Consider the following 64321-nt stretch of genomic DNA (forward strand, 5'->3'; position numbering starts at 1 on the left):
GGTCTCTATTGACCTTGTTCTTTTAGGGGAATGGTGTGTGCCTCCCCCCAACCTAGGTAAATTAACTCAACATCCCCCAACTCAGAAAAAAAACAAATTGAACATGTACATCTAATATGTACAATGTATTTATTTATGTCATATGCATGTACTAATAATTATTCAGCACATCGTCTGCATTTACCAGCTTTAACTAGCTATAGCTAATAAAATGTGTAAAACTGTGTTTCACAGCCCTATGCTGGGTCAAACAGGTCACTCAGATGACTGGTCAGCTACTTCTGGGCTAGACTAAGTAGAATGTTCTATCACTGGGAGCTGCTGGACTAAGCCCAGAAAGGTAACAGGAAACTGTTGCTTCCTGGGCCGGGGTGGGCAGTTCTCGCTCAATGGCTTCTTCAAAGTACATAATGTTTCTGCAGGAAATGTCATCTCCTGAGTTTACTCTTCAATGGGCAATATCAGTTTTCACCCCTTTCAACCTCTAAATATTATAACATTCTTTTTCAACTGGATTATTATAGGGATTTTTAATATTATTTTAAATAAGGAAGATGACACAGCCTAGGATTGGGAAAATGCTTTTTATATCTGCAGAGCTTGTAATTTGACGTTTGTCACCTCTAGCAGGGAAATGTGAGGCGTCTAGACTACCTCTCTAGTTCAGTAATTCTTGCTCTTAAATTGGTAGCTTCTCTCAGTGAGGAACTACTTACTTATAATAATCATCCAGTTTCACTTCCCATATTCCTTCTGGGATCTAATTCAAATGAGCAAGGACAAAAGAAGACTGGATCTTGGACCAAATTCATTTTCCACTTGTTCTCTTCATATAGAGCTGAGATATTTTAGCTTTACATAAAATCACACCAGAATACTCAGATAAATATGAAATAATATTTCACTTGAATTCCAATAGAGAACCACTGGAATTTATGGAATAAAGTCATACCTATGCCTTAAGAAAATCACTTTAGCTTTTGCATATTAAAGAAATTGAAGAGTTGAGAAACTTGAGGCAGGCAAACCAAATATAGGCTTTTATGATATAGTCTGATTGACAGATAAAGAGAGCCTGAAATAGGATAGTGTCTCTGTGAGTAGAGAAAAGGGGACAAATGTGAGATACATTGTGGACATATAAAGATCTGGCAGCTGATTGGATGTGTTGGGTAAGTGAAAATAAGAAGTTGAAGATGACATCAAGTTTTTTAACCTGGATGGCCAAAAGGATGATGGCATATTTGACAGTAATAGGGAAGCTTGAAAAAGAGATATTTTGAGAGGGAAAGGTAATGTAATGACATCTCTATCTCACATCACAACTAATCCATGACTACTCATTCTATGTGACTCATTCTGTCCAGATAAAAATTAAGTGAGAGGACAGGGCTCTTACTCAGCCATCACACCAAAATTTAGAGCCTATAGCATGCTGAAGGACACCTGTCAAAGCCATGAAGTGATCTGTGGATTAGATGGTGGAAATGGTGACTGAAGAAAGGGATGGGGGGGAGGGGAGTGCCTCAGAGAATTTTACAGCTTCTGGGATTTGGGTCTGGAGTTCTTTTAAAATGCTATAAAAGGCCAAAGCCCAGTGTTTCCAGGGCTTGTGAGAAGAAGTGATGTAGTTGGGGTCTCTCTGAAGAACTTTGGAATTGATTATGAGACATGGAAGACACTGGCCCAGAACCACTCAGCACGATGTATCCCCATCAAAAAAAGCCTGTGCTCTATATGCCAAGCAGAATTTCTCAAAAGAAACGTGAGATGCACAGATTTAGAGAATCTACCCCAAATATTCAATTGACCTATTTATTCCTAACCTATGGGAGAGCCTGATTGTTCTAATCAGCCATAATTGGCTACACCATACCTTGACCAGAACATAGTAATGTCATTTTGGTCCTCTTCAAGTCTGAAGGGAAACTAACTGCCAAGCAGTGAAAATGGAGAAATATTGAGTCAGTAATAAATGAAATAGCTTAGATCCTTGCATTAGAGATTAGCCAGGATTTCCTATCATAAGGAGAGTAGAATGTGACCTGTTTTATAACACTCTCTTATTGATTAATCATTTATACTTTTGCATAATGACATACCCCCCCACTTGGTGACCACTACTCTAATCCCTTGCAGAAGAGCCCAATAGCAAAGACAATAGGGAAGTAGGTATATTTAGCACCTCTCAGCAATGCAATAGTGAGAAAAGGAGACAATAGGAATGCTTTTCACACCACTTTTCCCACTGACCTCTTTTTTTCCCATGGTAATGTCAAAATGTCTCTGAAAGAATTGCAATCAAAGGATTACACAGAATAAAAATTTTATTGTTAGAAGACAGCTCAGAGGCCATATGGTCCAACCCAAAGCTGAAAAAAGAATTCATCCTACAACACATGTGACAATTGTCACTGAGCCTTTTTTTGAAGACCTCCACTGATTTGGAGGCCCTACTCCTCTCTAGCCAGGCCTTTGTACTCTGGGATAGATATAATTGTTCGTGAGTTTTTCCTGATATCAAGGCAAAATTTTCTTCTTTGCAACTTTTAGTCACTTCTTCTTGTTCTATATTGTGTGACCAGATCCAAGTCTAATCCTTTTTCTTCATATTGTTTTTCCTGTCTCCCCTGAGACCTCTCTTCTTCAGGCTGCACTTGCCCAGTTTTTTTGAATCAATCCTTATTTGGTTAGAATTCAAATTTCTTCACGATCTGATTGCCCTCTAGACCCACTCCAGGTTATCAAGGTGCTTCCTAGACTGTGGTTACCAAAACAGAACATAATGCTTCTGAATGGTCTAACCACAGTAGAGTCCAGTGATAGTATCACAGTCATGTTACTAGAAACAACCGCATTACTTTTTCTTTTTTCTTTTTTTGACTGCCCTGTAACACCATTTACTCAAATTGAATTTGCAGTCCACTAAAACCCCCAGATCAGAAGAATGAAACTTTGGATGAATATTGGTAGAGAAAAATAATGCTTTTCATCATCTAGCATTAAAATATTTTATAATTTACAAAGTAATTCACTCACAATTCTGTAATACAGTGGAAAGAATATGGATTTGGAATCAGAAGGCCTGAGTTCAAATTTTACCTGTCCCACTTAACTAACTCCCTATGTGACTGGGCAAATCAATTAGTATGTGTAGGTCTCAAAATCCTCATTTATAAAATTAGGGCACTGAAACAGATGACTTCTAATGCCCCATCCACTTTAAAATGTGTGGTCCTGTGAATGATTCTATTAGTAGAGTCAGTAAGCATTATTATCACCATTTTCCCAATGGAGAACCTAGGCTCAGAGAGATGACTTGTCCATGAACAGAGAGTTGGTAAATGTATGACCCCTCTTTTGAGACTATTGTTTTCTCCACTATACCCCATAATGACTTTGGATACATCAGAAAATGTAAAACTTTGCCAAGCCAGAATTGACTTGAAAAATTGAAAGGAAATTTAAAGCTCGAGAATAGGAATAAAGACATTTATTATTATGATTAAAGCATATTCCTAAACCCTTTTTGTAACATGCACTCCTGGCAGTAACAATTACTAGTCTGTCCATGCCCAACAGAGTACCTTTGACCACTGACCTTTGCAGTGTCAACTCTACCCGGCTCGCCTCCTCTTGAGGCCTTAAAGATCTCTGGCCACGATCTCTTGAATCTATAGTTTAACAGCCAGTAGCACGCTCAAGAACAGCCATGTGTAATCTTAAAAGCCTTTATTATACCTACTCACATAATGCCCTGACTTAATGCTCTGACTTGTCAGCTCCCTAGTGAACACCTGGACCCACGTGTTCACTACCAAACTTCTTACCTCTCTCGCCTATCCATCAGCTTGGCTCAGCTACCCCAGGTTAGGGAGCCAGGTTAAAGAGAGCGACTGCTGTTTGCAGTGGGCTTATAAAGGGCCTGTGAGGTCTCACACACACAGCCAACCAGCGAGAGAGCCGTCACCCATTACAAAGCTATCTCAAAATGGCCAGGATCCCACCCACAGGGCAGTCCTATATCCACAGAGATTACTTCTGGGCCACTCAATCTCCTGTTGGGCTGTGGCCGCCCATTTAAAGGACCCTTACAATTCCCTTCTCTTGTTTTGTGGGAACCGCACCCTTACACCTTTAGCATTTGCTTTTCTTTCTACCACCAACTATTTGGGCCTGGAAATAGTACTAGGTCTTCAAACCTGAGGGGTTTTTTTTCCCCTCTCTTTGGAGGAAAAAGAGATAGCAGCTTTTGGGGCTGATGGAAAATGGCAGCTTCCCTAAAGAATCAGCTTTGGGCCCAGGGGAACTTCTTTATTATTTGTTTATAATTTCCTTGCCTGTAGCTTTTACTTGGGGGTATTTTTATTAAACATATTTAATTTTATATATTTTATTTTTATAAAAATGTAGTTTAGATTATAAATATGGCAAATATAAATATTATATTTAATGCATTATATTTTATTTATACCCAATATGTTAAATATATTCTTATGAAAGGGATTGTTTACTTGGACCCTCAGGCTCTGGTCTATTACTCTAGATGTATCCATGAAGGACAATGAGGACAAATACTTTACAATTCTCCAAGTGCTTTCCTCACCACTATATGATACATGGAAGAGCTTTCTCTATTTGAAGATTGTTCCATCCCTGTGGCTAAAGGGAGCATTAGGACTTCTAGGATTCTGACAAATCTGTCTGAATGCCTAGAAGGGTAAACATCCCCTCCCATCTGCCTTTTGGATCATTAGGACTTTGTATTAGAGCTAAAATTCCCTGTGGGAAGAAGTTATGTGGTAGATGGGTTTGTTTGGCTTGAGCTAAAATGTCCCCAAAGTAATTTATGTATCTCTTAGCCCTATGCATTCAACAAACCACTGTCACTAGAATGAATATATTTTCAAATCAGAAATTGAGATCCATGGGCTAAATAACTAAAGAGTATTTGTGTATGTGTCTGTATAGACACAGTAACATATGCTAATTATAACTGTATTATTATTTACTATACGTATATGTATTACATATTGTATTTATGTATATATATGTGTGTATATCATGTATATATGTATCAAATATGTGTGTGTTTACTAAAATTGGGACTGTCTGGGAAAATATGGACTAGTTGATGAGAGCAGAAGCAAAAGCAATAAATTTTAGTTATAATCAAAGGTCGAGGGGTGGCAGGGCAAGAGCAACAATAGAATAAGAGGGCAAGGAATTCAAGACCAAAAGCTATTAAATAGTTGAGCTAGTTCAACAAAAGATCTAAATGGGAAAGGAAGAGTCTTGTTATGGTGGAAGTGAGATGGAGGAGTAAGTCATGAAAAATGAGCAAGTTGGAGACCTGGGAAGTCGAAGCACTTGAGGGAAAATCAATATGTATGTTTAAGTTCTCTGGTATGGGAGCAAGAGTTAGGAAGGAGAGAAACCTGTGAGCCAGCACAGAATTCATTGAGGAAAGAAGGAGAGTGTCCTGAAGATGGTTAAACAACACCTCTGTTTGATTGATAAACATGGACTGAATGAACCTCAAAGCTGGAGAGGAGACTTGATGTTGATGGAGGGAAATCCTAGAAATGACAGCAAGAAACAAGAGGTATTATGAGGTCCCTGCCATGACCCCTGATTCGCAGCAAGGTATGAGTGAAGGTGGGTTCAAGTGCTGGGAGGTGTGTCCAGGGAAGACACATCATCAGGAAAACGCCAGGCATCCATGAGCACAAGAAGAGGGAAGGAGAAAGAAAGGGAAAGGCAGCGAAGCAAGTCTATTACCTGTGCAGTAAGCATTCCAGATTTTAATATCTAGATAATAAATGAAACATTTGGGGGAACATGGGAGGGAAGAGAAAGTGGGGGTGGGAGATAGGGTTTGTCCCTTGACAGCCCCACAATCAGAATCTCTAGTGTGGGTATGATGGGTGAGAGTCATGGAGGAATGAGCTCAAGTTGGTCTTCATTCTCAGGGGGCCAGGCAGCAGGTGTAATGGTGGGGAAGGCTAGAGAATGAACCCTAGTGGAGAATGATGGTTGAAACCAGATGGAGATTATAGGCAAGAATATTGAGCATCAGATCAGCAGAGTTGTCCCAGGGCTCAGGCAGTGGTATATAGCTGAATATTTGGAGGAAGGGGGATGGAATCTGAGTCAGGGAGGAAGAGTACTATCCAGATATCAACTTGTTTTCCAGAGCTGAGGGCCAGCAAGCAGAACTGTGCCCTGAGCTCCGCATAGCAATAATCCTTTGCATTCTCCCACTAGATGTTCTCAACCACAGCAAAATCCCAGAATTGTATATGATTGTGAAACCTTGCTACAAATCAAACTTGTCACTACCTGTTATTGTCAGGACTGCAGCTCATTCCACAACCATAGGTATAAATACTGAGATCTCCGCACAGTCTGGCTAGGAGTACTTGTAAGCCCTTTCCCTCACTTTGAAATTAAATTTCTGCTTGATTTCTGACTGTCCTGTCTCTAGTCTGTTTTGTTCAGCCACCCAAAGTTTAGAAGCTGGTTCCAGCCCCACTGACATTAGTTGATGACAGAAGTGGGAATATATTGTGAGCATCTCAATAGTTTTGGGATGTCACTCTGTAGAATATTATTAAGAAAAGATAAAAATTAAATTCCAAAAGTTAAAAGTAAATTGCAGGGTTAATAGCTTCATTGTTCTAGAACAATGAAGGAAGACAGCTATTTTAGAAGTATCCCAGCATTAAGAAAAAAAAAAGATTTGCATTTTACATCAACCTCTTATTAATACTTCTTTGACTGATTGTTTAAACCAGAAGTCTTTTTTTGTAACTCCCCCAGTCCAAAGACACTCTTCCTGTTAATTCCTCCTCTCAGATCAGATTCCCAAATATAGATGCTTAAAAAAATGCTGGAAATTTTTAGGAAAACTTGAATTACTTTCTGTCCCTTCAGCTATGCCTTTATGACCCAGGGCCTACCTGTGGATAGGATTGAGGGCAGCAACTTCACTGGGCTAGGGGGATCCCCACTGGCAGTAGATGTAGTGACTCAGTGACTCTGGACATCCTGCACCACCCCTTTAGGCAAACCTGGAGGTATCACTCAGGTGCAGTTATTCCTGCCCACTCTGCCCAGGTAGCTATAGCTCCTGACCCCAAAGCTGTAACATCATGTGGCAGAGCCCATGGCCCACATTCACTTTGCCCTGCTACCAAGAATTACCACCAAGGGAAAAATCCTGGCACCAGCCACTCCAGCCCCTAGGATTCCCATTCTGCAACCATCTCCGTGTCTCCAGTGCAGGCCATGCCCTGCCCACATAGTGATGCTTGGGAAGGTCCTGGTGCCCCTGATAGCACCTCTTGTGGCAGTATGTGATGGAGAGAAGCAGCCAGCTCTGCCCTGGATGAGCCCACCCTTCTCTGCTCTAGTTATAGAAATGTATCAGCTGTGTAAACAAGTTGTCTCTGTTTGCCCTCATTTCCTGATCAGTACGTACTTCCCAGGGTTGTTGTGGGGATCAAAATGATAAAAATGATTGAAAAGTGTTTAACCCAAGGCCTAGCATGTGCTAAGCACTACAATATTATTATTTCTTTAATTGAATGTAATTGTATATACTTGCTAACTCTAAAGTGATTTTAAAATGCCAATAATAATATCAATGATTTTATATGTGATAATTTGGAAATGTAATTGATATCATCTGAAGTTTATTATCTATGTTGTTATTGTATTTGTAAATACTCTTATATTGTGGAATTTGAAAAACCATTGTAACAGAAATACTGTTAGACAAAACAACATTTTAATCTGGATGCTGTTATATATGTATTTGGCATTTAAAAGGATGTAATAAAAAATAGATGTTTGAAACTGCTAAATATTTAATGAAGCATATTTTGTTATAAAGCAGGCAATAATAATGTATGTTAGCAAATTTTCATTTGAAAACTTTTGGCTATTATGAAAGCTTATAGGGTGGTTTAAAGATATAGCTTCGACATATTAAGGATGTCAACTATCAGATATTTGTTGTATATCTGAAACTCCAGAATATGGGCAGTTTTAATTTATAAGCAAAAGATAAATGAAAAGTTAACAGACAGGGAGACATCAGGAAAGATATTCAAGCCCTAAATTGTGGTTAGTGAAATTTTGCTATTTAAGGTAAAAATTCTTGTGAATATAATTTATTATTTATTTGAGCTTTAATTATAATAACAGTTATATTCATTGTCATGAAACCAATAGTAGAAAATGGCATGTGTTGTATCATGATCTGGACACTACTAAAGGTAGATGTCTACATCTGGAAAAAGTTTTGAGGACAACCTGGGTACAGTCTAAGTAAGATTCTCCTAATTCTATTTTCCTTTTCTGTACTACTTCCTTTCTGAAAAGGAAATTTTCCCATCTGATAATTTTAATCCTTGCTTTTGATACATTTTGACTACATGATTGGCTGTCAGATATGACTTAGTTATGCCTGGAATCAAACGGAGATAAGGGAGTCTTCCCCTCTGTTCTGACATATAACATTGTTATAATTATGTTCCTCTTTTCCTTTTAGAGCAAATTTCTATAATCAAAAAGTTTTGTAGTTTTGTAAGTACAGTACTAAATCTAATAATATTATTATTAACAATTAATAATAATATCTAATATTGGAATATCTCTGAGTTTTATAGTGAGAAGCCAATATAAACATCTTATAATTTCAATCTATATTTGTGATAAGTTAATATAGGGATGATTTCTTCATAAGGGGGAAATGATTAAACAAAGTCATAAGACTAAGATGTAATATGAGTTTTCTAAATAAATGGAAGAGAAAATTTTCAGTAAGCAAAAGGTCTATTTTCTCTAAGAAGTACATATCTACATATGACTCAAACATTAAATCAATGATTTTGAGTAACAGGCAAAGAAAAGATCCTACCAAACTCCTTTTATGAAACAAATATAATACTTATACCTTGAACTAGGAAGAGTAAAAACAGAGAAAGAAAATTATAGACTAATTTCATTAATGAATAGGGATGCAAAAATTCCAAATAAAATGCTAGCTAAAAAATTACAATATATTTCAAAGATTATACATTATGACCAAGTGGTATTTATATCAAGAATGCAGAGTTGGCTTAACATAAGGAAAACTATTAAATAATTGGTTATATCAATAATAAAAGAAAAAAATCTTATGATTATAAGCTTTTGATAAAGTATAACACTCATTTCTATTTTTACAAATTTTGAAAATATAGTTATAATAAGTGGGTTACCCTGGGCAAGTCATTTAACCCCAATTGCCCCAGCAAATAAAAAAGGAAAAAGGAAAAAGAAAATATAGATATGAGTAGGTTTTTCTTTAAATTGATTAAAAACAAACAAACAAAAAAAAAAAAAAATGTTTATCCCAAACCATAAGCAAGCATTATTTGTAATGGGGATAATCAAGGTCAAATAAGCATGTCTGCTGTCATCAATATTATTCAATATTGTATTGGAAATCCTAGCAATAGCAAAAAGAGAAGAAAAAGAAGTAGAAGGAATCAAATTAAGGAATGAGGTAATAAAACTTCTCGTTTTACAGACAGTATGATAACACTCTTGAAAAATTCCAGAGACAACTAAAAGTTATTGAAACAATGAATAATTTTAGCTATATCATAAACCCTGAAAGAAGATAGTAAGAAATACATCATTTAAAATAACTCTAGACAGCATAAAATACCTGTAAGCACATCTGCCAAAACAAACCCAGGGAAATATAGAATATTTAGATAATTGAAAAATATAAATTATTCATGGATATGCAGAGCCAATATAATAAAAATGAGGAACAAAAAGTCAAGAATATTGTAAAGTTCAGGCTAGCTTTCTGTCATAGTCTGACCTAATCTCTTCCAGCAGTCTGATAGTCTATCAGTCTCAACCAGTCTCCCCTCTGAGTCTGACTTTGTCCCCAGTTTAAATACCCTATTATAATTACATCATTACAGTATACTGAATATATGTATACTAGGAGAGCCATTATCTCATCACTTCCACTGAGTTAACACCTTGTTTCAAGTACACTTCCCCAGAGTTCTGACTCTCTACAGAATATCAAAGGAATTAATTTTTTAACATGTAAAGAAAGGAGGTTTAGCAGTATCAGATTTTAAACTATATTATAAGGCAATAATTATCAAAACTACCTGGAGCCAAGAAATAGAAAAATACATACATTTTTTAAAAGGAATCTGAAATCAAGTATAAGATTTAGGTAAGAATAGAAACAACAAGTAGTATATAAACTAGAATTCTCCAAAATTTCAGAATTGGACAACTAAGTATTAAATTATATTATCTAGGAACTTTAGATTTGGAAGCAAAACCCCTTTAGAATTGTCCTGAGAATAGAGACATTTGTTCAATAGAAGTTAGTTAGAGATCAGATAGCTACATGACACATCTGGAACTCAAAATGTATTGTTTAAATGTATATTAAGAAAGAGTTACTAGGATACAAGGAAACTTGATGTCAGTTAATATTGGTGATAACAATTGTGTTACTTTAATCTTTTAAGATGTTTATGTTTCAGTTTTCTTGGTTACCTTGGTGATAAGTAAATCTCCCTTCTCAGAACTAATCCATTGTGAGCACTCTTAAGTAGTTTGATATGTACATGACTTAATATAATTTTGTATTTATGGGAATTGGGAAAACTACTGCATTGTTTGAACCTAGCCCTGCATCGTGAGGAAATTGGACCATCTCTACATGTTATTTAGAAAACTTTAATTTAGGACCTACTTTCTGCTGACTAGAAATTCAGATCCAAAGGTGGGTACAAAGAGTTTTCTCACAATTGTCAATCCATGTGTCCTTTAGCAGCCCCTCCAGGTCTTTCTGACTACTCCCACATCTGCCAAACTTATGGGCATGGACTCCTGGATCATCAGAAGAAAGCCCCTGCTCCTGAGTATGGAAGAACACTCCAGAGACCTCAAGATTCATCTAGTATGGACCCAGAAGCAGCTGATACCCATAAGAGACAGCTGGCCAAGATTTTGGATGAGGGCTAAGTATGTTGTCCTGGTTTATTTTTTCTCTTTTCCTCTTCCTTTTGTTATATGTCCAACCATCAAAATCCTGAAGTATATCAGCATCTTCTTTTCCTATATTCTTGCCCTACTTTTTTTGCTTGCAAGCAAACAATGGCTGTCAATGATATTGGGACACACTTCCCCAGTAGATCCCCTCAAAGAAGTAACATGTTGGGCAACATCTCATCCGGGCCTCTCACAACATCTGGGCTTCAATGTGCCTCTTCCTTATTGGCCATAAGGGTAGGATTTTTTCAGACCTCCTCTCTTTGGGCAAAAGAAGGGAATATTAGGATCTCCTGTTTTCCAGAGCTAAGACCCAGCAAGCAAGCTATGCCCTGAGCTTAGTATAACCACAATCCTTTGCACTCAATCTCTGGATGATCTCAGCTACCACAAAATCCTATTATTGTTTCAGATCATGAGACTCTGCTATGAATCAGATTTATCATGTTGTTTCTATTATCCCTCAGTGTCAGGGCTTTGGTTCACTGTGTAGCCTACCTATAAGTACTGAGACTTTTCTATATCAAAGCAGGTCCCTCCCACTAGGAGCAGTACCTCAGCACCTGCCCTTGCTTACAAAAACCTTTCCCTCACTTTGAAATTAGGCTTGTTTTATTCCTGACTTCCTTGTCTCTAGCCTACTTTGTTCTATTCTAGCCACCCACAGGTTAGAGGCTGATTCTGGTCCATAGGTTAGAGGCAGGTCCTGGTCCCACTGACAGTACTTATATCTGGGATTAGGCAAGCAATCCAAGTGGAGTTGTAGCAGCGTAGGAGAGCTGATGAAATGGCTAATCCAGGCAAGATCTTCCTCTAGGAATATAAGAATTTAATCTCTTCACAATTCCCCCTTAGTGCCACCCTTTGAGGGAAACATTGCCAAATGAACTACATCCAGAAAAGAGTATTCAGAAGGGAATGAGTGCCAGTTTTATATATTTAAAAAAAAATCCTCCTTGCCTATTGGTATTTTTATCTTTTCTGACTTGCTCACATTTCAGAATGAAACAATCCCTACTCTCAAAGAGTTTATCAAGTGAGACAAGTACACATATAAGCATATAAAAAAACATAAAGTAGTTAAAACAAAGTAGTTAGAAAGAAAGGATATTAGCAATTTGAAGGGATGGGATCAGAAAAGATAGGAAATAGACTTGAGCTACTTCTTGAAAGAAAGGAGGGATTCTATGAGTTGAAAAGGAAATGCATTCCAAGCATGGGAGCCAGCCAGGACAAAAGGCATAGAGTTTGAAGATGGAATACCATTTTTACCCAAATTAGCCTGTGATCCTTCTAATTAATTTTTAATAATAGTAGCTAGCATTTACATAGAGCTTAAGGATTTGAAAAACACTTTATATTTGATCCTTACAATATGCCTGTATGATAGATCCCATTACCCCCTTTATAGATGAAGAAACTTGTCAATGAGAGGTTAATTGTCCAGGATCTTGCACAGCCATTAAGAGTGAGAAACAGGTTTCTAATTCAGGGTTTTTCTGACTCCAAATACATCACTGTCCAATAATAGGAATTAACATGAATCAGCATTCTCAGCTGTCCTTGGATACCAGCCCCTTTCCCCAGTCACTTATTTTTAGACTTCTCATGTACCTTTTTGAGACCTGAGCTTAGAAATGCCAGATATCAAAGTATACTACAAAATGATATGGTACTACTGTTTTTAAAAAGAGACATTGATCAGTGAAATAGACATAAAGAGAAAGATGAATATAGTATTATGGTTTCTGATACACCTAAAGACTGGTGTAATGATATACTGTTTGACAAAATCTTAAGAGAAATCTGGGAAACAGTTTGGAAGAAATTAGTTATAAATCAAGGATTCTGCACCTTCTTTCTGTCATAGACCCCTGTAGTAGTATAGGAGAATGGTGTCTGTAGTGGATAATATATAGGATAATGTGATAAAATATTACACAAGTTCAAGGACCCCAGATTAGAAATCTCTGATAATGGGAGAAAGGTTTCAGATATAATTGTTTTGGCCTACAATTCCAAACTATTAACAAGCCATATTTAAAGTGCCAAACATAACTAATAATTAAAGAATTGCAAATTAAAATAATTCTAATTCCACCAATTGGGAAAAATGACAAAAGTGACACACTGTAGGGAAAGAGTCACACTAATGCACTGTGTGAAGAGAAATAAATTAGGTGAGCCACTCTGGAAACCAATATGGAACTTTGCATATTCTTTGATCTAACAGTATAACCATTAGACCTAGAGATTAAAGAAAGAGGAAGAGGATCTATATTAAAAAAAAAACTATTTATATGGCCTAGAGATACCAGGTCTAAAATTATATCATAAAGCAGCAGTTACCAAAACCATTTGGTATTGGCTAAGAAATAGACTAGTTGATCAGTGGAATAGGTTAGGTACAAAGGACAAAATAGTCACTAACTTTAATAATCTAGTGCTTGACAAATCCAAAGACACCACCTTTTGGGACAAGAATTCACTGACAAAAATTGCTGGGAAAATTGGAAATTAGTATGGCAGAAACTAGGCATTGACCCACACTTAACACCGTACACCAAGATAAGGTCAAAATGGGTTCATGACTTAGGCATAAAGAATGAGATTATAAATAAATTAGAAGAACATAGGATAGTTTACCTCTCATACCTGTGGAAGAGGAAGGAATTTATAACCAAAGAAGAACTAGAGATTATTATTGATCACAAAATAGAAAAATTTTGATTATATCAAATTGAAAAGTTTTTGTACAAACAAAACTAATGAAGACAAGATTAAAAAGGAAGCAATAAATTGGGAAAACATTTTTACAGTCAAAGGTTCTGATAAAGGCCTCATTTCCAAAAAATAAATATAATGAATTGATTCTAATTTATAAGAAATCAAGCCATTCTCCAATTGATAAATGGTCAAAGGATATGAACAGACAATTCTCAGATGAAGAAATTGAAACTATTTCTAGCCATTTGAAAAGATGCTCCAAGTCATTATTAATCAGAGAAATGCAAACTAAGACAACTCTGAGATACCACTACATACCTGTCAGATTGGCTAGAATGACAGGGAAAGATAATGCGGAATGTTGGAGGGGATGTGCAAAAACTGGGATACTGATACATTGTTGGTGGAATTGTGAATACATCCAGCCATTCTGAAGAGCAATTTGGAACTATGCTCAAAAAGTTATCAAACTGTGCATACTCTTTGATCCAGCAGTGTTGCTACTTGGCTTATATCCCAAAGAGATTTTAAAGAATGGAAAGGGACCTGTATATGCAAGATTGTTTGTGGCGGAAACTGGAAACTGAGTGGATGCCCATCAATTGGAGAATGGCTGAATAAATTGTGGTATGTGACTATTATTGAACATTATTGTTCTGTAAGAAATGACCAGCAGGATGATTTCAGAAAGGCCTGTAGGGACTTACATGATCTGATGCTGAGTGAAATGAGCAGGACCAGGATATCATTATATACTTCAACAACAATACTATATAATGATCAATTCTGATGGATGTGGCCATCTTCAACAATGAGATGAACCAAATCAGTTCCAATAGAGCAGTAATGAATTGAACCAGCTACACCCAGTGAAAAAACTCTGGGAAATGACTATGAATCACTACATAGAATTCCCAATCCCTCTATTTTTGTCCGCCTGCATTTTTTATTTCCTTCACAGGTTAATTGTATACTATTTCAAAGTTCGATTCTTTTTGTACAGCAAAATAACTGTAAGGACATGTATACACATATTGTATTTAACTTATACTTTATCATATTTAATATGTATTGGTCAACCTGCCATTTGGGGGAAGGGGTGGGGGGAAAGAGGGGAAAAGTTGGAACAAAAAGTTTTGCAACTGTCAATGCTGAAAAATTACCCATGCATATGTCTTGTAAATCAAAAGCTATTAAAAAAATTTATAACAACTCTTTCTGAATTAGTAAAGATAGAAACTAAGAGGAGAGAAATGGCTGAATACATTATATTAATATAATGGAATATTATTGTGTGGTAAGAAATGAAGAGTTGTAGTTACAAAGAAATCTGAGACGCATAGCAAAGGGAGAAGAACCATGAGAGCAATTTATTCAATAATAACATCTATTAATTCTTTTGATCTTAATAATAATTTTATGTGGTAGATCTTATCATCCCCGTTTTACAGATATAGAAATCAAGACAGAAGTTAAGTGACTTATAGATACTTGCTGCTACCACCTTACCTGACCTTTATTATTTTATTAATTATATTGACCAAAGTATGGGAAATATCTTTTGTTCCTAGTAGAAACTGTGTTAACTTTGAATTTGCTTTCCTTAGGGACTGAGATAGCATAGAAGAAAAAGATTCTCTAAGATCTTAATGTGGGGGGAAGTTTGTATTTCTGTCCATGCTATGTCTTCTCAGTAAATATATTATTATATTGACGTTAATTGATTGAATGGAATTAAAGCACTAATCATTGGTGATTAATTGGAAGCTTCTTTTGTTAAAAAATAAAACTTATTATATAAAATCCTTATTATATAAAAAAGTTTAATCAGATCTCTGTGCCTTTCTGTAGGTTGTATTCCATTTTGGGGATATATTCCCTCCTTATTTGCACTTCACAAAATACTAGGTGTTCATTTTTCCACATGTTGTGAGATTCTGGGTTCATTCTTTCAAAGTGAGGCTAACTACTCTTCAGGTTTCCAGGGATAAACCTAAAATACACAACGTTTCTTTCTCTAATGCTTTAGTCCCCATTTCAGTGTGTTTATCTTCCTTTCCCCATTGTTACCTTCCATTATACATGAAACTGTGTATTGCTGTTACATAAAGCTTTGTTTTGTTTTTCAATATATAACAAATTCTCTTTTGTTCTCTGAATTAAAAAAAATAACTCAAGAACCCTCTTTTTTTTTGCTTTTCTTCCTTTTCATTTCCTTCATTTCTTTTTTTCTTTCTTAATTGCTTATTTGATTTTTATCTTCTTTTAACTAAGCTGCTTCTTCTATTTCTTCACCCTCCCACTATGCCATTAGGATTAAAAAAAGGGGGGAAGAAAGAAAAAGAGAAAAAGCCCTTATGAAAAATACATTAGTCAAGCAAAACGAATTCCCACATTGCCTATGTCCAAAAGTAAATTAGCCTTCCTTGAATCAATCCCTTTGGCAATCTGGAACATATAGATCCTTTCTCATTTATTTTTTATCTTGAAACCATCACTTCTCTGTCAAGAGGTGAGTAGCATGCTTCTTCATTAGTCCCCTGGAAATGTGACTGGTCAATATATTGATCATAGTTGTCAAATCTTTCAGAATATTTTTTCCTCAAATTCTACTGAGATTCTTACCCATTTGTTCTTCCAAACAAATTTTATGTTTTTCTAGCAATCTGTAGGTAGTTTGATTGGTATGGGATTCAATAAATAAATTTAGATAGTAGTATAATTTTTATTATATTAGTACAGGCCCAGCCCACCCATGAGTAATTAATATTTTTCTAATTATTTAGGTCTGCCTTTATTTTTTTAAATTTCTATAGTTGTATACATATCAGGGAAGATAATTTGCACAATAGAGTGCTAAGCCTGGATTCAGGAATACACATCTTTTTAAATTCAAATCTAGCTTAAGACACTTACCAATTGTATGGCCCTAGAAAAATCAGTTGATCCTATTTGTCTTAATTTCCTCATTTGTAAAATGACCTGGAAAATAAAAAAGACAAACCACTTTAGTATCTTTGCCAAGGAAACCCCAAATAGAATCACAAAGAGTCAGACACAACTGAAATATGACTCACCAACAACATTCCATATACCTACCCCTGCTGCAATCCATCCTCCACTAAAGATTTCAGATTAATCTTCCTAGAGTTCAGCATAGACCAACATTTCACATCATATATCAAGATAAGGTCAAAATGGGTACATGATTTATACATAAAGGACAATTTCATAAACAAATTGGGAGAGCCCAGAAAAATTATTTGACATATATGGATGAGAAGAATTTATAAATAAACAAAAGATAAAGAAGATCACAGGAGGTAAAATGGATAATTTTGATTACATGAAATTAAAAAGGTTTTGCACAAGCAAAACCAATGCAGCCAAAATTAAAAATAAAACAGATAACTAGTAGGGGTGAAGATGTACAGAAAGTTTCTCTGATAAAGGTGTCACATTTCAAATATATAGAGAACTGTGTCAAATATATAAAAATAATTGGCATGTCGCAATTGATAAATGGTCAAAGGATATAGATAGACAATTTTCAGTAGGAATCAAAACTGTCAATAGCCATATGAAAAAAAATGCTCTAAATTACTATTGATTAAAATTCACATTAAAACAACTCTCACCTCACCCTGTCAGATTGGCTAATATTACAGAAAATAAAAATAACAAATTCTAAAGAAGATATGAAAAATAGGAACACTAATGTGGAGTTGGTGGAGTTATGGATTGGTCTAACAATTCTGGAGCACATTAATTATGCCCAAATTGCTATAAAACTATGCTTACTCTTTGACCTGGCAATGCTGTTGTGATATCTGAATCCTTTATTAACTATAATTTTATTGCATTGTGATCAGTTAAATATGTTTGGTTTTCCTGTATTTGATAGGCCCCAAAACATGTTCAATATTATAAAGGTTCCATGTGCAGTTTATAAATATGTAAAATCATTCTGTTCCCACTTGGTAATTACAAAGGATATATTTTCTCTAGTTTTTCTAAAGTTTTATCTATATCCTTAACTTCCTTCTTATTTATCTGTTGGTTAATGTTGTCTTGATATAAAAGCAATACATTGAGGTCCTTCACTCTTATAATTATCTAATTCTCCCTGCATTTTGATTAACTTTTCCTCTAAATATTTGTATGGTATTGCTAGTTGGTTCCTATATTTTAAGTATTATCTATGGTTGTTATCTATGGTATTACTTATGGTTCCATGGATAATGGTAATGTAAATATTATATATGTTTTTATCTCTTTGCTTTTGTCTATTTTTATTATATCTTTGAAACTGTGATTCCTATTCCTGGTTTTGAGGGAGTTTGTTGCTGTTGTTTTGAAATTTGTCTGAAACAGCCACTTATTTTAACTCTATGTGAATTTTTATATTTTAGATGTGTTTCTTGTAAACAAGGTATTGTTGAATTCTACTATCCTCCTCTGTTTTATGAATTCCTATTCATATTGAAGGTTATGACTGCTAGTTATATATTTCCCCCAATCCCAAACACTTATCTTTTTTCTCTTTTCTCCAACTTCCGTTTTTTACAAAGAACATAGAGAAAGAGGAGTTTGCTTCATACTTGTGATCTATAAGTGAAGCTTTCTGTTTCTACTTTGTTGCTCCTCTTCTCTTCCCCTTGCCTGGCCCTGATCACAGTCTTTTATCTTATTTACTTTTAATCTCAAATGCCCCCCCTCAAATATTGACATTTGCTTTGTTTATGATTACTCCCTTACCTATGCTGCTCTCCCTCTGAAATCTCCATGCCTTCTTCCCAATCCTACCTGGTAAAATTAATGTATTTCTATACCACAATTTTATATATGTTTGTATGTATGTATTCAACTTTCCTTTGTCCAAATCAAATGAAAGGATGACCCATCCTACTTTTTTTCAAATATGTTTGCATATTTTTCCATTTCCATTTCATGTATACCTATCATGTGAGATAATAAGTCTCCTTTCTTCTCCACCGTAATTCCCTATCTTCTCCAAAAACCATGAAATAAAAGTAAAGTGATCTCTGGCAGCCTCAGTTTCCTTATCCTTATCCTTATACAAGCACTTTACAAACTCTGTTTCCTTCTACCCTCATAACAACCTTAATGAGGTATTGTTATTATCCCCACTTTATAGATAAGGAAACTGAGACCACCAGTGATTGGGATAGAATTTAAAGGTCTTCAGACTCCAGGTCCAGCAATCTATTCCTTTCAGGGTTTCTACAGGATCCTAGAAGACTTTTATGTAGATCTTGACTGGATGAAGGGATTTATAACTAATTATTCTTATTTTTCCCTTATAACTGTTCTATTATTTTATTTAAATTTTCGAATTGGATTTCTCTAAACTTTAACATGCTGCCATCCTCCCACAATCCTTCTTATATTCCCTGTCCCTGAACTGCATACCTCTCCATTCCTCACATATACCCTCTTAGAATGCACTTGTCCATTTGTACCTTCTCTCTCTCATAATTTTTAACTCTGCTTTCTGTATCACAAAGATAATAAAGGGCCTTGAATAGTCCCTAAATTTTCTTGACAATAGGTTCTCACAACTATGATACCCAGATTGCTGGATTATCTCTTTCCTAGCTTCTGAGGGCCAGTCATCACCCAAAAAACCTCTTACCTCCCAACCAGTCCTTCTTATCTCTAAAGAAACCCTGGACAGATTTTTTTCAGTGCTCCTCTCAAGAACTGAAATATAGTCTCCTGTTAAAGAAGCTTTCCCTTTGATATAGCTCTTAATAAAACCTGTAAGGCTGAGGGAGTTCCAGGAAGCAGAGCTATCCTGTGATATAAGCAACATCATGCTGAGAGTATGGCCAGCATTACTCTGCCATGAGCCATCCTTAAGACTAGTGGGGTTCACAGAACTTACTCTATAGAAATGAATTTAGCATTTGCCATTTCTCAGCATGTTAAAATGTTCCTAGATCTAGAAGGTGTATGTGCTAAGTTCTTGCTTGAGTTCCTTAAATAGCTGCATATCAATTAAACTTTCAGAAATATACTTCCATAAAATCTGCTTCTAGTTACTGCTTTAAAGTTCACTAGGGAGAACTCAGTCTATAAAACACACACACAAACACACACACACACACACACACACACACACACACACACACACACACACAAAGCCTTTCAATTAATTGTTTAAAAGCCAAGAATTGAAGGTTGGGCAGTACTTCAGTGTCCATCTTATCCAATCCATTATTATTTTTTGTCCTTCATTCTCAAAGAGAACCATGACATCAGTAATGGGATGCCATGACAAGTGATTTGGATTCAATGAGGGAGGGCTGGGCAAGGTCACCTGCCTCACTTTCCCCCAGAGCCTTCAAGGTCCAGTGGCAAGATACAGATCAGGCTGACTTGAAATGACCCTGGATGCAGTGGGAGACCTTGGCCTTTTTAAGCTAAGGTCTTCAATAGGTCTCAGTTTGACTGAGGCTACATCCATTCGGTGAATAGGCTTAGTAGCAACTTGGTAAAGCATCTCCTCTTTTGCCTAGTCTAAAAAATAAATCTAAATAAATAAACAAAAAAAATGAATGAATGAATGAATGAATAAATGAATGAATGAATGGATAAACCTAAATAAATAAATCTGTGAGGAGAAAACCTTCAGGGCTTCTAGCCAAAGCAGAAATGACTGCTATTTACATTCAATCTGAGCCAATCAGGACCCAAACAGTACATGAAAGGAATCCCCAGTGTATGACAGCCTCTTCATAAAGACCTCCAAAAAGAGTTTACCCACCATATAGCAAGAAAGCCCATTCAAAGTTCCTTCCACATAGCTCTATTTGTTAATGAGTAGTCAATAAATAAATGTTGAGCTCCTACTAATTACCAGGAAATAAGAAAAAGAAAGGCAATCTCTGCCTTTTAGAAATTTATTATCTAATGGGAGAAAATAATATACAAAAGGAAGTTAAAGCAGGACTGGGATATATATAGGGGCAAGGGATTGAATAGGGGAAGAATCAATGAGTTCAGGAAAAGGGATCTATGGGTGGGGGAGATTAATTAAGAGCAAGACAAGTTAAAAAGCAGAATTAAAACAAAGAGTCAGCAGGGATAGTAAAGAAGTATGTTTATGTAGAAGAGGGTATATATGTATATCTATATATGTATGCATAAATATAAACTTTCTTAATTATAGCCTGCTAGGACGGGCAATGAAAGGGGGAAAAGTAAAGTAAAAAGTCTGCAATCAGAGAACAAAAGAACAATTTATAAAGAAATAAAGAAAAGAGGGACGCTCATGAACATAATTTCTTCTACTAATATATATACTGATTCATATCAGATTTGCAGTCACTAAAACACAGTGATCTTTTCCCAACAAACTACTGCCTAACCATGTCTCTTCCATGTGAAAATGAATTTTTGCACCTACTGTAAAGGTTTACATTTATTCCTATTCAATTTTATTTCATTAGATTCATTCTCATCCTTCTGGATCCTGACTATCAACCATTCAGTGAGTTAGCTGTTTTCAGTTTTGTATCATTTGCAAATTTTATGAGAATGTCATCCAGACATTTGTTTATATCATTAATGAAATTGTTGAACAGCACAAGGCCAAGTACAGATCCCAGGGGTCCCCAGAAGAAACCCTCTGTCAAATTGACATTGAACCATTTAACTAACAACTCTTCTTTGAATCCTGCTAAGCAATCATTTCTGAATCCATCTGTGTATCTAATCCATATATCTCCATCTTCTTTACAATAATAATGAGATACTTTAGCAAATCATTGCCAAAACCCATATCATTCCCTTCATTTACTAGTTAATAATCCTGTCAAAAATGGAAATGAGGTTAGTCTGGTGTGACCTCTTCTTGATGAAGGCTTGCCAACTCTTTGTAATCATCACTTTCCTTTCTAGATGTTCACTAGCCATCTCAAATTCCTCCAGGCATTAAAGTTAAGCTCACTGGCCCATAGTTAAAAGACTCTGTTCTATTTTTCTTAATTGAGATACTTTTCCTTGTCCAATCTTGTGGTGCCTCTCCTGGTATCAGTGATTTTTCAAATATCATTGTCAGATGTTCAGCTATCATATCTTAGTTTTTTTAGTAATAATGGATACAATTATGTTGAAAATTATGTTGACTCAGTTACCCATTAGGGACCATTGTTCCCAGTCCTAATTATCAAACAGTATCAGGATAAGCTGTGATGGGAAAGGGAACATCATCTCCAGTTTTTGGTATCATATGCTTTTTGTCACATACAGGTAGGGACCTTCAGATTGTCATTTTCTCGAAGCCCTAAGGAAGAACTGATCTAGGAGCTCCACCTCTTTTGCTGAGGTGGATTTATCTGAATTATTTCAAAGTTACCTACAAAATCTGTTTCTTTTTTGAAGTCATTGGTGATCTTCAGTGAGCAGCTGATCAAGATGTTGTTACCTTAAGGTACTTATAATATTTAAAAAAAACTTTTAATTCTCTTTATCATGAATTTTGTCTTATTAATCAAGGTGAAAGCCCAAATGAAAATTTTTTCTTTCAATTGTTCATCAGGACAAAGTTATCTGAATTCCTTTAATGATAGCTAATGTACTATTACTATCTCCCTTGAATATCAAATCCTTGTTAGCCAATTTTTGTCCCATCATTTCTATTACTATAATGGCAAAGACAATGCTCTCTGGCAAAGAAAAGAGGAAAGAAAAAAAGTTTTGAGTACCTCTACCCGCTTTTTGTTAGAAGTTATCATTGTCCTATTTGTTCTAAGCCTAGATCCTATTTCATCTTTGATAAATGACCACTTTTATTGCCCTTAGTTTTCATCAACAGATTTACCTCATTCACAAATTTATCATTCTTGATATATGTTCTTACAGCCATCCTGTTACCTGGCCTTGCTTCTATGTTCTGGACATTAATCTTTAAAAAAATTTAGTTGGTTGATGAGATCTCTGTACCTCCACATAGATTCCTTTTGATAAATCCCATTTTTTCCTCCTTTATAAAATTGTTTATAAAAATGTTGACTCAGTTACCCATTGTTCCCAGCCCTGCTTATCAAACAGTATTGGGGGAGGCTGTGATGGGGAAGGAAACATTTCCAGTTTTTTGTATCACATAACCCTACCTGCAAATTGTCATTTTCTTGCTGCCCCCGGGGAGGAACTGATATTTAAGACTCCAGAATTTCATTCTGGAACATCTCCCACTCCTCCTGGCCCAACTTCCTTTGTAGCATCCTACCTTTCCTTCCTATCCTTCCTATCCTTTTGTGCTTAGCTTGTCTGCTTTTTAAATCTGTAATTTTATACATCACAATTTCTCAGAGAAGAGAAATTAGATCTAAGTTCTGTATTTGAACTCTGAACAAGTCTGGATTGGAATCCTTACTCTATCATTTACTAGCCATGCGATTCTAGGCGCAATCTCATCTGTGAAATGGGAATAAGCAGTTTAAATAGCTTCTTTAATCGAGATTTTAAACCAACACTCCCAGTTTCACAGTCCTATAACTGACATCTAGAGTAGGGGAAGGGGGCTCATTCTACATATCAGCAACAGCAGGATAGGACCAGGTTGAATCCAAGATAGACGAGAAAACCAAGTGTCCAGCCATCTGGTCCTTTTCCATCTCTCTTGAGGGTTGGGACAGAACACTATAATTCATTTTCTAAAATACCATAACCTCATTTGTGGTCAAAGTTAGGGGGTTCCATTAGAATAAACTTAGATTGAGATTATTTTTAAAAATGGACCATGTCTGTCTCCTTTGACTGTTCTAACCAGGTTACAGAGTGACCAGGAGCACTGTTCCTGGAAACAGAAAGCATTTACAAGTGATATGACCCTTGGCAAGTCACTTAACCTGTCTATCTCAGTTTCCTCATCTACAAAATAGAGGTGATAGTAGTACCTGCTTTCCAGAGTTGTTAATGAATATAAAATTAGATATGTTAATAATAACAACAGTAATATTTAATAATATTATAATAATATTTAATAATAAATTAAAAGAACTTAATCCTTAAAGTACTATATAAATTCTAGTTATCATCATCATCATTATTATTTCTGGCCATGTTTACCATTCTTTTAATCTCCAAAGACTCAAATCTGAGTTTTTTGAGATTCCCATGAGTGATACAGCCTAGTTAGTCATATATATTTCCCACACCATCCCCATTTCTACTAAACCAAATAGATATTTAGAGAAGAGGATACTGAAGACAACTCAGTGCTATACCTACTTCCTTATATTGAAAGGAAACAATTGTCTGAAATTAGAGTATTCCGTTTCCTCTATACCTACTCCAGCCTAATGCCCTTGGGGCCCATATAACCCTCAGTCACAACAGGCAACCAACCCAGATGTATTCATCTCAAGTCTGACCTACCTTCTATTGAGGAACTTGTGGCTACTACCCCTTTCCTCCTGGGCCCCATGCTGCTGAAAGTGGCTCTGCTGCTCTTGGGTAAGTAAGCTCCAGGGGAGCCTCCTAAGACTCTGGGGATAGGAATTCCACGATGGGAAATCTGGGAGTTTAGACTTTTCTCATCCAACTTTTGGAGCTAGAAATAGGAGAAAGAAAGGAAAGTGAAATAGCTTCATTTCCCCAATTCATCCAAATCTGGCTTCCTGGCAGGGTGATCAGAGAATCATAGAATCCAAGAACTTCAGAGTTGAAAAGGATCTCAGAAAACATCTAATCCAAGCCAAATCAGAATGAAAATTCTCTCTATAGTATTCCCTATTACCTTTGCTTGAAGAATTCCAGGATGCCATACCCTTCTAAAGTAGCTGATTCTACTTTTGGTCAGTTCTGTTAAAGAAAAAAAAACTTTCTCCTTTATCAATTTCCCTAATAAATTGTACAGATCATAACTGAAAATAATACTTTTCATGTGGTCTGACGTTTTTCTTTATATGTAGCCAAATATGCCTCTACAACTTCCACACATTCCCACTGTCTCTGGAACCAAACAAAAGGAGCTAAATCTTTCAGCTATGGGACAGCTGAGTCATATTTGTGTGCTCCTCTCAAGCGTCTATTAGCCCAGAATTTTATGAAATGTAAGGGTTCATAAAATATATTTCAAATTGACCACCTTGCAGGTTAATTGGTTAAACTCTTAACTTATTTTCCTTAGGAGCTAGGGTCACACATCCAAGAAGTGTCAAGTGTGTGAGGTCAGATTTGAACTCAGATCCTCCTAAGTATATACAATGGCATTTGGGAGAGAATAGCAATAGGATAATCTTAGAATTTAATAATATAAAGTTCCTGGTGGAAGTGGGGCAGATGGGAAGTATGTAACCAAGATCAAGTCATAGTAAATCCTAAATCTTGTTTTTTTTTTCTTGCCCCTCTCTCAATATTTTACATCAAGCAAGTCAGATTGTAATATAAATCAGGGAAAATCTTGGAAGGATTTAAAAAAAAGAAGAAGAAATCACAAAATAGAGCAGCTGAAAGGAAGGTGTGAAATGTGGTCATGGGAGGACCAATTTAACTACTTGCCTTGGTAAGGAAGGCTATCATATGTTTAGAGCTAGAAGACATGTTGGAGTCCATCCTTTCTAACCCCTTCACTTTACCAATGAGCGTACTGAGGCACATAAAAGCCCATTAACTTGCCCAGGATCACACAATTAGACAGAGGAAGGAATTGAACTAGTCTTGCTGACCCAGATCTTGCATCTCTATCAGGGACTTGACACCAGCTGAAAGGGAATCCTTTTCACAAGCTACCTCACTGTCATGTCATGGGTTATATAAGTGCAGTTAGACATTCAACAGGTCAGGAGTCTTTGCCCAAAAATTTAATTCTTAAATGGATCTGGGAACTGCTCCCACAACCTTGTAATTTCTATCCATATGAACTGGTTGTGTCCTCCAAAGCTCAGCTTATTAAACTGTGGTTCATGACCCCATATAGAGACTCGTAACTGAAGTTAGGGGTCATAAAATTATGGATTGTTATCAATGTTTAATTTGTATATTTATTTTATATAACATATATCCAGGTTTACATAAAAATTTCTCATGCAAAAAGGAATTGTGAGGGGGAAAAGTTTAAGAAGTCCTGCTTAGAGTAACAGCTGAATCTGTTTTTTATTCCACTTTATATCCCTTCTGAAAGTACCACTATTGTGATATCATGATACTTAAGGGATAGGTGTGTGTCCTCAGTCCTCAGTGGATGCCCCAAGTGATCCTTTGAGAAATTTGTTTTTGAGTCCTATTCTTTTCTCTGAATAACTCAAGATTAGTTACTCTTGGGATCTGAAGAAAGTCATTGGAAGGAAGATTTGATCAAATCATCTTATTGACATTATTTCATTTATTAGCAAAATTGTCCTTTAAATGAGTCATTTTACAATGAACTAACCAGCACAACTCAGGAAAGAAGAAATAGAACACAGGCATAAATAAAATCCAGGCAATTCAAGAGAGAAGTTAATGGAAAAAAGTCAATAGAAGCCTCAAAACAGATAGAAATAATATTAAATATTCTTTATATCTGTGTCTTTAATTGGTCTCCACCAGATGTCCAAGATGACCACCAGTGGGGACAAAAAAAAAAGGAAGGCAAAGGGAAAGGACAAGTGGCTATTAGGAAAATGGAAAATGGGAATCCTCCTCAGCATCCAAAGGAGGATTTCTAGATGAGACAGAGTTAGAGAATGATGACAGCCCAAGCACAGGTGGGTGCTAGAGCTAAGGGAACAACTTTTTCTGGGTGTTAATACCGAAGATAGTCCTGGTGGAGAGGGGGACGTCAGAGAAATAAGAGACAGCTTTCCCTTTTATTTTTTAAGATTCCATCTTAGACACACATTCCCCATGATTTAATTTTCTTCTGAGGACTTTAAGCCATCCATGAATGAAATGGAATGGTAAGAGAGGACTCAAAAGATTTATCCTTATCTTTGCTTAGGCTAAGAGAATCTTTTAGTAAAAGAAAGAACAAAAAAAAATCTACTTCACTTTGGCTAAACTGAACGTGTCAGTTTTGAAAACAGGAAGAGATCTTCTCCACAATTCTGGGATGTTAGTCAAAATAGTAGGTAGCTGAAAATAAGAATGATCACTCTAAGGTGTTGTGCATATGTGTGATCACTCACTGGTTTGACAGTAGTTAAGGGGAATGGCTTCGGAGAGTACAATTTAGCCTTAGTTTGAAGGAATTGCAGCTTTCACCTTCAATGTTACATATGAATTTTAACCTCAATAAATATCTTGTGAATGGTAAGGGAAAACTTAACATCAATTCTAAAATTAAGGAGGAAAAAGATCTCAGTATATCAATATAGCTACATATATGTGTATACATTGTCTAGCAAGCAATTTCAGTTCACTGAGGTTTAAGAAAGAAGTTACAATATTGCACTTGGTGAAGTTACAACAATCCTAAATTGCATTATATGCATTACTAAATGAAGTCTAGAACCAGAGACACGATTTTATGGAAAATTTGGCAACACTTAAAAGTTCTGTTGGTACTTACTGCAGCAGAAATTCATTCATTGGCTATCTTCCTTAAATCCATAGTAAGGTAGCATGTCACTACATTAATTATCCAAAGAGGGAATATAATATCTGAGATGTTCACTAGGTGGCAATATACTCAAGCCCACAAACTGAGAGGTCAAACCTGAGAGGAACTCTCAGCGTTTCCCACACCAGGAAACTGCAGGCACTAATGGTTAGGCAAGTTTAAGATTCTTACTGGACTGGTTCTGAATTTAGATTAGAGAATAATTGAATATTATTCATATGAAAGCGCATGTTTAAAACCAGCCTTCAACACTACATTTGAATTTTCCTGCCCCCCCCAAATCCACAAGGTTCTGGCAATCAGCAATGCGGCAATTGCTATAACTACTTGATTTATTTAATATAGCAAAAATGCTGGGACAAGGTTTCAGACCTTTTACATGGGAGTTCTGATACCAGTCATACCCCAAAACCTCCTCCTGGTGGCCCTCCTAGCTTTTGCAGGGATTATCCCAAACCTTTCCTACACCACCCAAGCTGTAAGGGAAAAAACAAAGTAAAGTAGGGATCAGAATTGTAACTGTAAGCAAAAGAAAACAGAAGTACAGGGAGAGAGATCAGTCTTCCCCTTTTCTCATCAATATGAAAGGAGTCACAGCAGCTGCCGATCTCCCTACCCTGATTTGGTTAGTTGCTCTGGTCTCTGGTTTCCAGATCATATTGGGTCATTTCCATGGGCAGGGTTTGAGCCTGGCAGAGAAAGTATCTGTGGAAGGCCACACCCATAATTTTAGTACAAAAGCTGTGGTTTTACCTCCTTTTGTCTAACTTGGCAAACAGGAAAACTCCTTCAACTGGCAAAGAAAGGAAGGCTCTGATAGAATCAGTACTGTTTGCCAAAGTGTAGATCTAATTTCCTTCCTCCTACTATATGGCTTCCTATTCATTGTGAGCCTCTACTGGTGGGAATGCTGATATTTTCTAGTGAAGATTAAGTGCCTGACCTACAGTCACAATTAGAGGTGGGCTAAATTATAACTTCCTAAAACGTGGACACTAAACATTTCTTAGATCAACCTAAGTTAAAGGAGTTGAAATAGATGATCTTTTTATGAGGGAGCTGATGGTGTAACAGCTAGAGTCCTGAGCCTGTAGTCAGAAAGACCTAAATGCAAATCTAGCTTCAAATATTTGCTAGCTGTATGATCCTGGTCAAGTCATTTAACTTCTGTCTCAATTTCCTTAAAGGAAATAATAATAGTACCTACCTTGGTGTTGGGGGAATTAATTGAGATGATATTTTTAAAATTAAAATGTTTTCCTTATGACAGTCTCTAGCACAAACTAGATTCTCTATAAATTCTTATTCTCTTCCTTTAATGTTTCCTGAAGCTTTAACTTTATAATCTTCTTGATTCTTAACTTGTTAATCCAAAGTATTACTTATCACTCCTAGTTTTGTATCCTGCATAAATAATGATTAGTCATTGATTCAAAAAAACTTAACATTGAAGAAGATATGGTAAGAAATGAGGCAAATTCATACTTTTAGTAGAGCTATTCAATCAGCTATAAATCCATCTCCACATAAGGCCCAGCCCTACATCCCTCCATTAGGTTTTTGAGGACAACATGAGAAACTTGGTTATTGGCCTTTTGGGAATGTCCCCCTGATTCCATGTTGATGGAGTTTTTTCCCCCCATTCCACCATATTGCTTCAATATGAATACATAGTTGCTTCCCCTCCCTTGAACTCTTTAAGAAGAGACTAAATGACTATTAGGAGATTTTAAGGAAACTATTTGGGAATGAATTGAATGATTTCAAGATCAAGCTATCATTTAATAAGTGTTGATTAAGCACTTACTATGTGCCAGTCATCATATTAAACACTAGAGATAGAGACGAATTTGAGAGTTCCCTGCTCTCAAGGATCTTTCATTCTGTCAAAAAAGACAACGTGCATGTATTCATATATAAGGACAAACAAAATAAATACAGGGTCATTCAAGGGGGAGATATCAACAACAGGGGGCATCAGGAAAGGCATCATACATAGAAGGGGGAATCTGAGATGAGCTTAAGGTAATTCCAGCTCTAAATCAATTATTCTATGACTTTTATCTATGGCCACCTCTCTATGAACCAGAAAGTAGAATACTCTCCCCTACTCAGGGACCCTTGATTCTGAGTTCATGAAGAATAAAGTTCTGTCCCAGAGGAATCTGCCTTCTAAAAGTGAGAAATTAGGCTCATCTGACTCTCTGGCTCATTACATTTTTACCCCAGAGTTCTGGGAAAATCTCTTAAAGTTTAGATTTGGTTCATGTCTACAGGCTACCAAAATGGATGAATCGAGTCTCTTCTTAAAAAGTACTGGATATAAGGCAAGGGGATGAGAATAAACATTTATTAAGTGCCTGAGCACTCGATAGATATTATCTCATTTGATCCTTTTCACAACTCTGGTATGTAGGTGCTGTGTTTTTTTTTTTTCCATTTTACAGTTAAGAAAACTGATTCTAAGGTGACTTGTCCAGGATCATAAAGCCATTAACATCTGAGACAGATTTGAATTCAAGCCTTCCCTGATTCCAGGTCTAGCATTCTATCCATTTTACTCCCTAGTACTGCCTCAAGTAATTTTTTAAAAAAATTTTATCTTACCTGATATACAAAGTAGATCAGAAATAACGCAACTATTCATTTCTTCCACTTCAAAAGAAATGTTGAAAATCAAAGATTCATAATTATGAATTGACTAATATATAAAGCACAATATAATAACTAACATCCCTGTGGTACTCTCCTGGGAAATGAATATTTAAAACATTAAAACACAAAACATTTCATAGGATTGCTGAATGAGCATATCACCTTTATTTTGGTTCTGACTCAAGGGTCACATCTTCTGGTAAGCCAGGGCATGGTTTAGGCTCATCCTTGTAAACTTGGTCATCCCCTTCAAGGAGCTTTTGAAAATGCCACCTCCTGCTGGGTAGCCAGCATCAGAACTCAGGAATTCTCAATCTCTCAGACTCATGGAGTTGCTCCTAAGGTAACCTACTATCCATCTCAAGAGAGCCGTTCAATCTCCTGTATCCAAAAGAGCAAAAGAGATAGGTAGGGTTTTAACATCCAATTTCAAATTCATTTGCAATAGCTCATGTTTTTACTGCTGTGAATAGTGTTGAAGAATTCTTTCAATCTCTTGGGAAACCTATAACTATCAGCATGCTTCCAATGACTATGGGTCAAATTTAGGAGGCTAAACTGAAAGTAAAGAGCTCGATTAGTAAAGTAACAAATCTGCTGTCATTGATAGCAAAGTCAGATTCCTGGGGTACAGGTTCTATTTTTATTACTTTGAGGTCTGCTTTGAGTACACAGCCCATCAGCAGCAATTTCAGTAACTATTTTTAATTATTGTTCAGTTGTTTCAGTCATGTCCAACTCTTTCAGATCCCATTTGAGGTTTTCTTGGTGTAACCTGGCCTCCCTTAAATCCAATTCACTACGAAATATTATTGTTCCTTTTCAAAAAACAAACATCATCAATTGGATTTGTCATTTCCTTCTCTAGCTCATTTTACAGATGAGGAAACTGAGACAAACTGGGTTTTAAGTGACAAAATTACAGAGCCAGTAAGCATCTGAAGCCGGATTTGAACTGAGGAAGAATAGTCTTCTTGACTTCAACCCCTGCACTTAATCCACTGGGCCAACTAGCTGGTCAGATGAAGTAAGGAGTTAGGGAAATAGTTAAGAAAGTAAAGAGGAATACTTGGAATGCAAGTGATAGGATAAATTATTAAAGTGAGAAAATATCCCTTGTTCAAGGTCAAGAAACAAGAGAAAGAAACTAAACCCTTTTAAAATTGTGAAACAATCCTTTTAGACATAACTACAGGGTCTCTTATCCAAAGACAGCAAGTAATTGTTACAACTAAGGATGAGACCATCTGCTTTACTGTGTCCTTGAGTAGAAATTGGAAACTTTCTAATAATAAATCACCAGGTGGCTAAGGGAATTCTACATTGTTATTCTATCAAGAAAATGCAAAATAATTATGGTCCTATTTTCCCCACACTCATAAAAGCCACCAGGGCAGAGGTGGAGACTTCCTTCAAAGAAGAACTGTTAGCATTCAATACCCCATGTTCAGAAGAGAACAGGATTATAAAACGTTTCTCCTTCTAACATCCCCTGGTTGAGAATTTCTTCCTGCTCAATCTATTTCCATTGTGGGGGAGAGGAACATATGGGGACATCCAGAAACCTCTGGTTATATATATATATATATATATGTCCTTTTTATCAAGAGGCTAAACAAAAGGAACCAGACTCTATAGGATGGCCACTGTTACATAGGTTTTTAGAGTTGGGAATAATTTTAGATATGTTTTCCAAATCTTTCATTTTAAAAATGAGGAAATTGAGGCCTTAAGGAAGAGAAGTGACTTGCCCAAAATTATATAGATAATTAGCAATAGAACCAAAGGTTTAAACATGGATTATTTAGTTCCAAATATAGCACTTTTCCCACTATACTTTACACAAATTGTAAGTTTCACACAAAGTACTAAAAATTTGTCTTGTGTAAGTTCCTAATAGAATACCAGAGGCTAGGCCAGAATCTCCTGTCAAAATGAAAGTGAAAAAAAAAAAATAAGAGTTGTGAGAGACTGTCTTGAAGCCTCATTTTTAAAGTAAAGATAAAAAATGGCTTACTGGGGTGGGGACAGGGAGAGGGATATCTTTAGAAATGAACATTATATAAAAACAAAAGATGTCAATGCAAATTTTATGAATAAGATGGGAGAATTAATACTTGCATAGCCTACTTGATAGGGTTATAAGGATCAGATAGGATACTTTGTAAGAATAAAGTGCAATATAAATGCAAGCTATCTTTATAATTCTCCCATAGGGATTTCCATAGGGACTCTGTGTCTATTCTGATTGTGTCTGACCACTGTGCCTACTGAACCATTTATATTCTGTCTGTTCTGTACTAGAGCATGGCTTTGCAAATCTGATTCCTCTTCTCAGTTTACTCTTAGGGCTTATTGGTTGAAAACCCTGCCTTCCTGTCCTTCTGGGTAGCACTCAAAAGTTCATAATTTGCTTTTATTTCATCCTTTCGTTACTTCCAAGAGATAGATCAACTTTTATTATCTAGTCCCTGCCTTAAGTAATTTCTGCTGTCTAACATGAAAATCACATATTCCTTGCCTACCCAAGTCTTTGGCTATCTGAGGAAACCTAATGGACTCCCCAGAATATTATTTTTAAATGCATAAAACAAATATATGATATTAAAGGACATTGATGTTGAAATTAAGATGAAGATTTTTTCCATCTGTGTTCAAAATCCTCAAAATGTGTCCACTGACCCTTGGACCCCATATGGACCCCAGCCTGCTAGTTGGTCAGCCTGCTTTGTCTTTCCCCATTCCAATTCATCTTCCACTCAGCTCTCAACCTGATCTTAAAGTTCTTGAATAACCACATCACTTCCCCATTCAATGAACCTCTCTGGCTCCCTTTTGCTTCTAGGATCAAAAATAAATTCTTTCCTTTGGTGATCAAAGCCTTCAGAATCTGGTCCCTTCTTACCTTTCCAGTCTTACTCCTCATTAAAAAAAAATACTTGTCAGCCTTGTGTCATTGCACTTCTTGCTATTGCTCAGTAGGACACATCATTTTTTGACTCAGGGCATTTTTCACTAGTTGTCCCTCTCATATTTGGACTATTCTTCCTCATCTCTATCTCCTGGCATCTTTCAAATCATAGCTGAAGTCCTATCTTCTACCAGAAGCCTTCTCCAATTCCCCTTAAGGCTAGATTCTCCCCTCTGTTCATTATTTATAATTTATCCTTTATATATCTTGTTTGGACAAGATTATTTGTAGGTTATCTCCCCTATTAGATTATAAACTCCTTGAGAGCAAGAACTATCTTTTGCCATTTTTTGTATCCTTAGCACTCAGCACTATGCTTGGCACACAAAAGGTGCTTAATAAACATTTTTTAACTGTCTTACTGACTGAAGAGCCTACTACCTTAAAAGGTAGCTTACTCTATTTAGATAAATCCTTTAGGAAGTTTTGATTGATGTTGATCCTAACTTTGCCTTTTTGCAACTTCCACCCATTTCTCCCTGTAGGACAAAGCAAAGTAAATCTAATCCCTCTCCATATAATAGCCCCTTAAAAATATGAAGACAGCTGTCATAGGATCATAGAATCATATAGAATCATAGATTAAGGAAAATATAAGAATCCAGGTCTACATGTAGTTCACTGCTCTCTCGAGTGGCTTGAACCAGATTAAAATGTAATTGGGACATATTTAACAAAACAAATAAAAATACAATAAAACACTGATATGTTAATGCTATTTTCTAAGTAAATATACAGCCAGCAATGATCCTTATGTAAGATTTAATGGCTTCTGTCTCTAGCTGTTTGTCAACATTGATCTAGTTCAATTCCCTCACTTTGCAGATGAGGAAATGAAGACCCAGAGAAGTTGTTTGCAAAACACTTTCATATTTTATTCCATTTGATCCTCACAACAACCTTATGAAGTTACCTTATGCTGTTTTTATTTCCATTTTTTCAGATAAGTTATATAGCTACTATATAGATATAGATATACATCCAGAGTTCACACAGTTATTAAGTGCAGTCAAGTCTTGAAATAAATCAAAGAAAGTCATGAATTGAGGAATAAAGATAACAGGGTAGGAATCTGCCATTGCTGGGGATGTCCAATGGATTTTCCAATTCTAAGACTTATGAAAAAAGCTTCTTATATTTTTAAAATGAAAGGAGGAAGACACATTATGGGGATAGCAAGCCCTAGTCATGAAGTAGCAAGGCCTGGTCATGAGACCCCAGCCACCCTCAGCAATCAGTGCAAGGAGAACCACTTTATTTTGGTTGTTTCACCCTTCATGCTATGAATTCCAGTGGAAGGGGACAAAGACATCAAAGGCTTAGAATCAGCTTGAGCCAGATTCCTCTACAAGACAGGATTTCAAGATGGGACTTAAGGTCTGACTCAGTCCAATCTAATCAATACTATCTTGCTGGGATTACTAACATTCTGACATTATTAGTGTCATTTAGGAGGTGGCAAGTATCATTATATTTGGTATTAACAATTTCTGTCCTTTTATTAACAATTATATAAACAATTTTAATCCAATTCAAGTCCCCTAAACTTGAGGTCAGCTCTCCACTCTATCTACCATGTTAATAAGTGACCTAATCCAATATTTTTCCCATTGCCAAGTTGTTTATGATTCCTATAAATATTACTTAAAACAATCTTGTGGCAGACATGTTGGCAGGCATGGGGATACTTTACCATTTAGGACACCCCTCTGAATCCAGTAATGACTTGCAGTTAGATTGATCTTAAATTAAACGATTTTTCCCCTGGCAGACTAGTACCTAAATACAGACTGTTATTAGTGGGGACTTTTTATCCTTCAACTCATTTTGCTCTCCTATGTGTATATCTTGTCTCTCTAGCTATGGTGTCATATCCTTTAGGGCAGGAGGAAACTGTCTTCTGTCCCTTTTATTTCCTGCTCCAAAATAAGACCTCATTTCTTAGTACCTGGTGCCCACAGTAAGCACTCAACAAAAACTTTTCCTTCAATTGCACTAAATTTTAACCCCCTCCTGCCTCTAAGAAAGCCCTTTCTGGGGTCTCACCTAATCTTCCTCTTTCTGCTCTCTTACAGCTCTAGTCATTGGAAAGTTTGGTAAGTCCCATCTACCTTATATCTACCTTCAGGCATATATTCTGCCATTGTGTCTCAGCCCTGATCCCTCAGCAATCTAGATATCAGTATGAGGAGGAATCCCTTCATTCTCCAGAGCTTTTTGTGACAGAAATTGAAGGACTGTGAAAAGGTCCAGAACAACTTCCTCTCTGGCATCTAGAGAGAGAGGTCCAGAACAGCTTCCTCTCTGGACCTAGAGAAAGAGGTGCAGAACAACTTCCTCTCTGGGACTTAGAGGGAGAGGTCCAGAGCAACTTTCTTTCACCTCACCAAAGACTCTGGGCTTTATTCCATCCCACTACACACACACACACACACACACACACACACACACACACGCACATGTATCTTTTAATCCTCACTAGAAATTATGGGTCTAATACTCTACTTGCTTAGGGTCCTAAGGCTTCCTTTCTCCCATTAAGAACACTTTCCTGATATCCCTGAACTTCACTTCTCCCCACTCCTACTTTGATCCTACTTACTCCTACTTTGATCCTACTTTCTCCTCACTAAGAATTATTTTGAGCCTTATTCTCCTTTCAATGAGTATCCTGACTCTTACTTCCCATCACTGAGGGGCATGTGAATATCATTTACATCTCATAAAGCACTCTGAACCTTCCACCCTCTGAGACTGGAGGCTCACTATTGCACTCAGGATGCTAAATCTCAGATTAAGGGCCCTAAACTTCCCTTACTTCCAGTATAGACATCTAGACCTTACTCTCCCTCTTCTTTCAGAAACCTGAGCTACAGTCCCTGTTATCTGCATATCTTTCTCTTTTTACATCTCAGATGTCATCACAAAGCCCATCCTGTCTCTTCAGCCTCCATGGACCACTTTCTTTTTTTATGAGAAAGTAAATCTGACTTGTGAGCATCTGGATCTCATCGGATTAGGAAACATCCAATGGTACAAACAGGAAAAGAAGTTCCACAAAACCTCTACAAACACCATTATAATCAGGGAAAGTGGACAGTACAGCTGTGGGAATGAGGATTCTGTCCACAGTGACCCTGTAACTATCACATTCTTGAAAGGTGAGAAAAGGACATTGTAACACTCCAGGAAGTCATGTCACATTTATCATTTAAAGATCCCAAGAGGATATACTGGGGACTCATCTTTGGGGGGGTTTTCTTTCCCCTGGGATCCCATATTCTTTTTAGGAGCTAGTAGAAGCCTAATCTGCATCAAGAATTTGAAGAAGAGATAAAATCTTGGGGAGATCAATGGAGACAGTTACTAGTGACTCAAGTGTTGGAGATGCACTTGTCAGTAATAGCTGTCCATTTGTTCTACCCTTATGAGGGAAGTCAGAAGCAGGAATGGAAAGAGAAGTAAGGAGGATTTTTTTGATGAGTTGTGAAGAGTTTTTCTATGATTAAAATATTATAGAGATCCAATAAGAAACATCTACTATTGCAGAGTTCTATTTATAATCAGAGTTGTTTAGAAATACTAAAAAGTTAATGGATTTGGCCAGAATCACATAGCTAGAATATGTCATAGATGAAACATAAGTCCAGCTCAGCCCAATTCTGAGGGCATCTGATTATCCACAAGACCAGGCTTCTTCTCAAATGAAAAATATTGAAAAAGAAAGAGGCAAAAAGGGAGGGAGGGAAAAGGAGAGAAAGAAGAGAATGAATGAAGGGACAGAAAGAAAGGTAGAAAAGAGAAGAAGGGGAAAAGGAAAGGAGAAAGAAAAGGAAGATAAGAAGAAGGAAAATGTTATTCCATAGCCCCTGGACCCTAGGCACTAAGTGAAGAACTTTCACTGAGAAAAAAGGATGTCACCTTGGGATTACTGAAGGACATGCCGAGGGATCAGTATGTAAGTCCTGGAGAGGGGAGACAGAAAGAAGAAGTATCATAAGTGGGGTTCTAAATGACTCAGTTATGACTGATGTAACATTGATGAATGACATTAAGAGTATTCAAATAGTCACCAAATATTTACTGATGAAATTGTTTTTAAAATAACTTTTTATTGATAGCCTTTGTTTTTAAATTCCCTAAATTTCCCCTTGTGTCTTTTCCCAGAGAGCCATTCCATGTGACAAAGATTTTCTATTAAAGAAAAGGAGGAAGAAGAAAAAATAAAACAGTAAATTTCATCAACTTATCAAAAAACAATCCACAAACCCTGACCATATGTAATGTCACAGATTGTGCATGTGTGTATGCATACACATACACATACATCCTCTGCAAAGTAATGATGAAAAATGTTTCCTTTTTTTTTCAAATCAAGCTTGTTCTTTTAATGTTGTGACATTCATTTTCAATTTTTTGTGATTGTTCTTTTCATCTTCATTGTAGTAGTAATATATCCATTTTCTTGACTCCTTAATTATGCATCATTTCATATAAGTCTTTCCATGCTTCTCTGTATCCATTCCATTTATTGTTTCTTGTAATATTCAATTACATTCATTTACTACAATTTTTAGCCAGTCCTCATTATGATGGGCATCTATCAATTGCAATATCATTCATTAAGTACTTAGCATTTTAAATGTATTGTGCTAGATGTCAGGGAAAATATTTTTAAAATTAATTCTATTTTATTTTATTTTCATTTCCAAATTCTCTTCCTCCCTTCTCCTCTCCCACCCATTGAAAAAACAGGGTAGGGGAAGGGGGTAAATACCCTTGACAAATAATGTATAATCATGCATTAGTTGATCCTCCAATTTACATTGTCCCCCTCCCCACCCAAATTTATCCTTCACACCTCTGCCAAACCTGTATTGTGCCTCGATCTTGTTATGCCATTTTCTTAGCTCAAAAATTTTCAGTGATTTCCTATTGCCTTCTGAGTAAAATTAAAACTCATTTGTGTCATTCCTGTCCTTCCACAATCTAGCACCATCCCTAGCTTTTCATGTGAATCCCTTCTATTTCAATTAAATTAAAATAACATTTTAAAAACAAAAACAAAAACAAGCATGTATCAAGAATCCATTATGTGCCAGACACTACGCTTAATGCTAGAGATAGAGTTAAAAAAAAAAAAAAAAAAGAAACAATCTCTTCCCTCAAAGAGCTTACATTTTACTTTTAAAATTAGGGTATACACAGATAATATATACTATACACATATATGCATAATCGACAATATATACTAAGGAAATGTATTATTTTGTAAGAACAACTTCTAACAATTTTGGAAGGGTCTCATGTAGAAAGTGTCATTTGATTTGAGCCTTGAATGGAACTAAGGAATTCCAGAGACAGAGGAAAAGGGGATACATTTCAGGGATGAAAACTGCTATTTCTCCTTTGTTCTTGAAAAGTACCAATGGCATCAGAAAGGTGATGTCTTGACTTGCAAGTAAGTTGTATTTAAGTGAAGCAAATCTGTACAAAGATATTAGGCTCCAGAATCATCAAAGTCCAGTGGCAAGGCACTGCAGCAAGAGACTTTATCCTTTTTAAGCTAAGGTCTTTCCCAGGTCTCAGTTTGTCAGAGGCAATGCCCATTCAGAGATTAAAGGCTAGGTATGAATGGAGGCAAAAGATAGCTCAGTTTGCCTTTCTTTAAGGGTATGACTCCCCCAGGGAGAAGAAGAAGGGGAGGAGGAGGAAGAAGAAGATAAAAGCATGAAAAACAGTCTCCATAGAAATCCATCTAGAGACAGGAGATAGAAAAACTCTCATGGTGAGCCAACCCTCCAGTTGGACCTGAAGGGATAATGAGTTTGGAACGCTATTGCCTATGTGAGTGGTTTCTTTTTTATATTAAAGGCAATAAATAGTCCCTGGTACTTTTAGAAAAAAAGGGATAACATAATTAGGCTGTGTTCCAGAAATAAGAGTTCAGTTACCGTGTATGGAAGATAGGAGGTGGCTAGTTGGCAGTGTAGATAGGGTACAGGACCTAGAGTCAGGAAAATTCATCTCCCTTCAAATTTGGCCTCAGATATTTATTGTCTGACACTGGGCAAGTCACTTCACTCTGTTTGCCTCAGTTTCCTCATCTGTAAAAATGAGCTAGAGAAGGAAATGACAAACCACTCCAGTATCTTTGCCAAGAAAATCCAAATGGGGTCATGAAGATTTGGACACAACTAAACAACAACATGGAGAATAGATTAAAGAGAGAACAGACTGGAGATGTGGTGTCTCATTAGGAGACAAGAGTAGTAGTCTGAATGAGATATGGTGAGTCTTTGAACTAGGTGATACTAAATGGAGACAACAGAATAGAACTGTGAATACAGAATTAAAAAGACTTGGTAACTGATTGGATATGAGAGGTAAAGGAAAAACAGAAAGTAGGATGCCTCCTAAGTTGTAAATCTGAATGGCTGAAAGCCTGGCAGTGACCTCAACAGAAATGAGAAGTTAGGGAAAGAGGGAAACTTGAAGTTCCATTTTTGACATTATAAGTTTGAGGTACCTGTGAGATATTCAATTGGAGATGTATAGCAGAGAGATAGCTATGCAAAATTGGAGCTCAAGAGCAAGATGAGGGATGAATACATAGATTTAGATGCATATGGATGATATTTTAATCCAAGAGAGTCATTAAGATCCATAACAGATAGTATATAGAGAAAAAAGAGAGCAGGACAGAACCTTGGGAATATAACATATGTCAGAATTCATCAAAATCAACTAAGAAGATTCAGTCACATAGGTGAGAGAAAAGCCAGGCAAGAGGAATGTCGAAAAAAACCCAGGCAGGGAGAGAGTATCCAGAAGGATGCTATCTAAAGAGATCAATTATAATGAAGACTGAGAAAAAATGTTGTTGATTTAAATGTTTCAGAGAATGGGAAATCTTGGAGAAAATAGTTTAGTCAAGTGAGGGAATCAGAAGCTCTCAGAGTAAAAAGAGCAGCAGGGGATAGGAAGGCAGAGACACTAAATGTAGATGGCTTTTTGAACATTGTGAAAGGAAAGAAAGATACGACTAATAATCTGAAGTTGTCAGGGGTTTGTTTTGTTCTGTTTTAAAGAATGAAGTAGACATGTAGATAGCAGAAGAGTATGAGAAAAAACACTGGATGGATGCTCTAGCCCAATTAGGCTATTCACCAATCACTGCGTATATCCCACATTTTACTACCTGGAATGCTTGGAATGTCCTCCTACCTTCTTTTTCTGACATTTAAGTTCTACTGATCCTTTAAAAGCTACCCACCTCATCCAAAAATTCTTCCCTAATACACCCAAGCCAGCAATAATCTCTCCCCTTTCTGGATATGATATAGTATCATTCACACATAATTATTAGTTATTATTATTATGCTCCTGGGGCATCTCTCTTCAATATATGGAGCCCTCAGACAGGTTATCCCAGTTCTACACCCACTCAAAACCATAGCTCACAATTCCCCACCAATGTGTTTACTTTTGCTAATCAGTCAGAGTGAAGGGATCAGAAAAGACTTCAGGTAGCATCTAAACTGTGATGTAAAGGATGGATAGGATTTCTGTATGGAAAGCCATATGTCTAGAAACACTGAAGAAGAAAAAGTAAAGGCACATAGAAACAATGTTGGATTTATCTTCCTATATGTTACAGAATGGCTGATCCTCCAGACTCCTTATTCTGTTTTTGAAGGAGATACTATGATTTTGCAATGCCAAGGGTGGAAGAAATTTAAGTTATCCCGGGTTACATTTTACAAGTGGAAAAAATCCATTTACTTCACTGAAGAAAACAAAGCTCTGTCCATCAAAGCAGCAAGGAGAGAAGATAGTGGTCAGTACAGTTGTAGTGCATATGTGGAAAATCAAAAAAAAGAGCAAAGATCTACCCTTGTCATCCTTCAAGTCCAAGGTAAGATCACTTGGCCATGGAGTGGAGACTGCCAAGGATGACACCATTAGATCTCAGAATAGGACCCTATCTTTTGAGGTCCTCTATGACCTCTAGCTAGAAGAGTTGCTTCTCAAAAATATCCTAGAGCAGGCTAATGGAGGAAAGGAAAACAAGTTCTAGTGGATAAGTCATGGTTTTATATTCAGGCTATTGAGTTCCTAAATCTGGGGATTGGGAGTCCCACTGTGGATATGGAATAGAGAGGAGGAAATAATAAGCATTTATACAGAGCCAATTATGTGCCAGCTAGTGTGCATTGGATGGAGTGCAGGTCCTGGAATCAGGAAAGCTCATCTTTCTGGGTTCAAACCTGGTCTCAGACATTTACTGTGTGACTCTGGGCAAGTCACTTACTTCTCTTTGCCTCAGTTTTCTCATCTGTAAAATGAGCTAGAAAAGATGGCAAATCACTCCAGTCTCTTTACCAAGAAATGGTGTCACATAGAGTCAGACACAAACAAATATCTTATTTGATCCTCACAACAACTCTGTGAGTTAAGTATTGTCATTATTCCTATTTTACAGTTCAGAAAACTAAAACAGACAAATATTAAATGACTTTCCTTGGGTCCCACAGCTAGTAAAAGTCTGAAGGTAGTTTTTAACTCAAGCTTTTATGACTCCAGGACAATGCTCTATTAATTGTATCATCTAGCTAGAAAGAACTAGTGCTCAGTTTCCTCCTGCCTTTTTTGCCCTTAGTTCCCAGGGCCTCCCCACTCCTCCATTGTTTCTTGACACTAAGTCTGACTTCTCCCCAGATTTGTTCCCTCGACCTAAACTAAGAATCAAAAATTCCACGGAAGCCATGGTGGGGAGCTCAGTGAACTTAAGCTGTGAGACACAACTATCCCCCCAGAGATCAGCCTCCCGGCTCTACTTCTCCTTCTACAAGGATAATAGGACCATACGAGGCAGAGACCGGTCCCCAGAATACTGCATCCCAGCCACCATAATAGCAGGGACTGGGTTTTACTGGTGTGTGGCAGCCACGGAGGATGACCAAGTTCAGAAACAGAGCCTCGAGCTGGAAATACAAGTGAGTGAGAAAGGGAGGTGGGAGTGGGAGCCAACCTGGGGAAATAGTGGAGAAAGGCTGCCTGTAGAATCTGGAAAGTGTGAATTTAAGTGATGCTAGGAGAGTAACAGCTATAAAGATGAAAGGAAAGAATGACCTTTGCCACTAATATAAAACTGGCAATGCCCCATAGGAGGATAGAAGGCATCCAGAGCCATCAGACTCTGTAACTCATCTGCTCTTTCAATTCCATTATCTCATCTTCACCTGACATCGTCATAGGAGGGGACATGGTACAACTTCAGGGTAACAAGCAAAGGTGCTCTGCCCACAGTCCTGTACCAATTTTCTCACAAGGAAGAAATCCCTGGTAACAAGTTCAAATGATCCTTCCTCTTCTCTGTGATATTAAAGGGGGATGCAGGGAATTATCTTGAAAATAACCCCCAATTTAAGAAGTGAGATTACAACTAGCTTCCCATAGAGAGAATACAGTCTCCCCAAATGGACTATATCTGAGATCAGGACTTATTAAGCTCTGTACCCCACTGCTCAACACAGTCCTAGGCTAATGTTCGCTGCTCAGTAAATGTATGTTAATTAAATGTATTCTTCCTTTCCTCTGCTTCTAATCCCATTCCTGAAACACCTCAACTTAATGGGCAAATAATGAGACTTCTCTATAAATTAAAACTTCTTTCATATATTGCTCAATTTTCTCTTTCTCTGCAGAGGTACAGAGACCAGAGAGCCCAGGGACTTTTCTGTTTCACAGCTTGTTAGATTAGGCTTCCCTATCCTATCTCTCAAAATAGCTTAGGAAAATCTCAGCAACCAAGTCTCTCTCATTTAGGGCTCTACATCTATCCCCTTGAGGCACAGGAGGAGCCAGCTGGTTCTGGGGATTCTGGTCTTGTTTGTCATGACTGGCATCAGTGCAGCCTTTCTGCTTTATTTCAGGGTCTTGAAGAAAGCAGGTCAGTATCTTCCTTTGGCATCCTCTGGTGATAATCCTGGCTACAACCTTAACCGAACCTTTACCCTGCACCCTAAAACTCACCCTCTATTCTCACCTCTCAGAAGGGGGCACTCTGACATTTCACACATATACTCAAAGAATACTCTGGACCTGAGGCGGGAATAGGACTGTAAAAATCAAAACTTTAAAAAGGGGGGAAAATGGCCTTAATAGCACATTAGTAAGAAGAAGCCTACTTCAGTGACAAAACCTTGGCTAAGCAGTTAAGATAAGCCAGTAGGCAGCTCTGGAAAGGAGCAGTAAATAGTTTAAAAACTTTTAAATCATTGCTGACCATGTTTGGAAATACTGCTTCTGAAAAGGGGAGCTCTGTGTGGGCGTGATTATGGTTGAAAAGACAGATAATCACAATATTATTAGTTTACATTTCTAGAGCATTTTAAGATTTACAGATTGACAACTTAGTAAGGCAAGACAAGTATGATTTCCATATTACAGATGAGCAATAGAACCTTAGAATGACAAAGTGACTTTCCCAAAGAGACTTACATGGCTGGTAAATGCCAGAGCTGAGACTCAAACCAAGGTCTTGGGACTCTCTGATGGGATCAGTGATGTGGAGTTGAAACGGACCTCACAGACCATCAAGTTCAGCCCATTTATTTTGTAGGCAAGGTTAAATAATTTCCCAAGTGATTTTCTAGCAATCCTAAACTCAAGTGATAAGAATAGAAAACAGAAAAAGGAATGAAGCCTGAGGAATAATACCTCAAACCCCTCAAGCCCACGTAACCATGTGACGATCCCCATCCAAAATGTGTACAGTACCTTGTTTCTATCAATAATAACTACAATAATAGTCATACAATAATAGGTTTCTTTTTTCCAGAGGTTTACAGTTTAAAAAGCACTTTACCTATATTTGTTTCATTCAATCCTCAGTACATCCCTCTAGGGGTAGTTATGCCTTTCCCACTTATAGGGATTTTTAATCTGAGGTCCATGTTTATTTGTTTGAATATTTCAATAATTGTTTTTAATATAATTGACTTTCTCTGTAATACTATAGATTTTATTCTGTGCATTTAAAAACATTATTCTGAGAAGGGGTCCATAGGTTTCAGCAGATTGCCAAAAAAGGGTCCATGAACTGCTGCATGTAAACCCAAATGCCTTTGTCTCCAGGAAGTCCCAGGGAACTCTCACCCTCTCCGGTGCTAACTAGTTCCTTTTCAGAACCTTCTCCTTATACTGTTGGCCCCTCCCTTTAGCTTCTACTAGTCCCAAAGGAAGTTGTCCAAATTCTTCAGTGGTAAGGAGGGACAGGAATACAGATAAGGATTGGCCTGTGATTTTGTTGTAATAAAGAACTCCTAAATGAGGGAAGCCCCTCTGCTAATGCAGGCTGGCACCTACCCTGCAATTTATAGTCCAGGAGAGCTGCCCAAGTACTGAGAGGTCAAATGACTCAGGAGAGTCAGCATTGTCAGCGCTGAAGTCTGAAACTAAGTTCTCCTAGTTTCAAGGGGAGGAAAGAAAACAGAGAAATCAGCCTCCATTTAATCTTCAATGATAGAGAATTCATCAGCTACAGAAGCAGCTCTTTCCACTTCTGATGATTCATTGTTAGGAATTTTATCCTTAAATCAAACCAAAAATCTGTCTCTCTGCAACTTACAAACAACTTCTCCTGGTTCTAAACTCAGGGACTAAGCAGAACAAGCCTAATCTCTCTTCCATAAGACAGGATTTCAAAGAATTGAAGATAGCTACTATGTGCCCCCACTCCATAACTTCTCTATGACTAATCATTCCCATGGAAACATGGACACACAAATGTGGCAACAGCACAATGTGAAATATCTACTAGATTCCTGTTAGTTATTTTTATACGTACTTGATTTTACAGAAGGAGCTGCTACCCCAGATCCTGCCAGGTGAGTCTATTGTCTTCATGTTATAAAAGTTATTGATTATTCCTTAGACACCAACAGTGGCCCAAGTGGTATAGATACCCCATGACCCAATCCCTCCCTTGGTGAGCCTTCCTCACCAAAGTTAACACACAGCTGACCCAATAAATCATATAGTTTTTGTCTTGCTTATGGCCCTGTGGGGTTTACACACGAAGGCAGTCTCAGGAGAGAGTGTGAAGGCAGGGTCAATGGTGGCAGAGTGGGAGAAGAAAGAAAAACAGGCTGCAATTTCTTCCATTACCATTTCTATTGCACTTTGGAGGTCACCTGGGAAAAGTCAAGAAAACATAGCTGCCGGTAAAGGACATCAGGGAGGAATGGGAATGAGCCATTTCCAAGGACAACATCCAAACACAGGGCTAACCGACTGTCTCCACCACTTTCAAAATCCATATTTCATCTCTATCTAACTCAGTCTTTCCCAGTCCTTTATTTGACTCCTTTCCACTCTGCCCTCTGAGATGCTCCTTTCTGGTTATCAAACTTTCCTTCATCCTAAATCTCTTTTTTCAACATTTCTCCCCTTGCAAACTAGCTTTCTTTTGAAGATCCCATATCACTTGGTGCTCCTTTCATGACTACCTATATATTCTTCTCTCACACCTTCTGACACATTAGGGCCTGGGAAGAGATTTAATATATTCTTTGTTCTCCACTGCCATCATCACTCAGCAGATCCACCTTTTCCCCTTTAAAATTACCTGTCCAGATTCTAATGCTTGCCATCCAGAGACTTTCAGATCATTCTCCTTTCTCCCCAATAAGTTCACTATTTACCTCATAATCTTCTTCACTTCAATCCCTGCTCCCTCTTAAATTGTCTTTCTAAATATTTATCTTCCTCAATTCTCCTGACCTCTGTCTTCAGTCTACAATAGCTACACACAAAAATGGTTATATTTTATATTCTAGCCTCAGCTCAACTTAGATGAATTTTAGAAATCCTTGTTATGGCTCCATTGTTGGTCTTTCTTGAAAAAGCTTCTGGGGTATTGATTTTCTTCAGCAGTCTGACATGAGTTTTAGTTCTCTACTGTCTATGTTTCTCATGGTTTAGGATTCTTCTTAGATCATATCATCTCTCAAGATAGTTTTTAGTAGAAATAATCTCAAAAAAGTTAACTGTACAGCCCTATAGGTTAACCCTCATAAAAAGAACAGTGGCCTAAGCCTACTGTGAATTGATAGTGCCCTTCTCCCAGCCCAGCCCAGAATCCACAATTTGTTTCATAGAGTTATCTTTCCTCAATGTTCATTTGCATTATTCTTTATGTTTCTTAGGGGTGCATTCTTCCCAGGTACTCCAGAAACCCCTAAAGCAGCCTCATCACCAAACCTGGAGTCTTGTCCAGTGTATGTCAATGGTAAGGGTCAAGCTGCTCTGCTGGATTGATCTGTCCACTGGAGATAGAGAACGACCTTTTTGAAAAAGAGGATGAATAAGTCATGGGCCTCAGAGCTTCCTCAGACACATCTTGGAGGACAATAATAATAATAATAATAATAATAATTATTATTGTTATTATTATTATTATTATTAACTCACATAGGGGCAACCAGATAGAACAGCAAATAGAGCACTGGGCCTAGGGTCAGGAAGAATTATCTTCCTGAGTTCAAATCTGGTCACAGACACTAGCTGACTGACTCTGGGCAAGTCACTTAAGCCTGTTTGCCTCAGTTTCCTCATCTGTAAAATGAGCTAGAGAAGGAAATGGCAGACCGATCCAGTATTTTTTGCCAAGAAAACTCCAAATGGTGTCATAAAGAGTCAGAAATAACAGACCAATAACAAACACATTTTATTTTAATGTTTACACAACATCTCCTCCAACAACCATTTATATTAGGGAGTATTCACATAATTATTCCCATTTTGTAGGAGTAAAGAATGAGACTCTACGATATCACACCAGTAGATCAGGGTCTTTCTTTCTCTTTTGCCAATAAGAGGTAGATGGAGAGCAGTAAAAGTGGACGTGGCAGAACTAGTAATACAGAAGGAGAAAAACAGAAGGCAGCAAAAGAGCAGAGCTTCCATTGTTGACAATAACAATAATAATAGCTAGTATTTATATAGTGCCTACCATGTGCCTAATGCTTTACAAATATTTCATTTAACCCTCGTAGTTTGGGAGGGAGATTCTATTATTTTTCCCATTTTCTAGTTAAGGAAACTGAAACAGAGATTAAATGTCTTGCCAAGTCATACAGCACACTTAAGTGTCTAAGGCTACATTTAAATTCAGATCTTCCTGACTCCTGGTCCAATGCTCTATCCTCTAGGCCACCTAACGCTAAAGAAACCATCTGTGACCCAGTTCCTATCCCTGGTTACCTCTGAAGGCCTGATTATCACAATCTGCCTGCTATTGTGCAAAGTGCTGAACTGGCTGTCTGCACACCTCGGTTCTTTCTAGTCCTGACTGCCACTCGCTCTAAGAATAACCATGAACAAGGTTATAACTTCTTGGGTAGCCTTAGTTTCCTAATCTATAAAATGGTGAATTGGACTAGATGGCATGAGAGTATAGGGGAAAGAATAAAGAACTAAAAGAGTTGGATTTTAGTCCTAATTAACATTAACTTGATGTGTGACCCTGGCCAAAAGGCTATGGGTGTCTGGACTTCCATTTCAATTCTGACAAGATGAGAAGGTTGACTAGGGGAGAAGTATGTTCCCTTCCAACCTTGGCACTCTACAGGGCATTTTTAGCCTCTTTTGCCCCATATTTTCCAAAGCAAGTTCCTTTACTCCTCTCCCACTACTGTGCCCCTTGTTATGATAATACTCACATAGTTTCTTTCCCTCTAGAAGTCCCCTCAGCTAGTTCCAGTGACCTTGACCCATGGCTGGGGTGGAAGACAGAGGAGGAATTCATGGTCTTGGATTGGGTGGCTCATTTTTAAAATCTCGTTTCTTCTTCTAGTGAATCCTCTGGATGAGAAGAATGAAGATATGGTCTATTCTGAGGTATTTTTCAGGGAACAGAAAAAGAAAGGTGAGTAACTAGGAGTGGATGAGGTTGGGGAAGATCAGGAGCAAGGGAAACTGTTTGCCTTCTCCCCCTACTCCAAGATTCCTTTCTCCAATTCTTCCCTCAGGTCTGCTCAAAAAACTTCACTATAAAGTAAAATAAAATAAACTCTTTAACCGGTATTTAAAGCTCTCCACAAGTTAGTTCCAACCTACTTTTCTTAAAGGTTCTTTTTTTTTTTTTACTCATGAGATTTAATGAGCATCAGAATTTCAATATATGATGAACATCCCCTAAATTCTATTTTCTCATCTTCATCTTCAATCCTATTTCCCCTATGACATGTTCTACTCCAGTTCCTTGGGATGTGGGTTTCCCATCCATAAGGAACAAATTTCCCTTCAATCAGGATCTCTCTCTCACACACACACACTCCCCTTATACTAACTTCTCCCAAACAACACCGAATCCCTGGCTGTGCTCTTCATCTGTGGTCATCCCTCCTTCAGTACTCCCCAATGCACTACTTCTAAAGGGGGACACAGAACACTCATTGTCCCCCGATGTCATTTTCAGGCTCTCCTTTTGAGCAACCTCAAAATGGGGACATTTATGAAGTTCACTCTATTAAATCCTTTTACCCTCTACAGATAATGGGTACTATTGTCTATTGTTCCCTCCCTCCTCACACACATGTACCCCCAGCTCTGGGTCATTCTCCCTCTTTTGTTATGACATTCAGCACTTAGCTCATTGTCTTATTCTCTTCCATAACACCTACCCTTATATTTGAGGGACGTCCATATTCCTGGTGATGTTGCCACAAATACCTCATCTTTCTATCCCTCAGCCTCCTCATATTTCATGGGCTGTTCCTCCACTTCACCTCAGTTGTCCACAGGGATCTCATTCCCTACACATTCCGCTTCCTCGACCAAAAACTCTGGCATTAATTGATCTGACTGTAACATCCTATCGGGGCAGCTAGATAGAATAGAATAGAAATAGAAGTATACAGACTTGTAGCCAGGAAGCATGTTCCTGAATTCAAATTCGCCCTGAGACACCTACTAGCTATGTTATCCTGGGCAAGCAGTCTAAACCTGGTTACATGCATTTCCTTATTTATAAAATGAACTAGGAAAAAATGGCACAATTACCAAAAAAACACCAAAAGGGGTCACTAAGAGTTGAACAAAACTTAAATGACTGAATGCTAATAAAGCTTCCTATTATTCTATCTCTCTCTCTTTGACTCATCCCTCCTTTAGTACCCTTCCTCTTCTGCTCTGATCCCTGTCCTGATTGCACTTTCCTCTCTTCCTAATTTTAGCTCTATAGTTAACCTCACCCTGTTCCTTGTTTTTGAATTCCTCATCCCCTTGGAGCTATTTCTCTTCTTAAAATGGAGCAACCCCTTGCAGGGCATCCCCTCCCTCTCCTTCAAAGTAGAAGTCCTGAAGCTTACTTAGTTGACCCTGCTTCATGCTGGGGGGGGGGGGGAGGAGCAGCCCTGGCTCCAGTAGCTTTAGAGAATCCCGTACCATGCAAACACTGTCCAAAACAGCTCCCTGCCCAGTAACCTGCTGGGAGCCGGTTCCATCACTAGTTCTTGTAGGCTCCAACCAGATATCAGAGATCTCTGTGGTCTCAAAGCTTTCTGGAGTGTACCTCCCCCAGACGCAAGCATTTCAGGAACTTTGTATCCCATTGTTCTCAGGGAATGTTGGTCTCTTGAAAAGTCCTTATTTTTGTACAAACTTCCAGTCCCTCTCTTTATGTAATAGCTTATCAGAAACTGACTCTGTCCCATGCTGAGGCCTTAAGCCAGGGCCAAGATCTCATTGACTTCAGATCCTGTTAACTAAACTTTTTTTTTTGTTCTTCATTCCAATCTCCAGGAGTTCACAGGCCTCTGGCTACCTTGCACAATCTGGGTTAGATGGAAGTGCTTACTACTGTTTCTCTTTCGCCAGCTTGACCATTATTTCATTAGATATCCTTTACATTTCTGCTGAGATGTTTGGCAAGAGAGCTGGGCTGTTTTAGGATCTTTCATATCACTATCATGCCAGGAAGCCTACAAACTGCTTTTCTTGCATTACTCCTCTCTGTTTCCTTCACGCATTCTACATTCCAGAAACAGTGGAGCAGGAGTGGTTCCTGATCTTATCATGCCCTATTCTAGCACAGGCTAAAACCTATTCCCTCCACAACTCTCAGATCCGTTGAGAGCTTCCTCATTCTTCAATACTTCCTCCATAAAGCCATTGGTAACCCATCCCACTAAGAATTACTTTACTTTCCTCAAATTCTTTTTATAATAATTTTTTTTATTTTTAAATACATGAAAAGATAGTTTTGAATGTTGACCCTTGCAAAACCTTATGATGCAAATTTTCTCCCTCACTCTTCTCTCCCCCCTCCCCTACACAAGTATAGATTAAACATGTGCAATTCTTCTAAACATATCTCCACAATTTATCATGCTACACAAGAAAAATCTGATCAAAAAGGGCAAAATTATGAGGGAAAAAAAACAAGCAAAGAACAACAACAAAAAAGGTAAAAAATACTATGTTGTGAGCCACATTCAGTTCCCATATTTCTCTCTCTGAATGCAGATGGCTTGCTCCATCACAAATCTCTTGGAAGTGGCCTGAATCATCTCATTGTTGGAAAAAACAAATCTATCACAGTTAGATCATCATATAACGAGCACAGTTGATCATCATATAATCTTGTTATTGTGTACAATGTTCTCTTGGTTCTACTCACATCATTTAGCATCAGTTCATATAAATCTGTCCAGGCCTCTCTGAAATCATCCTGCTGATCATTTCTTATCAAAAATAATATGAATTAAGTTCATATGTCATAACTTATTCAGCCATTCTCCAATTGATAGGCATCCACTCAGTTTTCTGTTCTTAGCCATTACAAAAAAAAAAAAAAAAAGAAAGAAAGAAAAAAAAAAAGAGCTGCTACAAACATGTTTTGCATGTGGCTCCTTTTTTCCTTTTTTATGATCTCTTTGGGATACAGACCCAGTGGAGACACTGATGGATCAAAGGGTATGTATAATTGGATAGCTCTGGTCTGCTATATATAGTTCTACATTGCTCTCCAGAATGGTCCTAAACTTCTCTTCAAGTACTTTGTTTTTACTCTTTATTTTCCCTTCTTACATTTTTCTCATATTATAGTTATTTGAACACATCTTTCATCCTTCCCATTAGACTGTAAGTTCCTGGAACTTTATTATTCCTTGTAACCTCAGTATAGAGCATAGGGCCTTGCCCATGTTCAGTCCTGTCTGAGTCTTCAATGACCACATTTGGGCTTTTCTTAGCAGAGATAATGGAGTGTTTGCCATTTCCTTCTCCAGTTCATTTTACAGATGAAGTACTGAGGCAAGTAAGGTTAAGATGGCCACAGCACCAGTAAGTGTGTGGGGGCAAAATTTAAATTCAGCAAGATAGATCTTGGACTCCAGGCCCTGGCCCTCTGTGTGCTATCCCACCTAGCTATCCTAGGGCCTTGTCCATAGAAGATGCTACCTAAATATGCATCAAATTGAACAGAATTGAAAGGAGCAGGCTACAAATGCCCACCTCTATCAAAAGGCAAAAGAAAAAAGGGGAATCTGATTCCTGCCATCAAGAAACCTGTGGTCAAAATAAGGCAAAACAAGTTAATGTTGAAGGAGAAGCACACAGACTAGTTTTAGCTGTCAGAGCTGTAATATGACAGATTTAGGAACTGAAAAATCTGAGGTCTCTCCCTTAGCCTTGCTATGTGAGTAGGAAACAAATCTTTGCTCTCTCTGAGAATGGGGGAGGGGCCTTACTGCCTCCTAATTCACTGAACCATCTGGGTGCACATAAGATAGAGCTGGATTACCCACCCCAGTAAGAGGTAGGTGGTTCCTGCCTAGGGCACCAAGTTGGGAGGGCGCTGTGCCTAGGGCACAGATGGAAGGAATGGGGCTTGTAGAACAATGGAAAAAGGCCCATTGTGAGAACAGTTACTATCAGGGCTTGGCAAGGAGAGGGAAAAAGGAAGTGGTCTGCTATATATACTGTTGCAATATGAAAAATAAGGAAGTATCACAGATGTAGCTTTAACCTAGATTTAGGTAGTGGGGCTGGTTCAAGGCCTTTTCTTAGGAAAGAAATAAAACGACATCCATCTTATTCCAAATCTTTCCAAATTCTGGTTCAGTTCAATTTGACAAAAATTTACAAAACATTGTTCTGGGAACCTTACAAAGCTAAATAAGACAGTGCCTGCATTCTTGGAGCATATATTCTAGTAGAGAAATATGATAGATTTAAAGCCGGAGGACCCAGCCTCAAATTCCAAGCTTAACACCTTATCTTTGTGCCCTGGTAAATCAGCTGGGACCCTTGGGAGCGCCAGCCCAGGTCTGAGGTACATTGTAGTAAGAGAGCATCTCCTCAGAATCGCAGCTCACTAGTCCCCACCAATGTTCTATTTTAATAGCTAATCACAAGACACAATAGCTCAAAGCAAAAAACAAAACAACAACAAACCCATTCAACTAAACAGCCTGGCAACACAAGTGATTTCTTCATATAAATAGGGTTCTATTTTCCCACAGATTACCATACCACTGTTGTTGTTTGTCCTGTGTTCCGGAAGAGGACCATAACATCAGGGAGATGATGTCATGATGTGCAAGCGAGTTGGATTTAAATAAGGAAGGGCTGTGCAAGGTCACTCACCGCGCTTTCCCCTCCAGAGCCCTCTGGGTCCAGTGGCCAGAGAGAGATCAGGAGGACTGGAGATGGCCCTGGATGCAGTGGGAGCCCTTGCCCTTTTTAAGTTAAAGTCTTTAACAGGTTAATCAGCCATTCAGTGATTAAGGCTAGGTCAGACCATCCCACTAGGTAAAAGGAATATACATGTAGGAAATATTCGTAGCAGGAAACGGAATAGATAAAATATCTATTTGAAATATAAGTGTCTGAAGCATGTAGCCGAGGAACACACACAGGAGAGAATAAATAACCAGGAAAGACACCTGGACAGTCCCACACAAGGGTGGAATAGTATGTTGTTAAATACTTTCAGTCATGTCCATCTCTTTGTGATCCTATATAGGGTTTTCTTGGCAAAGATCCTGGTTTGTCCTTTCCTTTTCCAGATAATTTTACAGATAAGGAAACTGAGGCAGACAGGGGGAAGTGATTTGCCTGGTCACCGCCTGTCTGAGGCTCCAGTCGAGCTCAGATCCTCCTGACTCCAGATTCTGTGCTCTCCCTCCACTGCGCCGCAGATGGCCACGAAACTCACTCTTGCAGAATGGAGTCCAAACTCCATCCCTCCAATGCTGCTCTCAGAGCCGATGATGTCACTATCATCCGCTGGTCCTCTCTTCCAACTGTGAGCTGCTTTCTCCCTTGCAGTCCTTCCCTTCTGCTTCTAAGTTGCTCTCTGCTGCCATCTTCTGGTCCTCACATACTTAAGCATTCTCTTCAAGTCCTCCACTACATTTTTTTTTTTTTTAATTTTTGGCCATCTGTGCACCGAGTTGCAGCTGCTATTTGGGGCCGCTGCCCTGCAGGGAGACATCTCCACTCTGTTAGCCATAGCCTCCGGAGTTACTGCAGCTCACTCAGCCAGGCAGCCAGAAAAATAAACCAGAAGTCATCAGGCTTAGATGAAGACTGCCTTTTTAAAACTGGATTCCTCCTCTGGTGCTCAGGATCTCCTAACAAAACGTGCATTTGACTTATGATCAGTTCCTTGCTTTTAATTCCAACATGCTTCTGATTGTTCTCCTGGGTCCTTAACTACCATTCCAGAAGTTCCACTCAGCAAAGCTGCCCAGGAGCTAGGGATCCCTTGATTTCTTGAATCCTTGTCTCCCTTCAAGGCTCAGCTCAATAGCTGCTTCATACAAGAGGATTGCCAGTCCTTCTAGTTGTTGGGAATATTTCCCTCCACGCCAAAAATATTTTATTCTGTATTTATTCCCGTACATTTTGTATTTGCACACCTGTGCATATGACGCTAGCCTCTAACCTTCCATAGAACATAGATTTCTTGAGAATAAAAATGATTCTATTTTTCTTTCTGTATTCCCAGAGCTTAGCCCATTGTTGTTGTTATTAGTTATCATTGGGGTGTTCTTGACAGAGATACTGAAGTGCTCTGCATTTCCTACTCAACTCTTTTCACAGATGAGGAACTGAGGGAAACAGGGCAGGGGTGACTTGCCCCCCCTGGATCACACAGCTAAGTAGGTGTCTGAGACCACTCAGGAAGAATCCAGGCCCAGCACTCTGTGCACTATGGCACCACCTAGCTGCCCCTACTGGCATTTAGTAAGGTTTAATAAATGCATTTTGAATTTAATTGAATCAAATTCCTTAGTCTCTAGCCTGAGTTCATGCACATCACCAGATCAGGAACAAAAACTAAGAAGCTTAGAGCTGACAACCTTTGTCTGACTCATCACTTCTGTTAATCCAACAACCAAATCACTAGACTATCTACAAAACCTCTCTGGGCCTCTGTTCTCTCATCTGTAACATGCAGGCTTTTACTCTGGTCCCTTCCAGTTATCCATTTTATAATCCTAAACACAGGAAAGCGATGCAAAACATAGCACTCAACTGTCATTGGATTTAGCTCTTAAAGAGACTTTGGAAATTATTCATTGTAATGCATACACACATATGTGTGTAGATAGATAGATAGATAGAGATAGAGATAGAGATAGAGATAGAGATAGAGATAGAGATAGAGATAGATATAGAGATAGAGATAGAGATAGAGATATATATTACAGATGAGAAAACCAAAGAGCCAGAGAGACTGAGTAAATCTGACCAACTCCACAAGTTTAGAGTAATAGAGACAGAATCTGAATCCAGAGTCTCTGATTTTATATTCAATTCTTTTCCCTCTGTATCATGTCACTTATGGGGAGAGGGAAGAGAGAAATCAGGAAATACTCCTAGAGCAAGTGACATTTACGTTGGAATTTAAAGAACAGGTAAAAAATTTAATTTTTAAAAAAAGAATAAGTAAAATTCAATAGACAACTAAAAAAAGGATGAAGATACACAGGATGGCAAGCAATCTCTAAAGTGCAAAATTCAGAAATCTTTCCTTGGCTCTTAACTTTCTTGATTTCTGCAATTTTTTGACAATGTTAACCAACCTCTCCATTCCTCTCTTATCTTCCATCACTCTGTTCTTTCTGGATTTTCTACCTGTCTGACCACTCTTTTGCTTGGACCATCCGACTCCTGTTGCCCAGTGAAGGAGCATTTCTCTTTAAGTCATGGAGCTCTTCTCTCCATGGAACCTCTTCCTGTGTGGTCTCATCAGCTCCCAAGGGTTCAGTGATTATCTCTATGAAGATGATTCCTAAATCTATGTAACCTCTTAACCTCTCTCCTTACCACCAGCCTACATTATCATTGTCCTAAGTACCTGAAACACGACTTGTCCAAAATGAAATTCATTATATTTTCCCCCAAACTCACTTCCTCTGAACTTTCCTATTTCTGTTGAGGGTGCCCTCAACAAGCACTGAGGTTCACAATCTTGAAATTATTCTTGATTCTATTCTTCCTCAGCCCCTAAAGCCAGTCTGTTAATAAATTTAGTTGATTCTGCCTTAACTTCTTTTCCCCCATTCCTTACTCATTAGTCCCTACTCTAATATTACAATATCCTATTCATGAGTTTGTCTGCCTCCAATTTCTTCCCTCCTCACTCTCTGCTCCACATAGCTGCCAAATTAACATTCCTAAAAAAGTGACCAGTCACTCCCCTTTAACCCTATTGTTGTCTTCAATCATTTCAACTATGTCTGATTCTTGGTGATCCATGTGGTGTTTTTCTGGCAAAGATACTTTGTCATTTTTTTTTCTTTAACTCATTTTACAGATGAGGAAACTGCAGCACTCTCTTATTCAGTCAGACAAAAATCTTCAATGGTCTTTTCAACTTCTAGTATTAAATTGCAAAACCCTTAACCTGGCATTTAAAGCCCTTTGTTATCTAGTCGCCACATTTCTGGCATTATTTCATATTAGTCCAGGTTTTCATGACACTGCTCCCTCCTGATTCTCATAAGTGTTGAGGGACCCGTCTCTTTTGTTGGATCTTCATTCAGGTCATGTTCACTAACAGTGGTTATCCCCCAAAGCTCTGTTCTGGCCTTCTTATATCTCCCTCTGTATTCTTTCAATTAGTTTATCTCATCAACTCCCATGGATTCAATTATAATTTCTGTTCTGATAATATTCAGAAATACCCAACCCTAACCTTTCTTATGTTCTCCGATCTTACAACTACAATTGTTCTCTTTCTCTGGAATTACCTGTCTCCTGATTCTGCTCCTGCTGGCCTTTTCACCCAATGGTGAGTCTTCCTAGAAACTCCATTTCTGGAAGGGCCCAGACCAACTATCCTTGATTTCCTGGCATAAGCCACTGTGCCCTTGCCTCTCTACCTCATCACTCCCCCAACACACACACACCTTTGCAGCTTCCTCCTTGTGTACTGTCTTCCTCCATTACTATATAACGACTTCAAGGACATTACTATATAACGACTTTCTTACCCCAATGCTTACCTCAACACCTAGCACATAGTAAGTACTTAATAAATGCTTGTTCACTGACCAACTAGTTCCCTTCATAAACTCTATATTTTACATTTTTGGCCTTTGTCTGCAATGTACTCCCTCCACCCTCCTCTCTTTTTCTTAGAATCTTTAACTTCAGACTTTTCCTAATTCCTTCCCCCATCTCATTCTCTCACTCTTTTGAGATCACTCTATATACTAAGCAATAGGTACTTAGTATTTCTTATAATGTATATATTATATATGCCAGTAGAATATAATCTCCTTGAGGGCAGGGACTCTCATTTTTGCTTTTGTATGTACAGTATCTAGCACATTTGTTGCTATTTAGTCATAGCTGATTTTTCTTGATCCCATTTGAGTGTTCTTGGCAAGGATACTGAAGTGATTTGCCATTGTCTTATCTAGCTTATTTTACAGATAAGGAACTGAGACAAACAGAGTTAAGTGAGTTGCCCAGTTTAACATCAGTTCAATAAACATTTATTTAGCACAAATGTTTATTGAACTGAACACTATGAGATAAAATAGACTGGGAAGGCAGGGAGGCATGGGGCTGTAAAAGAGGTTGGATGTCAGGCAAAGGAACTTAAACCTTATTCAACCCATTATTTAATGGGTGGTTGTTGAAGAGACACAATAAAGATATAAACATTGAAGAACCAAATACCGTGAGTGGGTGACTCACTGAAGGATTTTCTCTGCACATCCACTCTTCCCACTCCAAATTCTATCCTGCTCTATGACCAGTAGTGATGAGACATTCAATTTAAAAAAAAAATTAAATACCTATAAAGTACATAATAGTAAGTCAGGTGCTAGGGATACAAAAGTATAAATGAAACATGCCTTCCCAGAGCTTAACTTTCATATGAGGGTATTGGGAAAAAGACTTTATAATTTGGAGAATTAAGTGGGCATCAAAAGAGAGAAAATTTAATTGGTTTTACAGTTACAGATGAAAGATTTCTGTGTATTCTTACTCTGAAATGGATAAAGTACACCCAAAGATATAACCAAAAACAGGGGGATAGGGCCTTGGATTTGAGCCAAGGTTAGACAATGGAACTAAAGAAGAGAAGGAAATTCTTGTGACAACAGCACAAAGAGCAGGTCTGAGATGGGAGCAGCAGCATTTTGAGCTTGAAAAGCTTAAAAAGCAGGTGGAAATTTGATCGAGATAAAGATGTCTTATAGCAAGGTTGTCCAAGGGCCCAGGGAAGGGGTCAGGACTGGAGATATTGATTTTTTTTAAGTCTTAGATATCACAAGAAAGTGAGAATGGAAGGAGAAAAGAAAACCAAGGAGAGGGGAAAGGGAAAATAGCCAGAAAATACGATGAAGTAGTTCGTAAGGAAGGAGGATAAGAATGTAATGTTATAGAAATCAAGGAAGGACAGAGGATAGGAAGAAAACGGTGGTTGGCAATGTCATGTTATAAATTAGAAGTCAATCTCCTAATGCTCCTTATCTACAGTAGTCTCACTCACTGTCAGGCTGGACAGCAAGGGATAATGTATGAAGGGGATGAGCAAATGAGCTTTAATGCCTGACCTGCATTTTCCTTTCATTTCATAGCTATCTCCAAACACCCATCCCCAAGGGAAGATGTAAGTATACCTCCTCTGTGTTTTCATTTGCTCCATTTCCCTATTCCCTCCTTCTGATGAAGTTACTTTCTCTATAGGACTTCTCTGTAATCTATTCCAAGGTGAGGTTGCCACAGAGTCAGAAACTCACCTGCATAAGGGAATAAATATAGGAGACCCAGCCTGCCAGGCACATACAAGGAATGATGATAATTCTACTCTGCTGACCCCCGATTCCCCACACCACTACCACCACCAACCCTCCATGTCATGATGCTCCTCGGAGAACCTGGAAAAAGACCACTTCCAACATGGGAGCCATTCCTCTGCAGCCCAGAAGATGAAAATGAGCCTTTTTTTCCCTCTGTAAAGAGTACAGGAGTCCCTGGGCATTCACCCACCACTGAATCATTGACTGAAATATGGCAGATTTCCCAGATGATAAGCAACTAGAGTTGAGAATGGGTCATAGCAATCTCCTTGGCCAAGATGGAAATAATGTTATCTTCTTTCACTCTTGTTAAGAGCTAGTCTTATCTGCTTTTTCCCCTCTGTATCTGTGTTGGGCAAGAGTGGTATTTATCCCTGGATGTTATTACCTTATCCTGAAGTATAGCCAGGTGAGAGGCTCCTTGTTGTGTTTTAATTTGTAAGATGGAAGGTAGCTCAATTCTGCATTCATTGGAAAAGAGCTCCAGAGGTAATTCTGGTACTTAGAAAAACAACATGGCATCATGGGAAAAGCACTTCAAGTCAGAAGACCTGGATTTGATTCCTAGGTCTGCCATTAACTATATGATCTTGGAGTGAAACAATGTTGCCCACTATCACCATTACTATTCAATATAGTACTAGAAACTCTAGCCTCGGCAATAAGAGCCGAGAAAGAGATTCAAGGAATTAGAGTAGGAAATGAGGAAATCAAATTGTCACTTTTCGCAGATGACATGATGGTATACTTAGAGAACCCCAAAGACTCTGCTAAAAATCTATTAGAAATAATTCAGAATTTTAGCAAAGTTTCAGGATACAAAATAAATCCACATAAATCCTCAGCATTTTTATACATTACCAACACAATCCAACAGCAAGAGATACAAAGAGAAATTCCATTCAAAATAACCGTCGATAGTATAAAATATTTGGGAATATATCTACCAAAGGAGAGTCAGGAATTATATGAACAAAATTATGAAACACTTGCCACAAAAATAAAGTCAGATTTAAATAATTAGAATTCAGTGTTCTTGGATAGGCCGAGCGAATATAATCAAGATGATAATACTCCCTAAACTAATCTATTAATTTAGTGCTATACCAATCAGACTCCCAAGAAACTATTTTAATGACCTAGAAAAAATAACAACAGAATTCATATGGAAGAATAAAAAGTCGAGAATTTCAAGGGAAGTAATGAAAAAAAAATTAATGAAGATGGTCTAGCTGTACCTGATCTAGAACTATATTATAAAGCAACAGTCACCAAAACCATTTGGTATTGGCTAAGAAATAGACTAGTTGATCAGTGGCATAGGTTAGGTTCACAGGGCAAGATAGTGAATAAAAATAGCAATCTAGTGTTTGACAAACCCAAAGATCCCAAATTTTGGGATAAGAATTCATTATTTGACAAAAACTGCTGGGAAAACTGGAAATTAGTATGGCAGAAACTAGACATGGACCCACATTTAACACCACATACTAAGATAAGATCAAAATGGGTCCAAGATTTAGGCATAAAGAACGAAATCATAAATAAATTGGAGGAACATGGGATAGTTTACCTCTCGGACTTGTGGAGGAGGAAGGAGTTTGTGTCCAAGGGAGAACTAGAGACCATTATTGATCACAAAATAGAACATTTTGATTACAGCAAATTAAAAAGTTTCTGCACAAACAAAACTAATGCAAACAAGATTAGAAGGGAAGTAACAAATTGGGAAAACATTTTTACAGTTAAAGGTTCTGATAAAGGCCTCATCTCCAAAATATACAGAGAATTGACTTTAATTTATGAGAAATCAAGCCATTCTCCAATTGATAAATGGTCAGAGGATATGAACAATTTTCAGATGACGAAATTAAAACTTGTTTCCACTCATATGAAAGAGTGTTCCAAGTCACTATTGATCAGAGAAATGCAAATTAAGACAACTCTGAGATATCATTACACACCTGTCAGATTGGCTAAGATGACAGGAAGGGGCTGTGGGAAAACTGGGAAACTGATGCATTGTTGGTGGAGTTGTGAAAGAATCCAACCATTCTGGAGAGCAATCTGGAATTATGCCCCAAAAGTTATCAAACTGAGCATACCCTTTGACCCAGCAGTGCTACTCCTGGGCTTATATCCCAAGGAAATACTATAGAAGGGAAAGGGACTTGAATGTGCCAAAATGTTTGTGGCAGCTCTTTTCATAGTGGCCAGAAACTGGAAAATGAATGCATGTCCATCAGTTGGAGAATGGTTGGGTAAATTATGGTATATGAAGGTTATGGAATATTATTGTTTTGTAAAAAATGACCAACAAGAGGAATACAGAGAGGCTTGGAGAGACTTACATCAACTGATGCTAAGTGAAACGAGCAGAACTAGGAGATCATTATACACTTCAACTATGATACTGTATGAGGATGTATTCTGATGGAAGTGGATATCTTCAACATAGAGAAGAGCTAATCCAATTCCAATTGATCAATGATGGACAGAATCAGCTACATCCAGAAAAGGAACACTGGGAAATGAGTGTAAACTGTGACCACTGTTTTGTTTTGTTTTGTTTTTCTTCCCAGATTATTTTTAGCTTCTGAATACAATCCTTCCTTTGCAACAACAACAACAACAACAAAATGCGGTTCTGCACATATATATTGTACCTAGCATATATTATAAGATATTTAATATGTATGGGAATGCCTGCCATCTAGGGGAGGGGGTGGAGAGAAGGAGGGGAAAAATTTGGAACAGAAGGGAGAACAAGGGATAATGTTGTAAAAAAAAAAATTACCTATGAATATGTGCTGTCAAAGAAAATGTTATAACTATAAAAATTAATTTAAAAATTAATTTAAAAAGCTAAAAAAAACAAAAAAACCCTATATGATCTTAGACAATAATAATAACTCATGGAAAGGGTGTCTGTCATCTCCCAAGTCCATATCTCCATGGTGAGAGAAGAGTGCATTGGTCCATAGTTCCTGAAGAGTCTCTGAGTTCTGACCTGATGACTGACCCTGCAGAATGTAAGTCATACATTGAGTTTTTAACTGTGTACATTCTTTTGCCCACCCAAATTACATTTCCTAGAATCCTGGGTTGAAAGTAACTTCTGTACTGTTTGAGAATCTCAGAGTCCAAGAGAAGTAATTACCCAGTCACTTTATAGTTATTTTGTTATCCATCGTTTCATCATTATTATGTACTGTTTATTTTGCTTATTGATTCTATGCCAAGAATAAAAGCAGTATATGCTCCAAACCAAACAAAAATAATAACATTTACATAATTCTGTGAAATTTGTTATGCATTTGAGATAGGTTGTCTCATTAATCCTCACAATAACCCTGTGATGCAGGTGCTATTGATATGCCTATTTTATGTGGGAGGAAACTCAAAGAGGTCAAGTGACTTGATTTAGTGTCTAAAACAGGCTCTGAACTAAGATATTCTTGATTCCAATTTCAGCACTCTATTAACTGTGTTATGGTACATCTTTAGGCAAACCACTTCACTTCTGAGTAGTTTTGTTTTCTCGTCTGTATCCTGGGACAGCTTGGACACTCTCCTTAAGAACCCTAGTGTTCTATCATTCTATCTCAGAGCTTCAAGTTACTGTGGCCTTTGAGGCTTTGCTGAGAAAGCCTAACAAAGAAATTCAACAGGACTCAACAGACCATCTCTCCTAGTCTTATGATATATAGAATCCTCAATATGCAATTTCCTTTTAGGGGACATAGCTGAGAATCTGGATGCCCCATAGGAATGTCAAACCCAACATGGCCTCTCAAAGAGACAGCTGGTAGCAGAGTGAATAGAGAAATGAGCCTGAAGTGTAAAAAAAAAAAAAATTCAAATCTAGCCTCAGACATTTAATACCTGTGCCACCTGAGCAAATTACTTAACCACTATTTGCTTCAGTTTCCTCACCTGTAAAAGGGAATGATAATAGCACTTACTTTTCAGGATAGTTGTAAGGATCAAATGAGATGGCACTTGGTAGGTGCTACATAAATGATTATTCTTTTCTCCCGCCACCTCTTTCAAGGTAGCCCATTCCATTACTGGATGGCTCTGATTATTAGGAAGTTTTTTTATCATACTCAACTTGCCTCTTTGTAACTTCTCTCCACTTTTCCTAGTTTTGACCTCAGAGGGACTCAGCAATACAAGTCTAACATCCTTGTCAGAAAGATAACTTATGCACAAAGATGATTTTGGACTTCCTAAATATTCTCTTCTCAAAGTAAATATCCCCATTTCCTTCAGGAGTGTCTTGATGACAGACATGGTGTCCAATCCTCTTTGCACTCTCACAGGGTCACACAGCTACTAAGCCAAGGTTCTCCTAAACCAAACCCATATCTCCTGTCTAATTTACCATGCTTACTCAAATCAGTATTCATTGATTGTTTTGTTGATTGTCTGGACCTAAAAAGTGATGAAAAAAGATACTTAGCTTTGCATTATTTGTTCTTTAAAATTGTAAGTGCTAACTTACATTGAAGGAGCTTTCTTATCTGGGAATTAGTGAAATCAGAGACCCAGGTCCTAAATCTCAGCACTATGCTAAAAATAAATAAATAAATAAAGTTTGTATACTCAAGGTATATACATGTACTGGAGGAAAACAACATATACACACATAAATAAATGCTAAATCAGTATGTAGCCCCTGGATCATGCACATGGAGCCCCTAAAATAGCTAAACCAAGTTGAAGGTATGCTGTGATCCTATATCTACACAAAACATAAATCCTCTGCTGATATTTTTACCTCTTCTCCAGCCAGACAGAGCACATAGTTAATTAAAAGCAAAAGCACTCAAAAAATTGAATGGTAAGAAAGTTCACAATAAAACATTCCCCCCATAAACCTAGGATTCACTATCCCCCTCTAATCCTCATCTCATCAGTGAGATAATTAGCATGCAAAAGCATTGTGAATCTGGAGCATATATAGAGGTTCTAGGTGTGGCCAGGGCACAGAAGTAGAAAGAAAGCATCCATTGCTGAAGAAAAAGAGACATCTTCTGGTGATATTAGCATACTACCCTCATTGAGCCTGCTGGATGCCAGAGTGATATCTCTGCTGGTCTGTTGGTGAGTACTGAGTGTATAGTCTCCACTGGCACATTTCTGTCTACTTTCATGGCATCTCTGAGGTCTCATGGTGACCACTAAGCACATGGTATCCTCTGAGTGTTTCTCTAATGATTTCTAGGTGTGTGATCTTTGCAGATCATTGCTTCCAAGAATAGCTTCTAGGTTTGTTTTTTCAGAACCAGACGAGCCCTTGCAACCAGTCTGCTAGGATATAGCAGCTAGGACATCTCCCTGCTTTATCTGCCATGCCCAGTTAAAATGAAAAAAAAATAAGCCAGACAGATATTCTCCAGGCTAAGACTGTTTTTTCTTTTTTATCCCTACTTCTAGAGAAGATCAAAGTCTTCTGTTACTGAAAACTAACTTATTTAGGATGAGATATTACTGAGATCTTCTCTGGCTTGGGATATAAATGAATTAGAGCCAAAGCAAAAGGTAAATAAAGGAGGTAAGGTCCATTTCCAACTGCATATCTTGCCTTTATTATTCCTGTCTTTAATATACATATCTGTCAGTTTTGGTGCTGTCTTTTGGCCACTGAAAATCTCCTCCTCCTTGCAAATACTAGAATTTTTGAGGGGGATGGAGACTAATAACTGGGGAAATGAAGAAAGACCTTTTGTAAATGGTGGCCCTTGAGCTGACCCTTTAAGGCATTCCAAGAGACAAGGGCAAGGACAAAGATCAATACCTTCTTTAGGGAAATATAAACAAACAGACAATAAATAGGAAGTATAGACAAACTGACAGAGAGTGGTCTTATGCCATGTTCTATGGTAAGTGCTAGTGATACACAAACAAAACAGATAGTCCTTGCCTTCAAGAAGCTGATATACTAATGAGAAAATACAACAC

The 64321-nt window shown here is 37.7% G+C and overlaps 1 protein-coding gene across 1 annotated transcript; it reads left to right on the plus strand.

Moving 5' to 3' along the window:
* Window positions 1–24266: 24266 nt before the first annotated feature.
* Window positions 24267–59732, plus strand: FCRL6 (Fc receptor like 6). The gene is made up of 11 exons (XM_074264796.1): window positions 24267–24297; window positions 35087–35107; window positions 35927–36172; window positions 40672–40929; window positions 41733–42010; window positions 42843–42966; window positions 44878–44905; window positions 46226–46308; window positions 47875–47946; window positions 58133–58164; window positions 58242–59732. Exons 1-11 carry the CDS (start codon window positions 24267–24269, stop codon window positions 58308–58310), a joined length of 1242 nt encoding a protein of 413 aa, XP_074120897.1. The 3' UTR covers window positions 58311–59732.
* The last annotated feature ends 4589 nt before the right edge of the window (window positions 59733–64321 follow it).

Source organism: Sminthopsis crassicaudata, chromosome 4 (genome assembly GCF_048593235.1).
Source record: "Sminthopsis crassicaudata isolate SCR6 chromosome 4, ASM4859323v1, whole genome shotgun sequence".
Taxonomy (NCBI): Eukaryota; Metazoa; Chordata; class Mammalia; order Dasyuromorphia; family Dasyuridae; genus Sminthopsis; species Sminthopsis crassicaudata.

Coding starts and splice junctions, on each gene's coding strand:
- FCRL6 (XM_074264796.1), top strand. CDS start 24,267: ATGCTGCTGAAAGTGGCTCTGCTGCTCTTGG. Junction 42,011..42,842: donor GCCTCGAGCTGGAAATACAA/GTGAGTGAGAAA, acceptor TCTCTCATTTAG/GGCTCTACATCTATCCCCTT. Junction 47,947..58,132: donor CAGGGAACAGAAAAAGAAAG/GTGAGTAACTAG, acceptor TTCATTTCATAG/CTATCTCCAAACACCCATCC.